This window comes from Oculina patagonica, chromosome 4 (assembly GCF_052425735.1).
Source record: "Oculina patagonica isolate OP01 chromosome 4, crgOcupat, whole genome shotgun sequence".
In the NCBI taxonomy this organism is placed as follows: domain Eukaryota; kingdom Metazoa; phylum Cnidaria; class Anthozoa; order Scleractinia; family Oculinidae; genus Oculina; species Oculina patagonica.
The window spans coordinates 34,333,668-34,405,425 of record NC_135761.1 but is presented as its reverse complement, the minus strand read 5'-3'; the positions used below and the strand labels follow the sequence as shown (position 1 = coordinate 34,405,425).

The 71,758-nt window shown below is 38.2% G+C and overlaps 5 protein-coding genes across 6 annotated transcripts; 2 read left to right on the top strand and 3 right to left on the bottom strand.

Moving 5' to 3' along the window:
- Positions 1-17,892: 17,892 nt before the first annotated feature.
- On the top strand, positions 17,893-34,340 carry LOC144652351 (uncharacterized). The gene is made up of 7 exons (XM_078512395.1): positions 17,893-18,597; positions 19,368-19,515; positions 20,735-21,089; positions 21,990-22,325; positions 23,942-24,171; positions 32,815-33,202; positions 33,795-34,340. The coding sequence occupies exons 1-7, from the start codon at positions 18,437-18,439 to the stop codon at positions 34,058-34,060; spliced, it is 1,884 nt and encodes a 627-aa protein (XP_078368521.1). The 5' UTR covers positions 17,893-18,436; the 3' UTR covers positions 34,061-34,340.
- Positions 34,341-34,528: 188 nt separating this feature from the next.
- LOC144652283 (uncharacterized) lies at positions 34,529-37,739 on the bottom strand. The gene is made up of 2 exons (XM_078512321.1): positions 37,253-37,739; positions 34,529-36,407 (listed from the first exon to the last, which is right to left on the bottom strand). The coding sequence occupies exons 1-2, from the start codon at positions 37,594-37,596 to the stop codon at positions 35,609-35,611; spliced, it is 1,143 nt and encodes a 380-aa protein (XP_078368447.1). The 5' UTR covers positions 37,597-37,739; the 3' UTR covers positions 34,529-35,608.
- A 12,760-nt stretch (positions 37,740-50,499) lies between these two features.
- On the top strand, positions 50,500-51,978 carry LOC144648664 (uncharacterized). 2 transcript variants are annotated; one of them, XM_078508168.1, is made up of 2 exons: positions 50,500-50,626; positions 50,949-51,978. In XM_078508168.1, the coding sequence occupies exon 2, from the start codon at positions 50,968-50,970 to the stop codon at positions 51,856-51,858; it is 891 nt and encodes a 296-aa protein (XP_078364294.1). In that variant the 5' UTR covers positions 50,500-50,626; positions 50,949-50,967; the 3' UTR covers positions 51,859-51,978. The 2 variants fall into 2 exon arrangements, with proteins under 2 accessions (XP_078364294.1, XP_078364293.1); XM_078508167.1 differs by lacking the exon at positions 50,500-50,626 and having other exon boundaries at positions 50,778-51,978.
- An 889-nt stretch (positions 51,979-52,867) lies between these two features.
- Positions 52,868-59,172, bottom strand: LOC144652258 (uncharacterized). Its single transcript, XM_078512282.1, has 6 exons — positions 58,740-59,172; positions 58,311-58,359; positions 57,821-57,919; positions 55,733-55,960; positions 54,553-54,669; positions 52,868-54,390 (listed from the first exon to the last, which is right to left on the bottom strand). The coding sequence occupies exons 1-6, from the start codon at positions 59,168-59,170 to the stop codon at positions 53,305-53,307; spliced, it is 2,010 nt and encodes a 669-aa protein (XP_078368408.1). The 5' UTR covers positions 59,171-59,172; the 3' UTR covers positions 52,868-53,304.
- A 14-nt stretch (positions 59,173-59,186) lies between these two features.
- On the bottom strand, positions 59,187-60,342 carry LOC144652218 (uncharacterized). The gene is made up of 4 exons (XM_078512229.1): positions 60,311-60,342; positions 59,880-59,945; positions 59,267-59,626; positions 59,187-59,192 (listed from the first exon to the last, which is right to left on the bottom strand). The coding sequence occupies exons 1-4, from the start codon at positions 60,335-60,337 to the stop codon at positions 59,187-59,189; spliced, it is 459 nt and encodes a 152-aa protein (XP_078368355.1). The 5' UTR covers positions 60,338-60,342.
- Positions 60,343-71,758: the final 11,416 nt, after the last annotated feature.

Sequence of the window (71,758 nt, the reverse complement as noted above, 5' to 3'; positions counted from 1 at the left end):
GAGACTAATGTAATTTACTAAACTCGATTATAGATGTTTGAATGATTTCTTTTTTCTCACGAACCATTTGTGGAGCAACCGGCACAACACAGTCCCCGTAAAGTGCTTTTTTCTTCAGTTGTCTGGTGAACTGTTGGAAACTCCACATGTTCTCGCTGCACTTGGTGTCTCATGGAAGTTTCTTGTTCTTTTAAAACGATAGTTGGCAGTCCTTGCTCGTATGATCGACGCGATTTTACTATCTGTCCCTTTCATCGATCCGAGCTTGGAATTGGATGGCGAAAAAGTTCCAGTACATGCAAAGTTCCTTACGAGATTGCTTATCACAGTAAAGGGAAGACTTCTAAAGGAGATAGAGATGTAGGAAGAGAAATATCAAATGTCATATTCCAGAAAACTGGTATCCTTGTTCCCGTGGGGTCAGGTTTGACGTTGTGAAATTCTTTTACATCCCCATGTAAAATACGGTATTAGTTTGTGACAATTCATCCCCAACCGTTTTCAAACATTTGATTCATCTAAAAATTTAAGACCCTTCCTCACCCCACCCCCTAAGTATAAAAAACTGTCACGCTTGTCTCGAAAGTATGCAAATTTATACTTCACTTGGAATAATAACGGGTCCAACAGGCACTGCAAAGTGGCTTATCGAAAACGCTTTGCCGGCTATAACCTGAAATATGGCTTAATCAAGTAACACAAAAAGGGCTTGTTAAATTTGGTTAAACTCGTATCGGTGGTTGCTTCAAATTCACCAGTCGCAGACGGATTTGACAAGCGGCATGCGAACTGAACGGGAAGCCATTGAAGAAATGACAGGAAAAAACGTATTACATGAGACAGGATATCATAATCAAGCAAAGGTGAACATATTTATTATGATTTATGCCTTGGTATTGCTAGTGTTGCTACTAAATTGATTTAAAGAACAAATACGGTGGTAATACTTTTGGTCACGCATTCGAAAGCTTGCGTGATTTGTGTCGTTTTTGTACGATTTTAAATAATTTTTTGACAAGTGCTTAATCATTTACCCAGACAAAACTTTAAATATTTTGAAAGTATCATCCTTCTACAGTTGAAATATAGTTATCTCAAGGAATTCTGAGATAAGGCACATAGTGAAAATGACGATTCTTTTGACCGACCGACTTTCATTTCGCGTGAGAATAGTCTGGTTTTGTTTACCGTAAAATAATTAGATTAAACCAAAACTCTTGAAACTATGCTTATTTGGACAAGGAAGAGTCATACAATTGACCGGTTGTATTTATTTGTTTCTGCGCGTGATGGTTTTGACATACGAATCGATTGAAAATGGTCAATTTTCAACCCAATTTGTACCCTCTCAATCGAGTCTAGACGAGTCTAGATGTCAAATCGAAAATTTCGTTTTTCTCAGAAAATAAAACTATTTGAAGAAAAAAACAACATAACGTTTTTAGTTTTAATAAGGACTACCTTCATGCAGAAGATGAGCGAAATCCCTGTATTTTAAGAATTGCCGCAAAAAACAATTTTTGTTCGATTCTTCTACAAACTTGCTCTTAAACACTTTAATTTGCCTTGGTGAGCCTCACGTCCTAAGATATTTATACAATAAGTATTGTGGTTGGGTTTACACTACTGTAGACTCTTGAATTGCCCAAGAATTAGAAAATTCAGTACTGACAAGATCAATCTAACTTGTGCTATTAAAAAGTTAAAATGCATACAATAAAGCAAGTCAGTAATAAGTATTCCTGGAGAGTGTACAATACTAATACATAACGTTCTTCCAAAAAAGCTTTGCTTACTTTACCAACTTACCTAAAAAAGTGTATAAATATAAACGGTCTAAAGCCAAACTTTCATCTTTCTCAAAATCCTGCGACTACAATCAGTTCATGGACAAATCGTATTTTCTGATAATCGGCTCCTCCTACATTTCTTTACATGGATCTATGTGAATAGTCTCTGATATAATGAATATGCTTTCTATATTCGCTCAGTTCCTTGTCGTTTTTTTTTTTTGTATTTTATTTTTTTTTAGAAATTACAATGACAATAATACATACAAGAACCTAATGACAATGCTACAGACACAAACGAATTACAATATTAAACAAGCCTTGTACAATATTAAACAAGCCTCGTTTTTGCTAAGTTGGCATTTAGGGTTGTTTATCCGCCATTTTGGATGTGGTGGCGGGAGGCAAACATTTTTTTTTGGGATCACTTTCTTGGGGAGCTTGGAAACCAGGCTTGATTTAGTAGCCGAGCCTTCTCCTCACAATGTGCAAAATTTTGATAGAATATCCACTGAAACTTCTTGAGAGTATCAGATGTTTGTTTAGAAATGTCAAGCGATTCAAAAAATGATTTTGGTTTTCTAGTTGACGAAATATCCGAACTTCTGTATACCTTAAAATCGCTATGTTCTCGACACTTGGAAATATTTTTGGCTCAGCCCGGAAGTGAGCAATATTGAAACAGAAAACCTCACACAAATGAATGAATGGATGAATATCTCTATTTACTTTAATAACCCAATAAGAATATTCGATGTTTGTTTAGAATTGCAAAGCGATTCTTAAAATTATTTTGGTTTCTAAGTGGACGAATTTTTCGAGCAAATACACCCGCTCATCTTTATTTCGATGTGCTACACAAACAAGACGGATCGAAATCCGCCAATCACAGCCCACTAGTACGACCTTCTGAACTTGTGGGCTCATTTGCATGAAATCAACACCGACCGGAAATGAGCCCACAAGTTCAGAAGGTCATGCTAGTGGGCTGTGATTGGCGGCTTTTGATCCGTCTTGTTTGTGTAGCACATCGAAAGATGTGCGGTTGTAAGTGTCATGAACATAGCGATTTTATGGTATGCAGAAGCTCGAAAAATTTGTCCACTTCGAAACCAAAATAATTTTAAGAAGTGCTTGGCATTTCTAAACAAACTTCGAAGATTCTTATTGGGTTTTTAAAGTAAATAGAGATATTCATCCATTCATTCGTTTGCGTGAGGCTGAGCCAAAATGTTTTTAAAGTGTCGAGAACATAGCAGTTTCATAGTATACCGAAGTTTGGATATTTCGTAACTAGAAATCCAAGATAACTTTTGGAATCGCTTGACATTTCTAAACAAACATCTAATACTCTCAAGAAGTTTCAGGGGATAAAACCGATATTCTGTGAAAATTTTGCTGTTGTCTGTAAATAAGGTTACATTGTGAGGAGAAGGCTCGGCTACCACATCAAGCCTGGTTTCCAAGCTCCCCAAGAAAGTGATCCCAAAAATTTTTTTTGCTGGCGGGAGAACTGGGTCGAGAGTAGCGTGACTAAAACGAGTACACGTGACCTCCAGCAATTTGATATCTTTGTTTTCCTGTTCGAAAATCTATATTGTCAAATAAAACGTCAATAAAACAATTAAATATGCCTTTGGCATCTTGGCAAATATACAGATTTCCATACTTTAATCAGGCTGATATTTTGATTCCTTGCCCAAAATAAAATTAAAGACCTACAAAATGTTGTTATTGTTAGTGAACATTTGACCAACTTCTGCAGACGGTGAGGCCACTTTCACCAACAGTTGTTCCCTAAAGCGTGCAACAATTATGTTAATACTAAAACTCGCTATGCTTAAGAAAGAGGTAGTATCTGCCTGAAAACTGAGTATGAGGGTGGGGGTTCGGTGAATTTTAATGGCAGGAGGCTATCTTCAAATCCTCCTGCATCTTCCACCCCCTTATTCGCTCTCTTTATTGACTATTCAATATGCATGCATATGTCTTGTGCCCCGTGCCTCTTCACCTGTATAAAAACTAGTGGCCTTCCCCCTCTTTGCACTATCAACTCTTTTTATGATCAAATTATGGAATGTTGGCTGTGCAAGCATGTCTTCATTTTTGTGCATTCTCTAGGGAATTTGTGTCATATATTTTAAGACCTAAAGAGAGGGAACTATCGCTTTATGTACAGTTATAACCCCGGGGGGGACTCGCATATGAAAGTGACAGAGATGCTCGTTGTCTAGCTTAGGGGTGTAAATTTCGGATTTTTGATCTCGCTTAAGGTGTTCCGGGCAAAACGCCAATTTTTTTAGCCATAATAGTCTCGTTTAGGGTTATACACGAAGAAATATACAAATATAAAATTCTATTCTTGGGTTTTTGGTATCTTTTAAGGGGTCAACAAAAGGTTGAGCCACTCCCAGATTGGTCTCTTTTAGGGTTTCTTTTTAAAATTTCCGACAAGCATCCCCCTCCGTTTCATATAGGAGTCCCCCCGTAGTTATATTGTTATAACACTGATTTCTGTATCCATACCTTTCTTGTAAGTCGCTCATTTACACTGGCACTGGCAGAATTTAACTAGCTCAAACACTGCGGTAATAAATGGAGCTTTACGAGTGGCTGGGCCATCAACGTCCACTCCAAATGAATCACACATAGCTTTAAGGGTACATAACTTCAACTTCCGTAATGCACGGTCAAGTTTGTTAGCCACGAAAAGTTCACAAAGATTAATTTTTTCGGACATCAGAGGATGTTGAAGATTAATTCGTTTCTGTGCTTCTTCTATCGAATCCTGAAGAAGTTCTTCCCTTTCGATCGCTGCATCTTCACAGGCAGTGTCTTCCGCCCCAAGCTTGCTATCCAGTTCTGCTACAGCTAGGGCGTGTGCGCATAGGTCGTAGGCCGCAAAAGGAATTAATTAATGAAGGCTGCCATTTTTGGATGATTTTGTTGTTACTGTGTATGCGGAACCACACTCTCATTCATTTTCAACAGCGTTAAGGATCGGCGTTAGCTCCCGGTGCTGCTACAATAGGGACGTTAACCCTTTACCCCCTAAAGCGAATTGTATATTTTCGTAAATTAAAAAATATAAACCTGATATCCATATATGATACACCATTTGAAAGTTCTTGATCAGAAAATTTCAAAAAAACACTTGAAAAAATGAGAAGAAAGTTACAGTTTTGAAAGAAATGGGTTGAAATGTTAAAAAGAAAAAGATTTAAAAATTGTTTCTCTCCGTATATAGTAGGTATACCCCTAAACTAAAGCTTATTGTGCAGCTCTCAGTTTACTGGTTTATTACAGTAATGTTGCATGTCACCTATGTGTCAAGCAAAAAAGTTGCAAACGTTAAAGGGGTGGTCAATCATGTCACAAATAGGGGGAGGTACAATTTTATGCTTTCAACATGCAGATCTCTTGAAGACAAGTGTGGTGTCAAAAATTCAAATAAATTGGACAAATATTGACCAAGTTATGACACTATGTGCCAATTGGCACTCTTAGGGGTTAAAGGGTTAAGATACTGGACGCGGCGGCCTTGAAGAACGCGGTCACGTCCGAGAGGGCATGCGTCGGGACCGCCACCTTTGCGCGAGAAAAAGGAACCTTAAGATTTGCGTTGTGCAACAGTAGTGAAACACATAACAACTAACAGATTCGGTCAGAGAATCTGGCTTTTTCGCTGTTGTGATGTCATTTAAAAAGACTCGAGAGCTTTTAGCAGGATCTTATTTGGCCGACACCGTTTCTGAAGAAGAATTCGTAATCCTATATGACTGCAGCTTTTCAAAGAACTTAGAATTACCGTAAAAAGAGTACGAAAGATTTGACCTCAAAGAAATTGCAGATTAATAGTGTAGGGATTGTTTCCTCGGAAATGATAAGGCAAGAATCAAATAATAACTTATTGTGAGATCACATCACTTATGACGTAACAAACCTCTAATTTCTCTAATTAATAAGATCTGAACTACATTTTGCCTAGCCGCGAACCGAATAGAGACGCCAATGGACTTCGAATTTTACCTGTACTAGCATTGATCATCGTGACAATAAACGAAACCGAAAGTGAACAATTTGAAGCCTTGGTAAAGCACGCGACTGGGCGAAACATTCGAAGTCCATTCGAAGTCCAAAAGCTTCGAACTGATTTGATGGCACCACACGCCAAAGACGAGTGAAACACCTCGAACAGAAGATGGCACCAAACGCCAATGACCTGAGATTTACGGCACGAATTGAAGCCAGAACCGATCTTCTAAGACAGAGAAGAAAACTGCGACAATCAATTTTAGCCAGAAAAGATGATGAAACAGTGGAACGTCTCCTGGGACAACTAGCAGACCACTGGGGAACATTTGAGGACAAACATTATGAATATGCGACTCATCTCACGGATGAAGAATTTGATTTACTAGAGAATGGAAAGGAGAAGTTGGACAAACTTATAATTGAAGCGTTGACAGATGCACGCAACTACATAGATGAGAGGACAATGCCGAACAAGAGCGCGCGCGTTTTCGAACACCAAGATCTATTGATTCTGCTTAAAAAGGAACGCTACACGAATTCGATTTGCGGGACTCCTAAAAATGGTTATTATACAGAGGCTACCGCATCGCATACCAGACATGCAGCTCTACCAGATGAAATGGAATATGAGAAGGTTGGAAACATCCACTTAGGAAATATTAAAAGATTGCACGATCAGAAACAATGCGAAAAGGAAGACTCGAAAAACACCAAAGAATATTCACAAGAAATTCCTAAGTACGATAATGCAAGAGAAGTTACAGAAGAAGTAATTGCCACAGAAAGAAACAAACAAGAAATGTCTTTAATTCCAATGGAAAATGAGAAAGAGAAGATTATCCCGAAGAATACACTAGTAGAAACCAACAAACAGCCTAAAGAGAAAATGAAAGGGATATTGCCTTTACCACACGAGAAAGATGACATAAAATACAACAATATCATGAAAGGATGTGCACAAGAAGACAGCTTTATAAGAAAAGATGGATCAATCAACGATACATTCAGTAAAGGTTTAAGATCTGAATTCATAAAGAAAACCTCAAAGAGCATGAGCATGAGAGTCCATCGAGCTAAACGCATCACGGGATTCGAGAGGACGATTCCAACAATATTTGAAGAATGTATGGTATTCAGATTCATGGGACAATGCACACGAAGAAAACGAAACAGTGTAACGATGCTGTACAGTTATGAAACGCCGAGGACAAAACGAGGTCGTCCACCAGAATAAAAACGAACTGCTAAAGCAATAAGGAAACTTTGACTCCTCAGATTATTAAAACAATTAGGAACAGTATGACAATGAGTTGAATATCAGATGGTATTTACTATTAGAACCTTAGTTTTCTGGCACACAATTGAAATCGCATATTTACGAGACAAAATTGAAGCATTACACACTTTCGAGGCAAGGCGGAGTGTTTCGTCGGAAATGATAAGGCAAGAATCAAATAATAACTTATTGTGAGATCACATCACTTATGACGTAACAAACCTGTAATTTCTCTAATTAAGAAGATCTGATCGACATTTCGCCTAGTCGCGAATCCAACAGAGACGCCAATGGAATTGATCATCGTGACAATAAACGAAACTGAACTACAGTCTATTTGAAGCCTTGGTGAAGCACGCGACTGGGCGAAACAGGGATTTCCATCCCAAAATGCTATCAAGCTTTTTAAATTTAACTAGTTGTCATAACTTCAAGACGTGACATGGATCACATATATATGTGTGTGTAGAAATAAGTATAAACAAGCAATCTGAAGTAAACACTAAAGTATGAAGCGTGCGAATTGAGGTTGTCGGCTATTTGTTGCCACACTTTTCCTCTTTCAACTGTTCTCGCCTTGTGTTGATATGGTTCCTGCACATCTTGCCGTGAATCACAACATCTTTGGAGAAACCTATGAACATTGATCTTGCTTTGGACTGGGCCTCTTTCTTTAGATCCGCCGCTTCCACAGCGTGCTTTCCTTTTCACTTTTTGTAGCTCCAGCATTCAGCGTGATCATAGTAATCTTTGGACATCTTATTTTTCCAGTTTTTAGGCTTTCTTGGAAAAGTGTCTTCGGAGTCGTTCTGCATATTTGCAAGTCGGTGGCGAATTCTTTAACGACCTCAGAGTCCCAAAGGTGGTAACACCTCACCTCCTCTTTTTAAGAGCTTTGAAGTTGGGATTCTGAGGTCGCTAGCAGTTTAAAGGCTTCGATGGGTGCACCAAGTAGTCGTCCATAGTCTTTCTTTTATTAGAAACTTCCTTGGTCAAGGGCTTCGTGGTTGGTTGTTTGTCCCTTCTCCAAAACTGACAAGCTTCTAGGTGGCACTTGGAAGCACTATGTTCCTGTACTTGAACCATACCAGAAAATTCCAGCTCTGCAGTGCCTTTAAGGATTGCTTCAGTGGTTGCTTTCCTTGATCGCGCGACTGAATGTGGTTAGTTATTTCGAATTGCCCACCGTAAGTATGGGATACAAATGGCACATTTAAAATTTCCCTTTTTCACAGGAGTGAACTGTGTAAAATGTTCTTTTTTAACCGATAATGATTGGAGGAAAGAAAGGTCGCTGCTAGAAAAGCTCTAGTACGATAATCTTTGTAAGACGCTGCTTTAGCCGACGAGGAATGAATCACCGATCTCCACAACGGAGTCTGACGGATCCTGGAACAACAAAGTCAGAGAGGCTTGGAACGAGGACGGCTTACCAGGTAGATAGGATGGCAAAAAGTGATCGAAGCGTTTGTGGAACTTCTTGAAGAGACTGTCTGCTTCAGATTCCTCTGAGATTTCAACGCACCCCTGTTGGTACACTTTCACTTCCATCACCGGTTATTTTGATCTTCAGTGGGTCTGTTCCAACACCATTAGGACCATCGCGTGTTTCGTCTGTTTCGTCCTCGTCAGAAATGTCTTCGTCTTCAGAAAGAACATGTTTCCTCCTCTTAGAAAGATGTCTCTGTGGGAAAGGTCTTCATCTGATTAATCGGAATTACAATGCTCATCCGATGTTTTTACAACTTCTTTATCTTCTTCTTCTTTATCTTCAACTATATCATCAACAGCTGTTGCGTCCTGGCTGAAAGAAATATTTTGATCTTCGACGCCGGTTGACTTAGCTTTCTCGGACTGCACTCGGTTTTTAGAAACCTCTCTCTAAGCTTTTGGAACAAAGCATTTTTTCTGTTCTTTTTTAGGGCTTTCACTTGGACAAACGGAGGTCGACCAAAGATGTTATTGCCCGTTCTGAAATTCAAAATAGCCCTGGTAACTAATTTGGCTCGCGCTGAATGCTTGGGCTGTTTTGGGGGACGAGAGTGAGCAAATATGGCGGATGTTTACGAGTAGGTACAGAAACTAGACAACTCAGCATGGGAAAACGGAACTGTTGTGTACCAAACTGCGTAAATTCTAGGCGAAATTCCCCTGAAGTGAAGTATCACTGTCTGCCTAAAGATAAGACACTCTTAAAAGAGTATAAGAGGCTTATAAGGAACGATAATCTGAAAGAGTTTTCGGCTAACACCAGAATTTGTGGCAATCACTTTCCGGGAGGAGAAAGAATGTCCCGTACACAATTGCCTTTGATCTTTCCTTGGAAAACCCACAGCAAAAGTCGACATGAAATATTCAAATACGAGTTGCCTGCAAAACGTAAGAAGCAAAAATTTTGTATTTTTATCACTTAAATTTTGTATATTTCCTTGGCAGTTTTATTAAAAACAAGTATGTGAATTAAATGAAAAGGAATTAAAAAGTTATACACTTCCACTAACTTGAAGTTCTTTGAATTTTTTCATTATTCGTATGATGGTCGACATTAACATATTCAAAGTTAAGAAACTCCACTATTCACTTGCTTTTGGACCTGCGACTTGTTGTAATAAAGTCATATTTTCTTGATTATCGACATAATGCATCACTTTTGTGTCACTTTAATTTCGTGATTTTTAAAATTTGCAAAAAATGGTGTCACAAAAATTTCATGTGATAAGATAGCTTGAAAAAAAGCAGTGGACTGTGCCTGTAATTTGACCATTAAAAGGACCCTGGCTAGCCAACCCTTTGTTTTTGTTGACATGTGGATTTTTCAGTATATTTTTATATTTTATTTTGTCAGTGAATAAATTATTCACAGAATATTTATAGCATATTCTTTTTTATCGAAGGAGTATGCCCCACCCATTTCACCTTCCCAAAAATAAATCAACATAGCCATGAAGATAATTTTCTATTTTATTATTTCATAAATCACAAAACATTGGTTTAGTTTTTAAGTGGCAGATGTTACTCAGGACTCATTACTCAGGATTGTTTGAGAGATGGTATAATATTTGATTAGAATTTTTTTAGATAATCTGAAATATAATTTTATGCAAATTCTGTGTACCAGTATTTTGTTTTTGTCATGTAAATGACAACTGATGCTTTTTTTAGGGATGCTCAGTAAAGTGTCAAGTGTATGTATGCATCCCCTTTCTCATGTTAAAACTGTAGACAAGTAATTGCTGTAATCAGTGAAGCATATTACCCTATTTTGTTTACATTTCAAACATTAAACTGGTATCTAGTTGACTGCCACAGTTTGTGTTTGTATGTGTGTGTGTGAGTAAGGGGGGGGGGGGGGAGTTACTGCTGGAACTTCCTTATATGCCGGCGTGATCAATCAATGAAACCGATAATCGATAACAATCAAAATCGATGACAGAAAATTTTGTGACTTTTAATTTCATCAATTACCATCAACTTTCATTGATTATCTTGTTCATTTATGGATAACTTCAATCTATATGCAGACATCTTGGCGATGATATACGATCAGCGTCATTACACTGCAAAAAATCGTGCAATCAATAATAAATTTCATCTCTGACTATTCATTGGTCATCGATTGACCGATGCCAATCGATTCAATTAACTAATTATTATCAATTGATCACGCTGGGTTATATGACATACATGGACATGTAGGTGGATAGGGTATATTTTTTGGGCCCTTTTCCCTGAAAAGGTGAATACAATTTCAAGCAGGTCAAGTTTTTGAAGTGTGCTATGCCAGAAAGTGTTGTCAAATTCAACTACTTCATGGTTCAACCAAACTCCATTTGACACAATAAAATGTGATTGTTTGTAGTTACTGCAGAAAAGTTGTTGCTGAATTTGGTAAAAGTACTTGTGGTTTTTGTTCCAAAAATATGTTATTATTCATTTGTTTGTAAAAACCAAGTCTACATAGGGTATCCTCCATGGATTCCCCTTCTTTTGAAGTTACTTTTTTAACTTCAACTAAACATCCTCTCTCAGTAATACCATCTGGACTTGCCCCTAAAAAGGGGTGGGTTTCTGAAATAAAAAATCCACATTTCCTCACAACATTTCCTGTTTCCTTGCTGAACTGTTCTATAATTTTAGGTTCCATCTCAATTTCCTCCTTCATGAGTCTGGTTTGAATGATTGGCTTGTACATAAGAACCTCTGAAATGGCCTTTGTTGGGCTGGTAGCTTCCCTCAAAAGGCATCTTTTGCACTGTGATGCTGTTATTCGTGGCTGACGAATGTTGTACCACAAGACAGAAGTGTGCTGATCCCTTGTTTCTTATTCTATTTCATTTCTTTCACTTGCTGCTTTAAATAACCTTTTCTTTACTCTCTCTGCCTTGAGGGATATATCACCAATTGACATTGGATGAACTTTGTCAGGGGAAACTAGTTTCCACTTTTGTAAAATGTTAACATCATTGTCAGGATGCTGTGTCGATGGCATGTGTCGATTGTGAGTTCATATTTTCCCGTGAGAGGAGTGAAATGATGTAATGTATATGAAATGATTCATAGATGAACTGCGGATGTATAAAAAAGTGATAAATGATCGTCGCAGTGAATTTCCAATTTATGCAATTGGAATAAAGAAGCCTGAAAATGAATATGAATCATTTCATATACATTACATCATTTCACTCCTCTCACGGGAAAATATGAACTCACAATTGACCTCGCTCCCAATGTGTGGCTTCAATAGCTCAGTTGGTAGAGCATCGCACCGGTATCGCGGAGGTCACGGGTTCGAATCCCGTTGAAGCCCTGAATTTTTTTCAGGCTTCTTTATTCCAATTGCATAAATTGGAAATTCACTGCAACGATCATTTATCACTTTTATATACATCCGCAGTTCATATATTAATCATTTCATATACATTACATCATTAATAATAATAATAATAATAATAAGAAGAAGAAGAAGAAGAAGAAGAAGAACAATAATAATAATAATATATCGAAATTTATCGGTTTTAACTTTTTTTTCTTTTCTGTATATTTTGACTTACATGTCAACATAGCCATCACTAAGCTTAGGCTGGCCAGTGTCTGAAATTTTACCTTACAAAACAAACAGATGTTTTAACATTCCATTGGTGGAATAGAAAATTCCCTGCAAAAAAGTCACTTCAGAAACCAAATGGATTTGCAGCAAAAGCAATAGTCAAATGTTTGTCAAGTCATTCATCACCGTTCAAGCAAAAGCAATAGTCAATTGTTCTTCGGACGATCACTGCAAAAGACTCACGACAGAAGCTGCAAGAATTTGCAGCAAAAGCAATAGTAAAATGTTTGTCAGGCCATCGCCGCAATAGACTCACAACAGAAGCCGCAAGGACTTGCCGCAAAAAAATAAATCTACTTAACGCTTATATTTACAAATAAAATTGAAAACTAAATAAAATAATGATTAAAAGTTTAAAAGACGATGATCCCTAAGCTTTGATTTAAAAGAGTACAGAGATTTAGCGTTTTTGTGGAGCTAAAACTAAAACTACCAAAACCGTTTGTTACTGAAACGACCTGTCCTGTCTGTCTTTTCATTTATCTTTTTAAGCCTTTTTGTCATATTTAAGGATATCATTAGTCAATTGCTGGATTTTTTATCTTTCACATTTTAATAACTAGGCGCTTACCATCATCCACTTAGAAAACATTACAGAGCTATAACTGCAAATTAAATGAGTCACGACAGAGGCTGCAACGATTTGCAGCAAAAGAAATAGTCAAATGTTCGTCACGTGATCACCGCAAAAGACTCACGACAGACGCCACAAGGACTTGCAGCAAAAGCAATAGTCAAATGTTCGTGGGGCGATCACCGCAAAAGACTCATGACAGAAGCCGCAAGGACTTGCAGGAAAAGCAATAGTCAATTGTTCGTCAGGCGATCACCGCAAAAGACTAACGACAGAAGCCGCAAGCAATCTCCAACTATTTGTCAGGCGTTAAAGAGGTTGAAAAAAAAACACACAAAGAGCACTAGCCAGCTAAGTGTTCACCAATAGTCCTTTGAGCCAAGAGTCACGTGTAAGGTCCGTCTGCGTTATCGCAGACATCGACCAAGCCATATAAACCTGTGAAATGGAACATCTTTATAAAGTGAGATGTAATTTATATGTGTACTGGATTTGTCCTGTTCCAACTTGGAATAAACTCGGATATCTCACTCATTCTCAAAGGGCAAAGCCCGAAACATTTGGATTTGATTTTGAATTTGGCAATTTAAATAACATTTATGCCCAGTTATTTTAAGACATAAAAGAAAATAGGCACAATAAATTTTCCAATACGTCAATACAATTGGGTTAGGTAAAATGATGCATATACATTTGAATTCCCTTTCATTAGAAGATGGGATTATCTTATCTAGAGATAATCGATTTTGACAGAATCACTTCGTAAAATAAACTTCGGTTCCATGCTGTTTTGGAATGTTAAAAGCCGATAGTAGCTGATAGTGTCTTCTAGTTCTGAGGTTTCTATTATACAAATCTCCGCCCCTTGACAAGGACTCGGCATAATGTAAGCAATCCACAGAGCAAAGGAGTCTGTTGCTGGCTTAAGCGTCGACTATTTTTCGAACATTTTCAAAGTTTGCCGTAGTGCCCCAACTTTTTCCGAACATTAACCTATTTCCTAAGAGACTTCCAATTTTATTTTGTATCTTTTATAATATATTTGGCAGCTCGCAGTTTTCAGAGCGATCTCCGATTACTCCTAAACTATTTCTGCAGAAGAATTTCGCGTTTAGAAATTACTTATCATCTACTCAGTTGCCCAGAGACTGGGTCGAGTGGATCATTGAGGACGGTCATGTTTTAGCTTGCTCCGATCCATCAAGGCCAAAATGTAATACTTTCCTTTAAGTCAAGTAATGCCAGGGAAAAAACGAGGGAAAAGGAAAACTAAAAGCAGTAGTTTGAGTGGTGATTCTCCGCCTGCACACGCGACCAAGAAACAAAACACTGGTGAAGACATGACTACAGACACCGCCGCCGCCATTACGTCCGTTACCGACTTAAATGAAGCAATGCACGAGGCTAGTGTCTTGGCCGAATCAGAGCAACCATCGCTTCAAGAACTGTGGAAACTGCTCTCGCGCATTGAAAAGAATACTACCACTCTCTTAGCTGAAAATGCGAGTCTAAAAGCCAGCTTAGAATTTACTCAAGCGCAGTACACAGCTCTCAAAACGAAACACAAGAAGCTCGAAGCTAGAGTTCTCACCTTAGAACAACAGGATGCCACGACATCGAAAAAAGTGGCAGAGCTGGAAGCAAAATGTGATGACATTGAGCAATATTCAAGAAAATTTAATTTGGAAATCCATGGTATTCCTGAGCAGGAGGACGAAGATATTCTTAACACCGTTCTCGACCTAGCCGAAGTTTTAAAGGTAGAACTACAAGAAGAAGACATCGATATCTGTCATCGCCTTTACAAGGGTGCAGACAAAGCCAGACCTATCATCGTAAAATTCTCCAACTATACCAGCAAATACGAAATGTACAGCGCTCGTCTTGGTCTACGCAACCTAGATTTGGCTCCCAAATTTGGCGCCGAGAAAATCTTTATCAATGAAAACCTGACGAAACGGAGGGCAGCACTGTATTCCAAGGTCCGTAAAAAGATTAAAAATCTGCCACAGGGGAAAACCAACGCGAAATCAACGGCGACGGGTCGCCGAATCTGTATTAACTCCGAGGATGACTTAATCAAAATTCACACAGCTCATTAGCCAGCTCTTCGCCTAAATAAACCTTTTTCCTCGTGATTTACATGGACTTCAGCTCAAGTACATTATTCTTTACTATTTAAAAACTAACAAACTTATAAGCTATTATGCATTTTTTCTGCCTTGATAATCGGCGATGTGGATTGTTTGCTTGTTTTTTCCCAGAAGAATTGATAGGTAAGTTGTTGTTTTTCATGTTGCGTCCGATTGTTGTAAGTCATTTGTCTATTTTAGTTTCTTTTCAGTTTTTGTTTAGTTACCGGGGCATGCATTACTTTAACAACCAATTTTATAATTCATTCTTAAACATCAATGGCACGTAAACTAAAAATTCTTTCACTAAATGTGCGAGGTTTACGTAATCAGAACAAAAGGAGAGCAATCTTTTGTTATTTAAAACAACAAAAAGCTACGATCTTTTGTTTACAAGAGACTTTTTCACAACCTGATGATGAGAAAGTATGGTCTGCGGAATGGGGCGGCAAAATTTTTTTTGTCATGGAACTGCACACTCTCATGGCGTCTGTATTTTATTGAACCCGAATTCAACTTTTAACTTCGATGTTGTTCAAACGGATTTTCAAGGAAGAATTATGATTTCAAGACTTTAAGTCTTGGAGGAAACGTTTTTCATCGTGAATATTTACGCACCCACTGATTATCGAGATCAAAATGAATTCCTTAAAAATTTAAGTGAATCTCTCGTGAGAAAAACGGACACCTCCCGGCTAATTATTGCTGGTGATTGGAACTGTACACTTAATAAGGCAGACAAAAGTGGGGGTTTACCCTGGAAAAATACGAATTACAGAGACGCTGTTGTCAATCTTATGGACGAATTAAACCTTCTCGACATATATCGAAAAATGCATCCAAAGATAAAGTCTTTCACTTATGAATCCAAAACTAATAACTTGAAATCGAGAATAGACTTTATCCTTGTCTCTCGCCCAATCTCCGTGGATGCTCAAAAGGCTGAGATTCGAACTTCAGTAGCTCCAGACCATAAAGCTACCTTCTTGAGTGTTATCATTAGAGACGAGTTTAAGAGAGGTCCTGGAACGTGGAAATTTAATAATTCCCTTCTTAAAAATGATGAATTTAAGGAACGGATTGCATTCTTTTATCCACAAATACATGTAAAATATTCAGACGTCACCGATAAGCAACTATTGTGGGAATTGATTAAAATGGAAATACGTATGAAAACAATGAATTTTTCTAAACAAAAGAAATCTGAACTCAGAAAAAGAGAAATAACACTTCAAAATGAGCTACAAGAACTTGATTATAAAATTTGTAATACTGATTTCGAAGTCTTAGACGGGAAAGTTTTAACGAAATATGAAACTGCAAAAGAAGAATTAAAAAATATATATGAACAGAGAGGGAAAGAGGCTATGTTTAGATTAAAGGCGCAATGGCTTGAACAGGGGGAAAAACCGACTAAATATTTTTTAACCTGGAGAAGACGAATTATAAAAAGCTCATACGCTAAGTAAAATTAGAAAATGGCGAGGTGACATCAAATTCAAAACAGGTCGAAAAAGAACTGGAGAGTTTCTATAGCAACATGTATGCATCGAGAATGAGCCATAACAGAGAGCCACAAGGTACCGGAAGACAGAGTTTTGAGTTGTTTGTTGAAGATATTGAAATTCCACAACTTAACGCAGAGTAACAAGATTTGCTGGAGCACGATTTTACCTACGAGGAGTTAAAAGAGGTTGTAATTTCTTTCTCGGACAATAAAACACCAGGTGAAGATGGGTTTACTAAAGAATTTTATGTGGCCTTTTATGATCTTATCTGGAGAGATCTGCTGAACTCTTTCAATGCAGCTTTTGAAAGTGGGTCCCTTTCCATTTCCCAAAGGAGGGGAATAATAACCTTAATATCCAAAACTGACGAAGCCCTTTCTGAACTTTCTAATTGGCGTCCCATATCTCTTCTCAATTTAGATTATAAAATTCTGTCAAAAGCTCTCGCAAAGAGAATAGAGAAGTGTTTACCAAAACTAAGTAACTCTGATCAAACCGGTTTTGTCAAGGGAAGGTATATAGGTCAAAACATAAGCCTTTTAAGCGATTTAATGGAGCATTTAGATGCGAAAAGGACCGCTGGTCTGCTCCTCTTTATAGACTTTGAAAAAGCTTTTGATAGCCTTGAATGGGATTTTGTTGCTAAAACTTTGAAAGTGTTTAATTTTGGCCCAAATGTTATCAGATGGATCTCAATCCTTTACAATGGTGTACAAAGTGCAATCATAAACGGAGGCTTTTTAACGAATTATTTCAATATATCAAGAGGGGTCCGCCAAGGCTGCCCTTTGAGTCCGTTTCTCTTTATCCTTGCTGTTGAACTGCTAGCTTTAAAAATACGCCAAGACTCAAACTGCAAAGGTATCTCTCTTCCAGACGAACAGGAAGTTAAGATTTCACAGTTTGCCGACGATACTACTTTAATTACAAAAAATCCTACATCTCTTAAACCATACTTAAATATTTTGGATTGTTTTGGAACTATTTCAGGACTGAAATTAAACAAGAAAAAAACGAAAGCAATGTGGATAGGCTCTATGAAAGACAGCAACCAGAAGATACTTGATTTTAAAGCCACAAAAGAACCTATTAAAATTCTTGGAGTCCACTTATCCTATAACACAAACAAATGTATCGAAGAAAACTTTTATTCAAAGGTGAATAAAATGAAAATGAAATTAAATTTATGGCTCTCAAGAGTATGCTTGTCAAACAGGATCAAAATGTCGAGGAGTGATATTTATTTATCGAGTTGCCATATTTATGTCCACATTGCATTATATATATCCAAAGTGCAATATGTATGTCCAAAACTAATATATATATCCAAAAATCCGGCGACCTGTTCTCGTTGTATATATTACAATCAAATGATTTTACACATTTGGATACAGTTTCGATATACATATTTCTCGGGCTTTTCTCGATATATATATTTCATGCGTTCTATTTCGGTCAGTATTGCATGTAAGTCTACATGACCTGTCCCGCATCCCGCAAAACATGACCTCGAGGCCGACTTGTGAGCGAGGGCGGCGTTGCAAGACAAGACAGCATGGCGGCTCCACTCATGGCGGCTGAAGAGAATAGAATTCAGCGCCTTGTGCGTGAAATCGTTAATGGTGAACCAAGTACAAATGCTGCACAAATCTTTGAAAGCATCAGAGAGGGAGAGGCGCCAGGTAATATTGGTCGGGGTTTTGGAAGTGTGAATGAGGAGTTGCGAGCAAGGTTTTCAATTCCAAGAAGTTTTCCCGTCAATCGGGACCGTGAATGTGCTCTCCCTCCGCTTCTCGCTTCTAACGTAGAAAGGCAAGCTCCACTGCCTCCACAGCATCAAATTGCATAGAGTTTCAATCCTGCATTCAATTATGGTGAAACTAGGAACCGAAGAAGAAATCGTCGCCAAGGAACTCTACCTTACAGGCGAACATCATCATCCACGGTGACCAGTGCCAGTTCTTCTTCTGCAGAGTACAACAGGGATGTCATACTGCTTCCTTCGCCTACCTGGATGAAAGTGCCGAAGGGAATCGATAAATCACAATTACAAAGGCTTGGATGCTACGTTGATGCTGTTCGTTTTTCAAAAGTTATGTCAGAAGATGAGGTAAAGAGTAAAATTGCAGAGGTGTTTCGGCAGCAACTTGTGGATATCAGTGGAAATCCAGTGAGGTGAGAGAACTGTGCGATTCTTCGTACAATTAATTATTTGCTTTTTTAATTGACATAACCGTGACAACCATTTTCAGGCGAAGTAAAAAATGTATAGATGAGAGGGGTGGGTTGGTGGTGGAAGGTTGGGTGGGCTCAACAAAGTTAATATTTAACACCCGGACGTACGGGGGGGGGGGGGAGGGGGGGGAGATCGTGTGGCCATGGAGGCCGTGTGGCCGTGTGGTCATGGAGGCCGTGTCTAAAACGTAAACGTCATAATTACATGTCAACAGAGACATTGCCATGTCAACGTCATAATTACAAGGAGGTCTGGCCAAAAATCGTCATTTTTAACCATTTTTTTAATTTCTTTTTCCAGTTTTTTGAAAGGAAATAGGATGACTTGTTTATTTTTACACTCCATAAGCATTCTGGCTTGATATTTGCCGTCAATTTCCCTTATTTTCTGACTTTCTAAGAAAATGGGGGGTTCCATCCACCCCCCCCCCCCCCTTGTACAATGATGAGGGTATGAATGTACATAGAGTATAATTACTAGTAACTAGGACTACTGTGGCAGTTGGGAGAAAGTGTCCAATCACAACATCATAATTTTGATTTATTTCAGTGTTACTTTTAGTGTCTTACCCTTTCTTAAAATACAATAAAATTGGGGATATTTTTTAGGAATTATTAATGACTTTGAGAAGTTAAGATGCATAAAGCACGACATTCTGCTTGAATCAAAATAAAATGCTGTAAATATTTTTATTTGGCTTTTTTTGTAGTTTCGCCTTTGTCAAATCTTGTGGGAGTGACATTGTTGCTGTAAAGATGGAAAGCTCTCAACACATGACAGGTGATATCCTGAAACATGTTGCAGGACAAGGCGCTATTTATGTAATGGCGTCTCAGGAACTATCATTGTGGAATCAGGTTTGTTAGATTAAATAGGCCCTTGGAGTCGGGGTCAAATGACCAAACTTTTGCTAAACGAAATTTATTTTATGGGCTATAACTTAATGAATGCCAGAATTGGAAAGACTAGCATGTCGAAAATAGCAATATGGCCAAGTTTGAGGCTTCTGGCATTAAAAAGTGAGGTTATAGGACAGGAAATTTAAGGGATTTCTATGGACAATGTTACTGCAGGGCAAGGTCTTGCTCTCCAACAACTTTTTTCCATACAAATCTTTTTAGTTTTTCCAAAAATAAAGGTATAGCCCATAATGTTATGAAGGTACTGGTAGGGCACATGACCGCCTAGCTGCATAGGGCCTATTAAAATTAAACAGGGCATTTAAGAAAGGGCCTGTTCACATAAAGGCTCTTTATAATCTGAATATTTCCCTACAATGATCCTCTTACAAAATTATATTAATATCATACGATTTTGTTACCAGAGTATGGTGTTTAGAGATGGTACGAGTCATAAATTCTATCTGCCCAACAACATATAAAAGTATTTTTGATAACATGGGAGAAAACCCCCCCAGAAACCCGTCACCAGACCCCACAGAACCCTTCACCAAGAGTTTCCTTCACCAAAAATTCAGACCTCCCAGCCACCTTCAAACAAATGTGGTCTACAAGATTCCTTGTAATGACTGTAATTGGAGTTACATTGGAGAAACCGGCAGATGTCTACAGACGCGAAGAAAAGAACACATCAGAAACGTCAAACATTGTAACAAAGGATCGAACATTGCAAACCATGCATGGATGAATGACCATCAAATTGATTTCAAAAATGCAAGAGTCATTGACAAAGGAGACTATCGCGTGCGAAAAACTCTTGAGTCATGGCACACTGCCATGACAACTGAAGCGGACAACAATGCTAGGTCATTACCTCCACAATATTCTATTCTTTTAAAATAGTTCTCTTTTATTATCATATTCTCACTATTTTTCTTGTTACCTTTTTACGCATTTTTATTCTGTAATTTTTTCACACATTTTTACCCTATATATTTATTCATTCGCGCCATTTTTATCATTCGTTAAAGGCTGCAGTTTGGCAGCCGAAAGCTTATATTTTTAAATTTTTAACCAGAGAACGTTTCTAAAACATTTTACTTAATGGGAGAAAATGTTAAAAAAACAAGCCACCGTCAATCAATAAAATATGCATTTTTCCTTTCTTCCTTTCCAGCCAAGCTTGCAAGAAAACACAAGTCCGTTAACTGGTCAGCAATGCAGCTTCTTGTTTTCCAGAACATCCCCCACAGTTGATAGCACCTCAGAAGTAAACGGTGTGGTAACAAACAGGGAAAGTAACGAATGCCAGCCAAGCGTGCAGGAAAACACAAGTACAGTAAGCAGCTTCTCATCCCCAACAGGAGAGTGCAGTTCTGAGGTAGACAGTATTGTAACAAGCCTGCACCAGATCTTTTCCTCCAAGTCCAGGGAAGAACTGACAGCAATCGCAAGGTCCTCGTCAACTCTTGAAGAGGCTACAAATAAATTGTTGGATAGCATGCATGCAGAAAATGCCTTCCAGCAAATAGGTATGTAGATTAACTGTACACGAGTACAATATATATGCATGACTGCAATGCTTAATTCTTCACTGTAACTACAGCTTAACAAACAATCACTTTCAAGAGCAATGTGGGACTCCCTTGCACAGCAGCCATGCATGTGCACCTGACCTTTTTACTGCTTTTCATATCTAGGCATCTTGTTGCCATAACTGTTTTTCAATGTAAGTAAAAAGATCATGAGTGACCATGAGTAAGAATTCATTTCAAAATACTTTGCTGACAACAACTGCAAAAAGACAAACCATTTTGAAGACAAATATATATTAACATTTCCTTCAGCTCCAAACATGTTTGGCCCCAAGCAGGATGGGGTGGTGGTGGTGGCAAAGGGGAAGTGGAAGGGGATTTTGTAAGCTTCCTACCATCAATACCCCTTTAATCCCAGTTCCCACCTTTTTAGGTTACTTTGCCTCTTTGGCTCTTTTTTGGGTTGCAAAATATTATGTAATATTAAAAAAAATGTTTGTTCATCTGTTTCCTACTACTTTAGAACCATGTTCTTTCAATTTTACCTTTACCTGCCTCCTGGGCCATCGATCCCCTTTCTTTCTGGATTCAGTTCCTATTCCTACACAGGTAGCCCAAGCTCACAAGTGAGAATCGTTAGTTGTTGGAAACTTTGATGAATTCTTACTTATGTTTGCTCACGGTCAATCATGGTCACATTTTACTAGTCAATATCACTGTTGTTGTATCTGTATAGTTTGTATTTGATTCACAAGTTGAAAAACATAATTTTCCCAGTTACTGCAAATTAATTTGATTTTTACAAATGTGCTGATATTCCTGAAACAATTGCAAAGATCTGGAACATTATGAAGTAGGTGAATGAAATTTAACAATAATTGGGTTTTGAATTTACAGAAACAGGAGAAGCCAGTTTCAATGATGGAGATGATTTGCCACTTCACACCGTAGTTGTTGCTAATAGGAACCCCTTTGCTGCAATGAACATGTTCCGAAACCAGATACTGAAACGTCATCTTCCCAGGCAGACCATGCATGTAGACCGACAATCGAGGCTGGTGGTGAAGGAGTTCTTTAAAATGATGAAAAGAGGAGAGGTTGATGTAAGGAGAGAATTGGATGTAGAGTTTCTGAATGAAGAAGGTATAGATGCAAGTGGGCTAACCAAGGAATACCTGAACCTGTTAATGACTGGTATGGCAAATGGGACAGGAGGTCTCATTTTGTTTGAAGGTGGGCAATGAAATGTAGATGGAATAAATTTAATCTAGAGTTAACATGAATTTAGAGAGCCCCTTAAACAGTATGTCTGACAAAGTTTCAGAAATAATTAGCAATAACAGCTTGCACACTCGTCTACAGAACTACATTGAAGTAAACTACCAACACCCTTCTGTACATTATTTAGGTGCAAGGTAGTATCTCCTCTCTTGTTTCCATGGAAACAGAATCTCATTGAGAAGGCTTGGCTTCCATGCAATTAATGGTAGTTCTCCTAATGTAGTGCCAGTAGGAAAAAAAGACAATAATTATATATTGTTCACTAAAAATTTAAGATTTCAAGTGCTTTTTATATTCCTTGCCTGAAGTATTTGTGAACTTATAAATATCATTTTTGAGTCTAATGCTTGCGTGTGCTTTGCGCATGCGCATTAGACTCTGTTATATGAAAAAAGCTGTTAGCAATCCCAAGGGAATGGTTCGGGATCGATAATCGTTTGCTGTTATGTAGAAAACAATGATCAGCTGCAAGAACGGACTCCGTACGGACACGCACGATTAGTTTCAATTAAAAACAGCCAATCAGCGACACGTGTTTCCACGCATAATTAAAAGTTCTTTCTCAAGTCACGATTATTCAACACTTGAACAGGACGAAATAATCTTCGTTTTCAGTTCAGTTAAGCACTTGTGTTTTCGTCTTGCTTAAAAAGCAAGACGTCTTTGAGAAAAAATATTTCGACGGCGACTCGCGTTTATTTACACAATGCGACCAAATATTTATTTTGTTTTAAAAACTAGAAAACTTTACCTCGGTTTTTGTATTTAAGTCATTCGAATTTTGACCACTTTTTTCTTTACAGTGCAAACAAAAACCTTCAAAAATAAAAGATGTACATGGATAAATGTAAATCAAGTTACGCGACTAAATCAAAATGCGTTTGTTTGGCCGCTTTGCAGTATTACACTGTCCCGGCCTTTGCCGGGACAGTGTAATACATTGATATGGAAGTGATGATTCGCGAAATTTGTACATCATGATAAACAGTCTTCGCTCCTGTGTATGGTAGCTCTATAATAATTGCCTAGTTTCCAGCGTTCAAAAGGTCATCATTATATTGACGTGAGCATTTACACCCGTTTTTAGGAAAATCTGTCACTAAGTGCTTACAGTACAATGGAGTAACAGTCACTATTTCAAGTGCTTTTATTGCAAAATCTGTTTCAAGAGTCATCATCAAAATGGTGAAAAATCTGAAAGAAAACGATGTGAAGTTCTTCAACCCTTGTTGTAATGAACATGCTTTTTGTAAATCGTCACGCAATCTTGTCCAAATGTTTAATCGTTTCTGCTTTTACGGACAATACGGAAGAAGTGAAGAAGTAACATCAACTCCTGTTCATACTTTAAATTTTGTGAAGCATATAACATTTATGACTGTTTCGTTTTCATCCATAATCATCCACGATGCCCCTAGCTTGCTATAAGCATTTTAAATTAAACTCCCGAACACAAACCTCTAACCAATTTTAACCGGCTTACGAAAACCGCGCAATCTGTATCACTATGCCATACGGCATTAGACTCATGTCACCCTTGGTGACCTATTTTTTTTAATTGTCATAAGGTGCACCAGACCACTTGCTACCAATCCACAAAGAAGAGTATCTGCAAAGTGGGTATTTTGTCTACGTTGGAAAAACAATTGCTTTATCAGTTGTACATGGAGGGGTTGGTTTTCTGGGAATGTCCAGAGCTTTGGTGCAATACTTGATCACTGGAGAAATGATGGCTGCATTGCCTGAACTGACATTAATGGATGTTCCAGACTTGACTGTTCAGATGTGTTTAAAAGAGGTATGGCTTACAGAATGACCTAAGCTGATCAGAGTTTCCCTATGATGCCAACAATCAACCCACTATTCCCATTTACATGTTTTAATTGAGATAAGATAATGACCGAGTTAGAGGTTGAGTTGAGTTTGAGTTGAGTTTGAGTTGAGTTTGAGTTAAGATTGAGTTAAGATTGAGTTAAGATTGAGTTACCGTTTTCCATTTGTATTTGCTAAAAAAGTGTTTAATTTAAGATGCGAATCACTTTTTACGACCAAATAAGCAAGAAAACTGATACTTTTGTATTTTAGAGAATTATGTTATCCTCATTTCGTGTCCTAACCCACCACACCCCCCCCCCCCCACCCACCCAGTCCCCTTCTAACTTTTTTTGTTCATTATTCAGTGAAAGCGCATTGAACGAACTGCTGGTACACTGGGCCGGTGAAAGAAAAGAAAAAATGCGAAACATTTTCCAAAAACAATCCAATACATTTTTGTTTATTTCCGTGTTGTTAAAATAAAAAAAAAATAAACTAAAATACAATGTCTAAATTGAATCCAACAATATTAAATGTTACGCAACATGGTGGTTGATACTAAATTTTAACGTAAATAAAACAATCAGCTCTACTTCGATCTTGTGTTGTCCACTATACCGTTCATTATTCTCTAATGTATGATCAAACTATCTCCTCGTTAATTAAATTCTGATATTCTTCAGGTGTAACATTGACATTTTCTGGAAGCATGACAGTCATTGGAGGCACAATCAAATTGCTTTGTTTTGGTTGTGTGTTAATACATTCTTTTCTTGCACAAAATCGAAAAGTACGTTCCACCGCAAAGCTCCTTCCATCAGCTGTTTCATTTGAAGGTACATACAGGCCCTCTACTTAAATGCAAATATCTCCCGCTGAAAACTGATTCTGACAGCCTGGTTTTGCACACCTCGGTTTGGGACCAGGTTGGGTATTACATCGCTGTACTTGCCAAACTTGCTTCTTTTTTGCTTCTTTGTGCTTGTTGAAAATGGCTGCATTTGTAGGTTTAGTCCCTGTTGGAGATTTTAAGTCCAGTCCCTTGAACAACGCATCAACTTCACTTTTTGTTAGTGCCTTCTGATGAAGACGATAGTCGCCCTCTTTAACTTGAAAGAAATTCAGCAATACAAAAATAACATGCTTACAGATATTTGCACTATTTGCGTAGGGACAATCGCAGGTTGGATGCTCAGAAATCGTTACATTGTAGGTGTTTAGTCCAGATCTAATCGTAAATTCCCTTTCATTTCTTCCAAGTTCATTGGAGTCAGCAACTACTAATTTTTCTTTTTTGGCAAGTTCAAGTGAGCGCTGAAATGCCTTGCTGGCAGTTGTTCTGAAACGGTCGTCACGTTTATCCTCCTTCGCACCATCTTTGTCTGCGGTTTGCTGTGAATCATCCTCAGAAGACGAAGACTCTAGGTGAGTTCCATCGATGAAAACACTTACTTGACGTTTTCGTTTGCGTGTCGCTCTATGGGAGCAGTTCGCATCAACAGTAGAAGCTCTAGAAGACTCTGCAGCTACATATAAGGTATTGTCGACAACGCCAGCGGAAATTTCTTCTGCGAAGGCTTTCGCTCTTGCCATTTGCTGAAAATAGTTAGCTTTAAGTCTGTCGCTTTGGCTTCGATGTTGGCCTCCTTTATAATTTCCATAACCATAAGATTCTAGTTTTTTTGACAGCATAATTGCTTCTGCCACGTCCTCCTCAGCGGCCATTGCAAGGGTTAACCTGTAGGATCCTTTCTTGGCCCACTGAGAGTGACCAACCTCTGCTAAATTGTCGTTTGGTGCAAGTGGTGCGCCACATTTGAATGCCTTAAATATGTGGGTCCTTCTCTTATGCCACCATTTGAACCAGCTAACGACCTGACCTCGTTTTCCAGGTTTTTCCTGTGAAAATGCTGTGAGTTCTTTCCTGGCTTGATCATATTGATAAGGTGTTGGCGCCTCAAAAATACTCCTGGCGAGAGTTTTAAACCTGTGCTTTGCCTTATCACTCCAGTCTGTGTGTACCTGCCTATTGCAGCACTGGAATTCACAGGATACACATTGTTCTAAAGCTTCCTTGCCAAACACATTTTCGATTGCATCCCAGTTTCTGCCAGCTTAATCGAACATCCATCCCGCTGGATTAAATAGGTAGTTCTCGTCCCCAGTAAAATCTCGTAAAACCTAGAAAACAACATTCAAACTGTTACAATTAAGACCCCGGTAATGGTACGACTTTAAGGCGTACGACATGTACGTTAGAAAAGGGAAGGACCCATGCATTAGTATCCTTGACATTGTTTCCTTTTCTCCTCCGTTTAACTTTTTAATTCAAATGACGATTTTGGTCGTGGGGTTGTACACTAAAAACTGTTAAGTGTTCCAACAAAGATGAGTAAAATTAAAGCGACAAAAATCTCAGTTTCAATGAAGGCTTCAAGTATTCGACCTCAACATGCCACGTTTGGGCAAATACCCATTTTAAACTGTTTCTTAACTGTCCAGTGTAATCCTAGTTCAGAATGCTTCAGTATTAAAAGATAAACTGATTCATAAGTGTTCTTATTCTTTTGGTATAAAGACTCACAAAGGATACTCATCCCTTTAAATAAACAATAGCCTTCATTTGGCGCCAAAATATGCAAGGATATTTGTCCGCAGACATTATCTGTTCCGAGAATTAAGTGAACAGTTTTCCGAGAGCGAAGCTCGAGGAAAGTTGTGAACTTCGAGGAACAGATTTGTCCAAGGACAATATCCTTGCATATTTTTGAAGCCAAATGGATGCTATTGTGTTTATTATCCTTCAAATATTTTTTCACAAGGCCGCATTTTGGGAGACCTTTTCTTAAAGGTTTAAACGTCAAAGTAATTCTGTCGGCGCTCAAAATATTGTTAGTCTGTTCAAAATGTTTAGTTCTATACATTTTAACAATTTACTTGGGATAAAAACTAAACGTGCGAATGTAAATTGCAAACTTCGAAAACTGGGAAATATCACTTGGGGAATATCATCTGTTATAACCCACCGATTAATTTCCGTGCGCGCTCATTGGACAAAACACATCACGTGGTACAAAATCTGACGACGGGTATCAGCCAATATACCCCGTCCGATTTGAAATCCGCAGTGCAAAACAAACGTAAAAGTCTAACGTTTTAATAAAATCACAGTGTTAAAAAAGAAATTCGTAACCTATCGACTTGCATTTATTTTAACTAAATTATGCCGTGATTATCGCACGCTGTAGGTTTTGCCTTTTTCTCGCAATGAAGCACGTTGAAGAAAATTAATGGGAAGGTTAATTATAAAGGTTAATTATAAAATAAATAAACCCCTTTCTGGCTTGCTGGTATGTCGGAGTATAATGCCCTTGGCGGATAGATTGTCCTTAAAATTTCACATTTGCCCGAGAAGCGAAATGTTTATTTTTCGGACAATCTACCCGCCACGGGCATTATCCTCCGACATACCAGCCGCCTGAAGGGGTTTATTTACTAAATAGTCACCAGTATTGACTGCATCACGTGACGTGTTTAGACAAATTGCGCGCGCAAAAATATTTGATGGATTATAATATGAAATATCCTAGTTTTCGAACTTTCAATTCAGGCCCCAGTCTCTACAAAGGATGGATAAGTATCCGGTAAAAAAACTGCATCGAAGCTACTGGGCGCTCATTGATTAAGTAAAAACATGATCACAGTTACCTCATTTACATTATTCCAAAACGACTGTATTACGAGACTAGACTCCGCCTCACACTCCATTGTAGCTAAGTTGACAAGCTCATTCAGTGTTGGATGCCACACCCAAAGGGTGAGTGTTTTGAAGCCCTGGCATCTGCTGTGTACTGCATCAAGAAAACAGAACTCTTTTGAGAGTGGATGCTCACTTTGATCTTTGTCCATTTGAACGCACATCTCGGCTTTTTCTTTGCTCATCTTAAAGACCAAGCTTCCAAGCCCATTATTGAAATGACGATTATTAATCTTCCAAATCAGGTACGGATCTTTTTCATCTGTTTTTTTCTTAATTTCTGCAACAGCATCAAAGTTGTGCCCGTGGGGATGCATGCTATTAACCACTTTGGCTTTAATATTTTTCACCTTGTTTTTGTCCAGCATAGCTTCGGCGACGTCCTCAACTTCCGACCACGTTTTGCCTTCTCTGATCATGGTTGTCAGTTTTGCAGTTGGAACGGCGGAGGGCTTAACCATTGAATGTGTTTTAAAAAATTGTTCAATATCGCTGGTTGCATATAACTTGGGCTTACGTTTAGCTGTGCAAGTATGAGTTCCAAGATGGTAAATGGTTGCAAAGGCAGAATCCTGTGGATACTCACTGACCTTTCTAGCGGGACAGGAAATGTACTCGCCTTTGCCATTGCAAGATCTGCAACGATATTTTCCTCCAGCTTTAACAAATTGAACGTTGTTTGCCTTTCCGAATTGCTTTTCGTAAGGACACCTGATGTTTTTGCAAAGGTAAGAGCCCTTACAAGATGGAACGTTACGCTTTCCACGAAAACCCTTCCGGCTTGAGGTGACCCAGGGTTTCCAACTGCGGCCATCTCGAACGTTATGCTCATCTCTGTCAAAACGAACTTGAAATACCCTAGTGCCGTCGATATCATAGGGTAACTCATTCACCGCTTCAACGTCAACTCCGTACCATAAAGACGGATCCAGCTCGACTTTCTTCCTATAATGATCAACAATAAGGATTGAAACAAATTTAGTAATTCTACATGTACTGAAATTTAGGTAAGAGTAAGTTATCTTCTAAGCTTGCTTGCTGTGACCATGCAGAGGATGTTTGTTATTTGTGGCGTTTCACTTATTTTAAATGACGAATGAAAGTACCACCACTCACCTTTTTTAAATGAAGTCTGCGTTGCCGGAATCATCATCGTCTGAGCTTTCTGTTGACCTTCGTTCCTTCTTCGGCCTAGGACATCAGAAGACAATTGTTTAAATGCACGTTACATATTCTACAGTTCTAGAGGTAGTTTATCGACATGGACGTTATTTCCCGTCATTGGCCACTTTTTAATTATTTGCACAGACCACTTATTACTATTAGCCTGCACTGCAGACAAACTCAACTGCCGGTATTTGAAACTGATATTACCTTGGAAGTACATCATGAGTTTTAGTCAGCCATAAATGAAGTTGCGTGGGAAAGGCTAAGGTCAATTCAGATCAGTTTGATTTTAAAAAAAAACGTTACCTATTTTGTGTCAATTTTTGTTTTATGTACTGTGTAAAAAGAAAATAGTAAGTCACGACATGATTCAGTCACCAAAATGATCTTGTAAATTCTAGAAGTATTCATGTTTTTGCATTTGCTTTTGCCTGCCCTCTCTCGTATCAAACTGCCTTCAAAAACACGAAATACTGTCTCAGACAACCTTAGCTTTCAATATGTTTTCGACGGTGGGGGGCGGGGAATACCCCTGGATCCCGCTACAAGCTCGTGCTCCAGTGCTTCAAGCCCAAAATACCTCTTTTCCGGGGAGTCGCACGTTAGATCAATGAAAACCTCTGGTATTGCTTTCCCATCTGTTCTATGAATGTTCTATGAAAAAAAAAAACGATAAGAGGCAAAAAATATGGCAAAGTTATTAGCATAATAATTCACCACTTAGATGCACGTGCTTGCTAACTAAATCGTGTTCGCTTCAAAATGCTAAAAGGAATCTACAAGTCAACGATCTGAACGGAGAAAAATGTAAACAGTGGCTCACCTTATTTGTAGAAACCACTTTTTCTTTCCCTTTACGTCACCTAATTTCTTTGTTTCCGAAAGAGAGGATCCTCCCTTGGTTTTCGGAAAGTCTTTGACCTAACGATTGAACATCAATACTGTGTCAGTATACCATATTAGAATTATTTATGATGTCTTCCTTAATTAATTTTGCCGAAATTTAGAGAGAGAAAAACCTCTACGCTATCCAGAATATATCTGTTGTGGCCAAGGACAGACCATACTAGAACCCAGACTTCTGCTCTTTTCCCCATGCCATGGTAGATTCTGTCTCGATACTAAAGATACTTACCTTTGACACGGATTAAATTATCATTTTTATAATTGGACTAGAAAATACAGAGAAAAACCTGGACATATAGAAGAGAATTCGAGGGTTTCCAATGGCCATTATAAAAAATAATGATTATAAGTAATGAGTTCTACATACTTCCCAGTGGTATTTGAGGTTCTCCAGGACAGCAATCCTCCTCCTCCCAAGATTCAAACATTTCAGGTGTTTTCTAGAAAGGAAAAAAAAAAAAACAGTATCAATTCACGGACTCAAGAGTGATTAAAATTCAGGGGTGGATCCGGGATTTTTGTTAGGAGGGGGTGCACAAATTTGAACTGAAGAAACTGGAAATTTCCCAAACGCCACCATTTCTATTTTTTAATAATAATTTGCCCCATATTCAGGGTGAAATATACTTCATGTTGCAAAACAAAAACTTGTCACTTGAAACTTGTCACTTGACTCCTGTGACCACTTTTCCAAACCATCACACTTGCATTTTGTCGCGCTTGTCAACCTATACCCTTTTCAGGATGGACAATTAGTTGCAAAAATCATGTATAACATCTTACCGTAAAAAGAAAAGAAATCCGTACGGATGAGAGCGTTCAACGTGAGAACCCCCCCCCCCCCCCCCCCTCATAACCTTTCCGATGGTCCGAACCTGGCCTTCTATTTTTTTTTTCCTGCGCTTCCCAGTGCAACTTTTGTCACGATCGAGCTCGCGAAGAAAATTGCACGAAAGCGCAATTGCAAGTGTAAACAGACGGCAATTCTATCGCCCTGATTTCGCAGAAGCTTTGAACATTACGAAATTGCCACTACTTTACACTTGCGATTTTCACTGCGAGCTCGAGCGCGACAACAGTTGCACTGGGAAGCGCGACAAAAATCGCCCGTGTAAACTAGCCTTACAGACTGAAAGCCGTCAACCTTCAAAGTTATTAACTTCTTTTATGACAAATCCTATGCACATGCCTATACAACCGCAAACAATTATAAATAAACGTTTTCGAAACGAAAGGTTTTTACCTTCACGCGTGGCTTGCTGATTTCTTTAAATCCAGGGGTTGTGGTTTCAAGGCTGTCATCATCAGATATCCGATTTTCGAAACGAAAGGTTTTTACCTTCACGCGTGGCTTGCTGATTTCTTTAAATCCAGGGGTTGTGGTTTCAAGGCTGTCATCATCAGATATTTCGTCACCCTAAATTTTTAAAGCAGATAAAACATAGGCTTCTCCTTTTTCTCGTATCAGAAAACCAACGATGCGGCAAACGGACAGTTACCTGTGCATCACTGGCAGATTTCTTTAAGGCAATTTGCATTGCTTCTTCTTCACTTTCGACTTGGAATTTAAACCAACAGCTGTTGGTAAGGCGCGCTGGTGAAGAACTAAAAAGAGACTCCCCTTTGACTACATCAGCGTAGGAGGCAACAGAGTCACAATCCGAATCGCTACTTATAGACTCCATGATCGACCGTAATGGACAAAACAAATGATAAGAATGATCTTCAACGCACTTAAAACACGTTGTTCTCCAAATATCCAGAATTCGAAAAGGCGAATTATTTCTCTGTCCATTGTGGAGTTACCATGGCATTCAGACGGATTCCGATCTGATCGTGCGATTGCCGTGGGAAAGAATTCGCATTAGCCCGAAGAAAGGCTAGACAGAGAAACTGCGGGATAATGGTGAAATCAGTTTTGTATCACAAAATTAAATTTTGTAGCCAGAACCCCTGAGCTAAGACTAATTTTTCTAATCGGGTCTCCATTTGCCTTTAAGAAAAATAGTTTAGTAGCTGGTGGATAGAGGGTTTCAAAAATTGAAATGTCGGTTTGAACATAGCTAGTCGACGCGCGAGACAAAAGAAAAAATATTATGTTAGCCTCTCCTATTTTCTTCCTCTCGCGTTTCTCGAATAGCCTGAATAAAACTATCTCTGAAAGAAAATTAATGATGGACTGCTTGTAGTCAACACCGCGATAAAAGGTAATGATTTGCAAGCAACAAAACACGAGAGCTGAATTGTTCTTAGCGTAAAACGCGAAATAATGTAAATTTGTCAGTAAGATGTTAAGTATTATTTCAGTAAATATAATGAGAACCTTCGATTTTGAACTTTCTATTGTAAAAAAAGGAAAAGACACTGGAAATACGGTAACTCAATCTTAACTCAATCTTAACTCAAACTCAACTCAACCTCTAACTCGGTAAATAGCCGATCCCGTTTTAATTGGGCTGCTGATTGTTTTAAACTAATTTGAGAACAATAGTTTTTCAGTTCAGTGAAATGGGTTTTCACAACCATACCTCATTTGTAATTATTAATTTTTTGGCCCAAATTTTGTGGACATTTAACCATTAAACTTAATTTTAATTTATGCACAATACAGCATTGGGTACGTGGTCCATTTAAATCCCTTTGTATTAATGTGAAAGAAACCAGACTGGGCCTTTGGAATACCTAGTTATTCATTTGAAAAAATGAATAACTAGGTATAAAATATAAAATGAAAAACTAGTTATTCATTTGAAAAAATTGACAGGCTAACTGTTTTGTTTCATTTTAATCCTTTAGCTAGAAAATGCTCCTGATGACAATAGCCTGCAGGACCTGCAAGTGAGGGATGACATCCAACTCTTACTGACTCAAGCGGGTTTTGTTAATGAGTTTTTAACAATGACCAGCAAAGCAAGAGCAGTACAATATGTATTGCTCCACCAGGTGTTTAAGGCCAGACGTGATGAGATTGATGCCATAAGGATGGGTATGGATTCCATAACCCTGACAGATTTTCTATTAACAAGCCAATCTTGTGTTCCTCTGGTCTTCCCTTTGTCAAAAGATGTGGCTTACACAGCAGAAGATGTTTTGAAATGCATCAGATTAGACACGGCAACCTTGTCTGTGAAGCATATTGAAGTAGCTGAATGGTTCAAACAGTATATCAAGGACCTTGAGTGTGGTAAGTGTTGTGTGAAATTCATCATTAATTATGGGGGTAGATTCTACATTTAATCAAAGCTGTGACAGTGATAAAATTTGGAGGTCACACCCTGAAAGTCGTCCGCCATCTACAATTTTCAATTATCCAAAACTCTTTTTAGCAAGCAATGTGATAAAATCTACCAAAAACATGCCCCTGAAAGTGTGGTTATCCACACTTTATTCTTGTATATTCTATTTGTATTCTAGTAACTGTGTTCTTGTGATTTACAGTACAAATAAACATTTGTTGTTGTTGCCCATGGTTACATCAAATTTCATTAATGATGAGTTGTCATACTAAATGCTTATTGTTGCCTTTAATATACTTGCACCTGTTATGAAAAGTTCACTGAGATGTAGAAAGTATACATGACTGAATCAATGTGCAGCCACTTGTCACTACCACACTACCTCTGGGAATAGGATAGGACGGGAGGGGAGAGTAAAAATCTTACATCCTCTACTGAGGTACATTCCTTTGAAATAAGAAGCAAAATAACTGGATGTCACAATTTGTCAGGGCTGCACTGTATGTTACTGAAAAAACTCATATTTTTGTTTCATTTCAGAGGAACAGCCCACTGTCAACTCAAACATGCATTTGTCAGCAGCCTCCCCAACCCTTAAACAACTGATCCAGTTTGTATTTGGCGATCCAGTAATTCCCAGCAATACGAGCATAAAGATTGGCTTTCGACCCAACCGGCGTTTACCTGATGCAGATGCATGTTTTGGTATGGTTCACTTGCCACTGGAACATGAAGAATACAGATCTTTTAAGGCATCGATGAATACATGCATAAATTGCCAGTACGTTGGCTATGGAAGAGGCTAAACCAGCGTTTGGCACAAATAATGTTGTGCACTTTGGTACTGATTTTCTACTAGTGTCAATACCATAAATGATTGCTGTGTTCAACTAACTTTCTTGCTCAGTTCAGTTATTACAGTTGTTTCGCCCTGGGCCGAGTTGTGCAATCATCCTTGCATTTACTTCGTTTTTTCAACAATCACATTGTTTAGTGCGGTAGACAGTTCAAACCCTTTGCTTAAAAGTGTACTTTGCTACTGATTTTCTACTAGTGTTAATACCATAAATGATTGCTGTGTTCAACTAACTTTCTTGCTCAGTTCAGTAATTGCAGTTGTTTCGCCCTGGGCCGAGTTGTGCAATCATCCTTGCATTTACTTCGTTTTTTCAACAATCACATTCTTTAGTGTGGTGGACAGTTCAAACCCTTTGCTAAAAAGTGTACTTTGCTACTGATTTTCTACTAGTGTTAATACCAAAATGTATTATGTTTGATAATCAACAATAAATCAATCAATGATTGATGTGTTCAACTAACTTTCTTGCTTCAGTTATTACAGTTGTTTCACCCTGGGCCGAGTTGTGCAATCCTCCTTGCATTTGCTTCAACAATTAGTATAGGTAATCATACGGTTTTTCTCGTTCAATTTGGAATAAATTTGCATTTGCTGAAATTGCGCGAGCCGCTTCGGCGGGTGCAATTTCAGTTTTTTTTTTAAACCTCACAAGTGAAATTAATTCCAAATTGAATGAGAAAAACCATATGATTACTTATTAATAATATAAACATGACAAAATTGTGAGCCCGCGATACAATGGTAAAAAGTAACTTGGTCAGCAGTCAGCTTAAAAAAAAACACATGACCTCGAAGAGGTGTACACCTGAGCCAGTGATATGGTCATGGGACACTGGTCAGCGGAAACCTTGTTTTGACAGCTGTCGATTGACCATGTTAACGTTAGAAAGTTGTCTTTCGGTCAAACATGATCCAGAATATTGATATGTTATTTGCACTGGTGTTACACTTTTTGCACTGATGTTACAGCTGAACTGCACTGCTCTTAGCCAATCAGAGTCAAGTAATTTTTTCATGTATATAATTATATTGTAAAGTGTGGTAGACAGTCCAAACCTTTGCTTAAAAGTATCAATGAAAAAAGGCTTGAAAAGACAAATTCACTCAAATGGCTGGGTTAAAATAAAAGGAAAATGCTAAGTTGACATCAGGTCATTGAAAAAAACTTTATGCACCTATCAATGGTTTGCCCCAGGATGGGGGGGTGGAGGGGGTTGGGCAACCCACGGGAACTTGACATCGTGAAGCTCTCCCAGGGTGGGGATTTTGACATCTAAAATGGTCTGCTGGGTTAGAAATTGAAGAGGAGATATGTGAAATTTGACATTCACTAGGTGCCCAGGGGTGGGGAATTCAACTCTGGATTCCAAAAAATGTCAAATTCCCCTGGGGTTGCCCCCCCCCCATCCTGGGGCAAACCATTGATAGGTGCATTATACAAGGGTTGCAAGGTGAAGTGACGACCCTCCTTTGGAGGGATCCAGTAATGGGTCCATTAGCTATAATCAGTTTGTAGAATTTGAAGTGCTAATTGGTAAGCTAGAATGCCATCTGGGTCTTGCCTGCCATCCAAATGAGACAAAACTTGCTGAATTTCTTGTAAGGATCTCTCACTTGGTTTAAAGGCATTTTCTGGAACCTGGACATTGTTATTTGTTTGTAAACGTGGTACAGGGCCATCTTCATCAACACCATGATAAAGTAACTGAGCAAAATCAGTGCCCCCCAGTACGTCTTGAACAGCTGAGTATCCGCTATTCCTCATTTCCACCATACCACTGATCCAAAGCTGCCGTGGACTCAAATTACATTCAGATGTCACAGGATGATGGTTCCAAGAGGATGTTAACTCTTGTAATGAACTGTTAATTAGTGGAAGGTAAACCATGTGAAAACAGCAAATTTGGATTTCATTTAATGGATTAAACAAGCCATTGACTTCTAGGAATGAGAAAATGTTCACAAAACGACTGCAGACTATTTGATTTACTTCCCGCCACAGCCGTTCGATGCGTTGGTTATGAACAGAGGTCCCGGTTATAATACTCCCTCTGTTTAAACCACGCCTTTCAAGCATAATTCTTGCCACATCTACATTTTCCATCCCACAATCTGTCCTTACACGAGATGGAAGGTTGTACTGCTCTACTGCCTCAAGAAATAACTGAAGCACTGTTTGAGCTCTGTTGTTTGCTGAAGCATTGAGGAAAACTATCAAACGTGAGTAGCCATCGATGGCACCATGAACAACGATTCTGTAGGGTTCAATAAGTTTGTGATTACCATCCAAGTGCCTGTAGGTGTAAATAAATAAATAAAAAATAAATCTGAAATAAACACAGACAGACAGACAGACAGACAGACAGACAGTAATTGGCATTCTCTTTGGAAACAAAAGGGAGACCTGGGAATTAAATGGTCTGTAACAGTCTTCTTGAAGGGTTTGTAAGAAACATTAGTGTCTATCAACTTTATTGGTCTTAAAATTTAAAATTTTACAAATAAAAGAAGAAAATGAAAAGGACCAAAAAGGAATTGCGCGAACGGGAAAATAGTAACCCATGCGGGGCGCAACCCTAAAAACTAAAAAGAATGGCGATAAAAATCTTAAATTAAAAAATATATATATATATATGTATATACAATAAATCTAATTAATTACTATAGTTAAAAATTATAGTTATAAAATCTAGTTAATTACTTATAGCTAAAGTTATAAAACAAGATGCAGATAATATTAATTACAAAAATTAAGAGCGGTGGCAAGGGCAGTTACGGAAGAGGAACCAGGTGCAGGGCATGTCAATATCATAGGTAGTGTCCAGTAGAGTAAAATAAGTGGCGCGCAGAAAATATTTGAATAAACTTGGGCTAGAAAATTGGAGTGGCTAAAGAAATAAAAAAAAACTACAAAAGAAGCAATTGTGTAGATTATGGAGATGTCAGGTTTACTTTGTTTTGAACCTTTAGGGGTAAAATTAACTTGCAGCCTTGTTCCCAAAACAGAATTTTATGATTTTTTAAGGGTTCCACTCAAAAAAACCAACACCTCTGTCACTTAAATATGGTAGTACCCACCAACCCCCACCCCACCCCCACTTCCAGCAAAATTGCTTCCCACCCCTGGGACCTTACTTACCACAAAGCATTTGGACAGGGTACACTGTATCTCCTTCTCACTACACGCCTCGCATTCCGTAACGTTGAAGTAATCGGGTCAACTCTTATTATGGAGTCACGAATTCTTTCTCTCTGTATTCGTAGACCCCGACTTCTCAGCGCTCCTTGCACCATGTGACGGCCTGCCTGAGGTGTTCTATGAAGTAATTCACTTACTAGATTATCCAGCACGTCATTAGGAATGTCATCAAAGTTGTTGCCAAGAGGCATTTCAAATTCTACTCTTCTTCTTCGTAAAGTTATTGGAGAAACTCCCAATAAACGTGCCACATCAGCCCATCGAAATCCTTCCTCTCTGAGCATTCTAATTTGAGTGTCAGTTATGAGATACCTTGGTCTTCCCGTTCTTCCTGTATGGTCTACAGCGGAAAGATTTTGAACAGCGTCTTGTCCTTCGACTTCAAATTGTCCACGAAAACTTCGAGCATCAAGCGCTTCTCTAAGATTTCCCATTGTATTCATTAACAACGCCAAATCTCGCACAAAATTAACTTGATCGGGCCGCGATTCCATCACTCTAGCTAACAACAACCTCACAGTTCGTTCATAATCGTCAAGTCTGCGACACCAGAATTTTGCACTGTCGGCTTGGTTGGTTGACAAGTGATTTCTTGCTCCTCGTATGACTCCCACCAGAGAATCGAAAAAGGAATCGATGTTTGGTATCCACCGAGCCGCCATATTGTTTTGCTGCGGGATGCGGGACAGGTCATGTAGACTTACATGCAATACTGACCGAAATAGAACGCATGAAATATATATATCGAGAAAAGCCCGCGAAATATGTATATCGAAACTGTATCCAAATATGTGAAATCATTTGATTGTAATATACACAACGAGAACAGGTCGCCGGATTTTTGGATATATATATATTAGTTTTGGACATACATATTGCACTTTGGATATATATAATGCAATGTGGACATAAATATGGCAACTCGATAAATAAATATCACTCCTCGACATTTTGATCCTGTTTGACAAGCATACAAGAGATCTCACAATTTATGGCAAATCTTTGCTGGCGAAAGCTTTAGGTGTGTCACAGTTGGTGTATGCAGCATCTATGCTGACTGTTCCAGAAGCGGTCATTAAAACTGCTCAGGAGAATCTTTTCGCTTTTCTGTGGAAAAATAGGAAGGATAAAATAAAAAGACTTGTAATGTACCAACCAGTTGTAGAAGGGGGAATTAACTTCGTCAACTTCAATATGTTAGTTAAATCTTTGCGCCTGGCCTGGATTGGTAGGCTCCTAGGAAATTCTTGTGATAAATGGAAGGCAATACCGAACTACTACTTCCGAAATTATGGTGGCCTTCCGCTTCTTCTCAAATGCAATTATAATGTGGCACTGTTAGATAAAGGTCTGCCCCTCTTCTATCGAGAACTTCTTCAATACTTTCAAGAACTCAAGAACATAACCAACATTTTCCCAAATGGTGAATTTATTATCTGGAACAACAAGTCGATAACTATAGAAAATGCTACTTTATTTTGGAAATCATGGCTTGAACATGGAGTTGTTTTTGTGCAGGATGTGTTAAATCCTAATGGCAATTTCTTATCTTACGAAGAGTTTAGTAATAAATTCAACATTACAACAAATTACATGTATTTTTTCCAGCTTATTGCAGCCATCTCATCTCATCTTAAAAGGAAAGCTGCACAAACATTAATACCTTCACGCGATCTCTCATCAAACTCCGCTTTCATCTCCTCAACTGAAACCTCGATTAACCTAGCTGTAGCACGCTGCAAAAATTATTACCAACTAGTAACCAATCACAGTTTTATTATTCCAAGTGGTGTACAAAAGTGGCAGGAAAGATTTCCTGAAAATTTTACTAACTGGAGTGAAAAGTTCCAAGCAATATACCGATCAACTAAAGATAACAAACTGCGTCAATTCGGTTTTCGTTTCTTGCATAGAATAACTGTTACGAAGAAAGAACTCAAACGTTACCACCTAGCCAACGACGACAAATGTACTTTTTGTTCTTGTTTGGACTCAATTGAACATACCTTTATTGACTGTAATGATTCTGCAATCTTTTATTCACAAATTTTATCTTGGTTTAATCATTGTCAAGATACTGCGATCATTTTATCCAATAAACAAATTGCTCTTCATGACATATCGCATCTGTCTGAAGGGCTTTCCAGTCCCATAAAGCGCAGATTAGACTTCCTCGTCATCTTGGCCAAACAATATATCTATGCTTCTAAATGTCTTGAGAAAAAACTCTCTGTCAATGAATTCGTGAGTAAAGTCACTGTTCAATGGAAATTAGAAAACTGCTCTCTTTTTCAAACAATGACTGAATAACTTTCTCCGTGTATCTTATTGCACAATTAATAAAAAATAGATAACTTTGCTCGCAAAAAAAAAAAAATTAAGAATAATAACAAAGTTGTAATATGTTCAAATATTAATCTAATGCATAGCCCTCATATTACTTTATTTCCTGCGTATATTTCCCGTTATTTGTCTTTGTATTACTTTGTATATATTACATGACAAGTGTAAAATAAGTGTAAGTTATTTTATCTTAAGTTTTGTATGCAACTGGTCTGTAAGTAGCTGTATTGTTTACTTTTTTGTAATGTATTTTTTTGTGTGTGTTGCAATAATAAAAAAAAAATCAAAAAATCAAAAAAATCTACTCAGTTGCGTATGATAAAGATCTCTACGAAAAAACGGCTCACAACAAGCAAATCAAAAACAACCAATAATACTAAGAAAGTCTTACACCTAAATTATTTTTTGTTCAAGCAACATGGGCTTAAAAAGTGCCAATAAAAGACATCTGCTAGGTAGATAAGATAAGATATAGCGGTAAAAATATTTTCTAAGGAAATCAGAAGAGGACAATGTTGTGGTTTCTGTTGGAAAACAGCAGAATTATCAACCGGCTATCAGTTAATGGAATTCATGTTATGCACGATGCTCTCACACAAAAACTATTAAGGAAAAGAGGTTATGCATTACAATTTATAAATGATAACCTAAAGTTTGATTCAATGATTGAAAAGTTTGCCAGCAAAATCAAACTGGTCTGACTGGTTAACGTATTAGTGTTTTACGAACTTAAACAAAGCAGGCAGCGAATACACGCAAATAAGCCGAAATACTGGAAATAACAGAAGTAGATCGATAGATCATGTGTCAAGCATCCGTCATGTTTACGTGGAAGAAATGGTCGTTATTTCTTATAATTATCAGTCGTAACAGGAGTAAAGTAAAGTTTGTTCGAAAGGCACAAACTTGAACATTCGAAATTATCTCATTTTTTGTGGCAGATAGGAAATTAAAGGAACCATGGAGGCGCCGGGACTGCAAACATCAACTTTGTCACATTTTTTGAGAAAGCTAAATTGAAACATTTTGCTCTCAAAGATCTCTTTCTTTTCGACTCACGTTTATTTCATCCCGAGCTTCTACCGGTTAACTGATATCAGCTTTTTGTACAAGGATTTAATAGCAATGTTAGCGTGGTAAAGCTGTCAATAAAACGTCTGAGCTTATTTTTGCAGGTGAAACAATAACAAAATGAGATGCATGTAACAACTTTTCGCTGAAAAAATCTAGCGAATAATACGTTGCGAGCAGTGTCGACAGAGTGGGTAAGGTCCTTGGGTGATAACCTTTTAGAGTATTTTCTGATGATTTTGAACAAAGGAAACCTTTATTCGTGTCAAGCGAACCACGTGGCTGTCATTGTTCAATTTAGAATTCATTCAACCCAATCCTTTTTGGCCGTTCAATTGACTTGTGTCAGATTGTAAAAGGAGGGACGAGCAAAAGCTTTAGAAATGTCTGTTATAGAGGTAACGATTACGGAAAAAGAAAATGCGATACCTGAAGAACAAAGGCGAGCAGTGGGAATCTGTTTCTACGGCCGTGGAAAGGACTAGACCACCGGTGACACTTACAGACTTGTGCGAAATTCAGAGAACCCCAAAGATAGCACGTGTATCGAGGTAAAAGAGGGCGTCCACATTAAGGCAACGCTGAACGCTAGGATTGCCCAGCTTCTGGCACCACTGATGGACAATGGTACCATTTGGGAAACAACATGGTAAGTTAATAACATTCTTCTCATCGAATAATAATAATTCACTATTTCCCTTTGATCTAATATCGTTACTGCCCTTTTTCTCCATATATCGCTGAACATGTGTCGATAACGAATACCACTATCTCTCCACAATTAGAAAGGTTCGTTTGTATTAATTGTGTTTGATTTTATAAGCCTGTTTTAAAAATTGTGGACAAAATGCCTGCATAAACACGTGTTGTTAAAACGCTCGAGTTTGTACGATAATAAACATCACATTGAAACTTGCTGTGATTTTTTAGTTAAGTATCTCTACCTGAAACGAAAATCTAAGAAACACAAGGTAAATTTTAAAGACAATTTAGCCCAGAAAGTAAAAAACTTAGTTTCTGGCCTCTAAAATAGGGGGTCGACTTATACACGGGGTCGACTAATACACGGGTAAATACGGTACTTCAGGTTACTTATTCATTTTTTTTCATAAATTGCTATCTACAGCCTAGTGATGGAAGATGCTAGCTGGAGTAGAGGAGATTCTAGAAGACCAGCAAGAGCCCACAAAATTCTCATTACATTTTGGACGAAGTCAACAAACCTTGAACTTGTGTAAGACATTTTCAAGCTGTACAATGTTAACTACGTGCAATAATGCAGTTGAATACACTTGTTATGAAATAAACTAGTCATTCTCTTACTTACGCTGCTGACGAGTGATTAATGACTACAACAGTTGATTACTAAGAACTGTGAAAACGTGTTCCCCCTTTGTCTTAAAAAAAGAGCAAAAGGTGTCTCTAACACCGAATCTGGATGGGCGGCCCAGGGGTTTTGCGAGCTAAAATCAGTGAGCTGCGAGCTGAGATTGTAATGAACGATAATGGTTCCAAATCTTTGGAAACGTTCGTATGACCTTTAGACTACATTCGTAAACTTCAATCTTCAGAACACGGTCGCAAATCGTGTAACAAGCTTAAACACTTCGCATGTTTAAAAATTATTTCAATTAACACTTGGTTGCTTCAAGAAATGAAATTAAACTCGATGTCTCACTCGTTCTGAAAGGGCAAAGCCCAAAACGTTTGGATTTGAATTTAAATTAGAGCAATGGCAAAATCAGTGGCAAATGCAATTCAATCCATCAAAATGCAAGATATTGTGTATTTCAAATAAAAGATCTCCACCTGTAAAGAAATTCACATTTTGCGGAGTTGAACTAGAGCAAGTTGAGGACATCACTTATCTAGGAATTACGAAAACAAATAAACTGAAATGGGATCAACACATATCGACAGTCTCAAGTAAAGCATCTAAAGTACTTGGCGTTGTGCGACGAAACTTACATAACTGTCCAAGATCGGTAAGAGAAACGGCGTATAAGACTTTAGTCCGACCAACCCTCGAATATGCAAGTGCCGCATGGGATCCCCACTACGAGAAGGATATTCAAAAGCTGGAAAGAATTCAGAGAAAGGCAGCGCGATTCTGCGCGGGAAACTACAACCCCTATGCAAGCGTGACAGATATACTTTAGGAACTTAATTGGGAAACCCTAGCCACCAGACGGAAAATCGTTAGACTATCTTTTATGTATAAACTCTCCCACAACCTGACCGATTTCTCAGTAGCTGCCCATCTTAAACCAAATTACGAAATAAGAACCCGTGGGAGCCACGATTTTAAATTTTTAGTTCCTAGGTCAAAGAAAGATGTTTTTAAATTTTCTTTTTTCCCACGAACAATCTGTGAATGGAACTCCCTTCCAGATGATATTGTAAATATAACGTCTGTAAATAGTTTTAAATCTAAGTTAGTTAATAGTTTTTAATATTTTATTGTATTAGTTTTATTTAGTTTTTAACATTTTTAACAATCATTTTAGTTTTTAACGGTTGGTGTGATATCTTAAGATTTTTACCGACCTAATTATATGTAGATGTAGATGTAGAATTTAAATAACATTTCTCTCCAGTTATTTTAAGACCTTATAACAAATAAGTGCCACACAGAGTACGAAGATTTACAGCTCCTTATTCAAGAAATATCATGTGTCTGCGTACTTGCGATGCACGCAATCATGTCACGCCAGTTTGTAACGTGTTCGCCATACGCGTCTTGTTTGTGTGATTTTTTACAGAGATTTTTTTGTATAGAAAAGTATGTGTTTGATGTTAAAGACATTGAAGAAATAAACAAAATAGGTACAATAAATTTTCTAATACGTCAATGCAATTGGGTTAGGTAAAATACACAGAAATGCATATAAATTTGAATTCACTTTCATTAGAAGATGGGAATGTCCGGATTTTATCTACCTTTATTTACCTTGATCATCACCATCCATGTCTACCTTACAACTGGCGTAATAATGTTTCAGGGAATTGCCTACCACTTTTGGGCTGAGAAAGAATTCCCTATCTTAAAAGAGCTAACAGACTCTCTACGTCCCAAGATGCTAGTCACGAATCTCTGGTTCAAGAGTTTCCAGTACCCGACATGAAATGCTCTAACGACGTTGCCATGCAAGAAGATAAAGCTCTGCTAGAGAATCTAGCAGAAGTCCAGAGTATCCTTCCAAACAGGAAAACTAAAGGGAAAACACAAAAGATCAGCCAGCCCACTTTGGATCAGACTACAATTCTTGTGATGTCTGGTTTTCAAACACCTACCAACCGGAAACGACGGAATTCTCTTGATTGTATGCGCAGCCTTTCTGCACGATATCCGAGCTAAAATCTGTTGTTTCTTCTCTCGAAGCACAGATTTCAGAAATAAACTCGGTCCGGAAGTCACAAGCCATTGAAAACGCAATTGATGATAAATTCCAACATCTGCAAGACAAGATTATGCAAATAGACAAGACATCAAAGGTCAATCTTCAATCTTTGTCTGTCAGAGTCTCTGATTTAGAAGCCGAAAATAGTTCCCTCAAATCTGAAAACATTAAATTGAAGAACGAAATTCAGGGCCTAAAAGGAAGGATAAAATTAACCAAGAGAACCTTCAATGACAAGTTAAACACATCCATTGCTGAATTGCACCCACCGATTTAACAATCACACGAATGTCTTATTTCTTTTCCTGAAGACGTGGAGACCTCAAACAGTTTTTCTGCGCTCCAAGAGATGATACCCGTCAATGACGACAAAGACAAATCTAACTCTACCTCACCTCCCTACCCGTCTGCTCCTGAAGACGTGGAGACTTTAAACAATTTTGCTGCGCTTCAAGAGATGAATCCTGTCACTGACAACAAAGAAAAACCTACCAATGTCTCACCTTCCAACCCGCCTGTACCTGGAAATAATGAACAAGCCAACTTCTTCCCGCCTGGGCCCGGTGTTAACAATTCACCTAACGATGTTAGTACCTCTGACCCTCTCAACAGCACGAATAAAACAACCAGAGACGACATTATTATTCTCATCGATTTAAATGGAAAATATATTGACACTACAAAACTATCTCGCGACAAACAAACGCGAAAACTTTTCTGCGCTACAATCATGGTTGCAACAAAAACAATCACCGACTCCGTCCTTGACCGCCCAAGCCACATTATCATTCATGTTGGTACAAATGATATTGAACACTCTTCAGTTGACTTCTGCTCTTCAAAATTCCAATCTCTGGTAGAAATCGCGCCCCAAAAATATCCATCCTCTAAAATATTGATTTCTTCTCTTCTTAAGCGCTGTGACGCGACAGACCATCGCAGATCTGAACTTAACTCTAAGCTTGGCTCAATCTGTGCTCCATTCCTGAATGTTCATTTGGTGAATAACGAAAATGTTCCAATTGATTGTCTGTATGACAACAAACACCTCAAGAGACGTAAAATTGGCGCTTTGGTAGCAAACCTAAAAGATGTAATCTACAACAGGATAGGACCACCAATGCAGAGCGGAGCAATCCAAAAACCGATACCGCCCCTGTTTCCAAGACCCCCTCTTCAAGCCCAGATACAGCAGCCTACACTAAGTCATCCACCTACACCATCCAGGGCCCATCTTTATCCCTCTCAAGCCTCCTATGCTTCAGTGGCTGGTATGAATCTCCCTAGAACCACTACCCAGCAAGTTGAATCGAAGATGCAGTCTCTACATTAACACTGTAATGGAACTGCTCAGACTTTATGAGTCAACACGACAAAATAAACGAAATCTTTTATATCCTTTTACTTTACCTACTTTGTTTTTCTTCCATCCATTTAGAGTTGTTTTTACTGCCGTTATGTTAGCTAAGTAGTAGATAAATTTGTTATGTCTCCTTTCAAGCCGAACCTTCTATCTATCACTAGCTGGAATGTTCATGGCTTATCCGAAAAATTCTTTTTGGGAAACAAATTATCAAATGATGAATTTTTACTTTCCTTCAAGCATTGTGATTTAATAATTTTAACTGAAACTTGGAGATCAGACCAATTTACTTTACCTGGTTATGATTTTACAAATCCTAGCAGAAAACACCACAAAAAGAAAATGGAAGATCCTCCAGAGGGATTGCCCTTGGTTTCAAAAGTACCCTCAAGCAGGGCATCAAATTCATTTCAGGTCGTGAAAATTTCATATGGATCAAACTCGAAAAAGATTTTTTCAATCTAGATCAATCAATCTTTTTATGTGCTATCTACATAACCCCCCCCCCCCCCCCAGGACTCCCCCTACTTCGACTCTGACATTTTTAATGATCTTGAAAAAGACATACCGTAAAAACTCGTGTATAAGCCGCACTTTTTTGCCGAAATTTTGGGCTCAAAATCGTAAGTCTGGCTTATCTACGAGACCATTGCATGCAATTTTACAGGGCATCTGACAGGAAGCGGTGGTGCGGCCGTGCAGGTCCACATGGGGTCCACATAAATCTGCATAAATCTGCATAAATCGCTCACACTGCATCCTCCGCATCTTCTGCGCATAAAACTGAAAAATTGCTCCATTTATTTTTTTCTCAAAATCATGCTTGAAATTTGGGGGTGCGGCTTATCTACGAGTGCGGCTTATACACAAGTTTTTACGGTAACTAAATTAAGTGCAGAGGGTCTTATTAGGCACAAAAACCATGTCACACATTTGCTGAAGGAAGCTAAATCAGCTTTTCTTGCTGAATTCATTGATCAGAATGCTGATAACCAAGGCAAGTTATTTCGAGCCATGAAAGACCTTATAGTAGAAAAGAACATACTATGCTTTTCAGACTATACTGATAAAACAGCGCTTGCAAATGACTTGGGGAAGTACTTTGTACAGAAAGTTACCCGGCTACGAAATGAGCTTGATCAGTGTGATGTCCCGAATGAGAATGATAGTGGTACCAATAGTAACTTACCGATTTCACCCGTTATTGAAGCATTTGTGCCGCTTAGCGAGGATGATGTGCGCATGCTCATTGCAAACTCTAAATCTACATTATGTTGCCTTGATCCTATTCCAACGCCACTACTAAAGTCCTACATTGAGCCTCTTATTCCAGTGATAACTAGGATAATAAACATCTCTTTGGAGTCAGGAATTTTTCCTGAGAAATGGAAAGAAGCCGTGGTCATACCGTTGTTGAAGAAATCGGGCTTAGATTCAATGAACTCGCAGCGCGTCACGCCCTACTTGTCCTTTTGGATTTAAGTGCTGGGTTTGACACAGTGGATCACGAGATTTTGCTACGACGCTTGACTATGAGCTTCGGTATACGTGGAAAGGCTCTGGCGTGGTTTTCATCGTACTTGTCAGGGCATAGCCAGCGCATTTTGTTCAATGGGGTTACATCAGACAATTTCGATCTGCACTTTGGTGTTCCACAGGGTAGCTGCTTAGGTCCGCTTCTCTTTGTGGTTTACGCCTCCAAGCTCTTCGAGATAGTACAAGCCCGACGCCCACTGTTTCGCTGATGACACTCAGCTCTACCTGTCATTCAATCCCAATAGTCCAACAGATCAAGCGGAGGCCGTGTGTACCATGGAGAGATGTATCAGTGACTTAAGGAAATGGATGCACCGGGATAAATTAAAGATAAATGATGATAAGACTGAATTTCTTATTATCGGATCTAGACAGCAACTGTTGAAAATTAATGATTGTACAATCCGTGTTGGCACGACAGATATTAAGCCTGTGTCTGAAGTACGCAATCTTGGCTCCTGGTTCGACTCTAATTTCTCTATGTCAACTCATGTTTCTAAGTCTTGCAGTGTGGCATTTTTTTGGCTACACAATATTAAGCGAATAAGTAAATTTCTAGCAAGGGATAAATTAGAAATGGTTTTGCACGCGTTTGTTACTAGTAGAATTGATTATTGCAATGGGCTTCTTTATGGGCTACCGGACCCCGAGATTGCTAAATTGCAGAGAGTGCAGAACGCTGCAGCTAGGCTGCTTACTTCGAGTTGTAAATATGAGCACATCACACCTGTTTTACAAGAACTACACTGGTTACCTGTTAGATATAGAATTCATTTTAAAATTTTACTTTTAACTTTTAAGGCTCTTAATGGCATGGCTCCAACTTATATTAGTAACTTAATTAAGGTAAGGAAGCACGCACGCTATTCACTGCGCTCTATAAGTTCAGGCATGCTTTTATTGCACCCAGAAGGGAAAATGAAAAAGTCTTTTGGTGACAGATCATTTAGTGTCAGTGCGCCTACACTTTGGAATGCACTTCCAGCTAGCCTTCGTAACATTAGTTCTATTTTTAGTATTAAATCTCATCTTAAAACATATCTTTTTAAATTAGCTTTTTTTAACTTTTAGATCTAGTCAATGATGTGTTTAAATAGTTAACATATTTCAATATTTGTAAGTTTTAATATTGTAATGCGCTTTTGCTCATTTATATGTTAAAAAGCGCAATATAAATTTATAAATTATTATTATTAACTCATCTGCTGGTTAAATCTCCAAACACCAGCCTCTTCTAAAACTACCAGTCATACAAATGTAAAAACTTTCAATAATCCAAAACAGTTCATCTGGGATCAATCATCCTTTGAAAATTTTCGCAATGCCTTAAAACAAGATGACGTTCTTTTACGTATATCGAACTTTGAGAAGACTAACTTTACCTTTGATTGTAAAGGAATTGATTTGGCAACAGAACAATTCACTAAAATCATAACTGATACATGTTTACGATCTCTCAAAGTCACTTGTCCTAAAAAGAAAACAAAGAAACATAAATTATGGTTTGATAAAGACTGTGCACTTCTGCGAAAGAATCTCAGTATGCTTTCCAACCAAAAACATAGAAATCCTTACGATGCAAAACTTAGGCATGATTACCATACGACTCGCAAAACATTCAAGAAATTGATTAAATACAAGAAATCGAAACATCTAAATTCCCAAATTGAAGACCTTGTTAATCACAAAGACAGTCATAAATTTTGGGATAACCTCAGATTAATGAAGGAAGGCCACAACCCCCCATCCAACAATCATGATATTCCTGTTGACAAGTTGTATAACCATTTTCAAGATTTACACTCGTCCATAAATACCTCATCATTATTACCTCGCAATAATACTTTAGGGGAGAAAATCTCCAGCTTAGAAGAAACAAAAACCACCCACAATTATTTAGATACAATTATTACATCTGCTGAAATAGAATCTATGACAAAATTACTTCGATCAAAGAAAATCCCTGGTCCTGACAAGATTCGCAATGAAATGCTAAAAGCTGGAATGCAATATTTTATCACTGCCCTTTGCAAATTATTTAATCTTATTCTGAAAAGCGGTTTCTTTCCTAGCACTTGGTGCGAAGGATTAATTACACCAATTTATAAATCGGGAAATAAAAACGACCCTTCTAACTGGAGGGGAATATGCATTAGTAGCTGTCTCGGAAAACTTTTTACCTCGGTCCTCAATGCCAGGTTGAAAAAACATGTACTTCAACAAAACATATTACATCAAGCTCAAATCGGTTTTTTACCAAATCATCGCACATCAGATCATATTTTTACCCTAAGAACATTAGTGGATAAATATGTCAGTCATACAGCAAGAGGCAAACTGTACACTTGTTTTATTGACTTCAAGAAAGCTTTTGATTCGGTTTGGCATGATGGACTATTATACAAACTTTTACATTATAAGATTGGTGGAAATTTCTACGATTTGATTAAAAATCTTTACTCAAAAACTAAATGTTTTGTAAAGTACGGTGGCTTGTTAGGGCCATTCAAACTACCTCTTTATTTTTGTTCTCGACAGTTAGTAACTGTCGATGTACAGTTATTAACTGGCCATCGACACTTACAACTGTCGAAATGGATAACTGTCGATTGACACTTACAACTGTCGATCGACACTGTCGATCGACACATATAACTGTCGATCGACACATATAACTGTCGATCGACACATAGAACTGTCGATCAACACATATAACTGTCGATCGACACTTGTAACTGTCGATCGACACTTATAACTGCGCACCAGGCTCTGCGCATCAAACACGTGCTGCTGCCGTTTCAAGATGGCGAACACGGACGAGGTAAGATGTTTGTATGCTGTAGAATTAGTTGTCAGGGGCGTTAAAACTGTTTTAAATGTTAAATTTACGTTTTCGTTTGCTAAACGTACATGGCTAAATGTAAAAATGTGCAATTGCAGTGGTTGAAAGAGCATTATGCACTGAGAATAGGCTAAACTTGGCCTACTCTCTGATTAGCTAGCTGGCTACGTATCCGGGGCCAGTTCCAGGGGGTCACTTCCTTAAAATGACTACTGGGGATGTGCCGCTGGGTGGGATCGCATTTTCACGTCTGGTTTGACTATATAATGGGATTGTAATTTCAGTCATTTTCAATTAAGTTAGAAAAATGGGGTTGCAAATTTCGGGATTTTGGGATCGTGAAATTTCATTTCCCCAAAGTGACTAAGTTGGGGTCTTAAAGAACACAATAGACTAAAATGGGGTAGGGATTCTGAAAGGCCAGCGGCACATACCCGGCTGAAATTGCCCCAAGTACCCCTACGTGGGACAGTTTCTCGAAGTTAAGATAAATCTTATTAAAAATGGCTCAGAAATAGAAACCTTGATTCATATCTAGATAGGAATCCAATTCTATTTTTGTAGGGAGATTGCATACCTCTTTTAATGAACAAGGAGTCGACCCCTGACAATCTTAGTTAAATGGTTATATTTTTGTGTTAAAGAAAGCACATCCCATCTTATGTTTCAGGTTTGATTTTCCGTGAACTGACACAAAATGTATTTTTCTCCAGTATTACTTTTGGAAATACTGTTGGTTGCTTTCAGCATTTCAACCAGTAAGGTTTTCTGCGTCACACCCTCTTTATTTGATGTGCAGAGTTCAATGGATCGAGATTCTCTGGTTGAAGGCTACTTTCGTTTAGGGATAAATTACGTAGAAATCCTAGCGTTTCTAATCATGTGTCATGGAATCAATTTAAGTATGAGGCAGTTAAAGAGGATCTTACGCGAACGAGGTCTTACAAGAAGGAAACAACAAAGCCCTGTGAATGAAATTGTCGATGCGATAGAAAATGAACTAGAAGGAAGCGGCCGCTTAATTGGTTATCGATTAATGCACCAAAAACTGGGTTTGTCCTATGGTCTTGTTGTTGATAGGGAAACGGTGAGGGTTGTGATGAAAGCATTAGATCCTGAAGGAGTGGAAAGAAGGTCGCGACACCGTCTTGTTCGACGCAAATACCAGGCTCGTGGACCGAACTTTATCTGGCATATTGATGGTTATGATAAGCTTAAGCCCTTTGGCTTTTGCATTCACGGGGCCATTGATGGCTTTAGTCGCCGTATTATGTGGCTTGAAGTGGATCACTCCAATAACAACCCATATACCATAGCAAATTACTTTTTAAAGTGTGTTCGTGGCATCGGAGGAACCCCAACAATCCTTAGAAGTGATTGTGGTACAGAAAATTGCTACGTCGCAGCTATCCAACGTTTCTTTAGAGAAGATCATGACAACCCGTTAGCCGGAGACAGCAGTTTTATGTACGGCCGTTCTGTTTCCAATCAAAGAATAGAAGCGTGGTGGAGTACTTTGAGGAAAATGGATACTGACTTCTGGATAAATTATTTCAAGGATTTAAGGGAGATAGGTTTATACAGTGATAACAATGTTTTACACGTAAACTGCCTCAAGTTTTGCTTCATGCCTCTAATAAGAGAAGAATTGCATCGTTGCGCAGAGTTATGGAATTTACATCGAATACGACCTCAGTCTTCAAACCTTGATTCCCCGTCAGGGCGACCAGATGTCTTGTACTTTTTACCGGAACTAAATGGAAAGGTAAATCATGCTCGTGATGTCACTTTAGATGACATCGAACTGGCAGAGGAAGTTTTCTGTGCCCAAGGTAGAGTGGGCATTGACAATAATTCTTTCAAAGTGTTTGAAGAGTTAGCCAACATGATAATGGAGGATGAGAGCCTCAGTTCCCCAAGCAAACCAGATGAGGCTTTGCAACTGTATATAGATCTTCTTGAACATATAGAGGACATCATGCAAACCTAATTGTATTACCCACGCTTTTGTCATGTTCAAACAAAAATGACGGCATGCTGACCGTCATTGCAAGTTCTATCTCTTGTTATTAGTGCTGGCTGCGTTCTTTTATAATTAAGGGGGATGACCCTTAACTACAACATGGTTGCTCCTTTAGTATCTTGGACTAAGTTTTTTGCCATGTTTGTTCTATTAGAGGTTTCGTTCACTTTCGGTGGTCATGACCATATTTGGTAAGTCATATGACCAGGACAAAAAACCCCTTTAAGCCTACACGTTACATCTTTCTCCGTTGAAACCAATGCCAACGAATCTGTAGAATCTGTAGTATGGTTTTGTTAAGATCCGCGTCACTAAAAAGGTTATGAGGTCATTAAGTTTTTGTGACTTCATAGCTTTTTAATATCGATCGCATATTTGAACAAATCCATACTACAGTTTTTATACCTGAATGTACTCTTTCCTTTACCTTTTGTTTCATCGGAGAAAAGTGTAAGCTGTGTGATTTTTAAGGGTTTTTGCGTTCTGGTCACGTAACTTACCAAATATGGTCATGGCTAACAAGAGTGAAGGCATCCTCCAACAGAACAAACATGGCCAAAAACTAAACCAAGACATTAAGGGAGCCCAAGATATTATGGATAGAAGTCATCCACAGCAACCATTTTTTGGTTGTCTCCCTCCTTTAGGCATTTGCTGTTGACGTTATTGGCTATTCCGGTCCCGATTGCACCGATACCCAAAGCCAAACTAGCTACGTTGCGTATGTCGTGGTACATTTATGGCCCGGTCATCAAATTTTGAGGGAACGATTACAGTCAACTCTCGCCTTGCGGACACACCAATACGGACAAAATGGACAAAATTCAGATCCCGGCAAAAGAGGTTTTGACTGGAAATGGCTCCCGGTATTACGACGTCCAGAGGGTGTCCGCCATAACGAGAGTTGACTGTAATGTTAACTTTTCCTGATTTAGTTGAGTTCATATCATTGTTAAAATCAATATTCCACATGAGGTTTAAAATGAAAAAGAATTCACTTTATTTTTCTTTAATATTTTTTAACTGTAACAAGGCCTAACAGCGCAAAACGCAACAGTGCATGTCAATAAAATCGTAAACTTGAAATACTTAATATTTAACATTAATATTTGATACTTAACATTAAAGCGCTTTACTCATTTCCAGAGAGGAGACTTGCATTATAGAATGCTCTTTATAATGAAACGTCTCTGATGATACCAGAACAGGTATCAACACATATGGCAATACGATTATTATTGTTCTAGTACTTCATTTGACTCCAGTCTCGCTCTAAAAAAATCTAACTTAAAACTACATGTACGGAACTAACATGCACATTCTCTCGGTTAAAAAACCGCTTCTCTCAAGCGTTCTCTCTGGGGAGAAAAGCGCAGAATTACTTATGAAAAAGAAAGCCTGAATGTTTTGCTTTTAAACTAGCGAGAATTTCCACGACTCTGCATTTTTCAATACTTCGTCCATTTGAGACTTGAAATCTGTAAAACTATCATACCCCCCAGAGGGCAAATCCACTACTGCTGAGCAAGCATGTACTGTAACATGTGGCAAATTTCCAACGTGCGCATGGAAAATTACCTTAATAGATGGAACTACAATAGCAGAACTGCCTGTTACATAGCGAAGAAAGCATGACAATTCATTTTCATTGAGTGATCTTACATACTTCTTGAAATATGTAAAAACAATATCCTGCCCTTTCGACAATGCAGAAGGATCGTCTATAACAATAAGGGAGAGAGCTTTGTCAGTTGTAACTTGTAGGGATTTGTAAAGATCAACGACTAGATCTTTGGTGGCTGAGGGCCAGACCTTTTCGGATGCTACACCTTCAAAAAGACCTTCCTTCAAAGAATCCGCTGCCATAACAGTCTTGTTCCAAAGTTCAGTTTTTGCGACACTAACGAGTATTGATCGCACGTTATCTTTATTTGGCATTTTTGACACATTGAACTCTGACAAAAAGTCAAGAAGGAAATCAGTGCTACTAGCAGAAAGACTCTGTTGCGTACTGCATTCGCCTATAATATTCTGTAGCCTTAACTTATCGTAAGAGCTGACAAAATCCAAAAACCCGTCAAGGAAATCTTCCTCAGTAACATATTCCTTGCCAGCAACAAGTGCAGTAAAAAATGTTTCACTTATTAATGTTGGGAAAATCCCAACCATAACGTATCCATGAGACATAATCCTACCTAATGCGGTATAAATGCTTTCATCAATAGCTGGGGAAATACGTGGGACATACGTTGTTGTACCTTCGAAATAAAGAGGCATTACTTTTTCCCAAAAAAGAGTAAATGCTTCTCGTTTTACCCCATTAAGATCCATGGCAGGTTCGTTAACAAAAGTAACATTTAAAAGTGATTCTACTGTGGATTTCTCATTATACAAGTTTAACATATCCTGTACAATGGTTTCACGGTTTATTGTGACGCTTCTTGAGTTTCCCTGATCACATAAGGTAGAGAAGGCTTCAATTCTCCTTTTCGGAATGGTCTAAGGAAATGAACAAATTTTAACTTACTAAAAAAACTGAGGGAACATACAAAGAGTAAGTAGATGTAAAAAAGGAGTGTGTGAAAAACAACTTAAAGTGAGGTAAAGTGCTACACGATACTCAATTCACAAATCAGAGGTACCACGCAATAAAATATGTACCTTTTCTGTGTCATTGGCCTTGTTCTTTGTCTGATCATTATCCCCCAGCAGCTGGGGTAGGCTGCTTTGCCTAAACTGGTAGCCTCTGTTGGCATCTGCAGTAGCTCGCCTTTTTGTCTGAAAGATGAAAACAAAACTGTGTTTTGTACCATTTACCTCTTATTAACCTTTCTTGAACCAATTAGTCAGATGAATAACTTTCAGAAAAAGGCGACCATCATTTCATTTATCAACCTTCAATATTCTTAAGCAGGTTGGCGTTATCCAGCAATTTTCCATCTTTGTTTTTCTTATAACGTAACGCAAACCATTTATTTTCCTCTCCTGCAGTTCTAAGAAACAATCTAACTGTGCAATGTGATACATTTAAGTGTTCTTTAAACGTCAACAAATTTTTTTACGTGACATAAACTATGCATGTGCAGAGAGAGGCTCTGTAATTATGTAAACGGCCTTGTTAATAATAATGCGCAACACTAGGACTCTTGCCAGCCTTCGTCCTGAGTCTTTTGATCCAGAGTCCAGAGTCTTGCCATTATAATTAAGCCAAGTACCTCACACTACAGTTTTTCATGAGCTACATGTACTTAGCCAATAACAAAGCATGCTGAAGAACACTGTGCATCCTCTGGGGAACTGCGATGTCTTCTTGCTACACTTGTAATAAGAAGCCAATAAGTTAGACAATGATTATTTATTAGTTTTTTATCGCAATGTTAACAGCTTTGAACACTGTCCCCCAAGTTTTCACAGTATGGTAACATATACACATTTGTAGTGTATCATGCCAATAAACTGATGACTTAGAAATGTGTATTTTTTATAGCTTAAGATGTTACAACTGTATTGTAAAAATTAAAAGAATTCAAAATCACATTGAACTCTTTATAAAAATTTCTTTCTCAGAAAAGTACATAGGTGGCTAAAAAGTAGTCTTCTTTATCCTCCTTAATTCTTTCTTCCTGAATCTAAAGCCGTAGAAAGATATTGTTTGTTCCATTTTCCAGCAAGAGCTTACATGCAGGTTAGAGTAAAAAAGTATTTATCAAAAGCAAATAGATGGCACAAAAAAGGATGCTCCTTTAGTTAAACTCTCGACCAACCTACTTTTGACCTACAGAACATATACACACCTTAAAATACACTGTGCAATATTTTTACATTAGAAAAGAGATCAAACCTGGGGCTCTACACGTTGACCTTCGTCACTTTCCTCACATTCACTTGATTCTTCATGAAGGTCTGCTGATGGTGCTATTCTTAGGCCATTTTCTTCACTAGGATTCGTCGGAGATGGTGCTTGTGTAGACAGCAAAACAACATCTTGCTGGTGTGAACGGCACTGGGTTACAATATCTTTAAATTCATTTTGACAAACAGGGAACTTGATTGTACCATTTTCACCTGTCTGAGGGAGGTTAAAAAAAAACATAATAAGAAATGGCACCAAAATGCACAGCCTGCAAGTGTATACACACAACTTTTGACAACTCCTTCTCACAAATCGATATCACTGTGGATATAAATGGTTTCAATAACAGTAATAATAACAATGCTAGATAATAATAAAAGTGATAATTAATGGTTTAATAATGCTTCAAGCTATATAGCTTAAACCATAAATTAAATAAAGGAAACCCTTCTTGAAAGAGTGTAATTTCGACTAGTGAAACAGCTAAGTCATTAAAAAATTACACTACAAAAAGGAAGAAAACAAATTTGAGACTGCATGTCTAATAACCAGACAGTAATCTATCATAACTTAACAGACATGCACACTGCATCATTTTAACCATACGTTTTGCATATTACCCAAAAATAGGAGTATTGTGTGGAGCTTTGGTCGATCGACCAGTCAGTTCTTGTACATGTATTTGTAAACTCTCAAGGGAAAACTTTTTGCTGTGGGTGTTTCCATTTGTGTAAACAATACAAGCATTACAAATAGTTACATAACAAATAAAACATGACTACCCTAATTGTGACCAAATCGGCAAGTCAAAACTGACGTGTGACTAGAGTGTCTGTAACCCTTCTTTACCAAAATATTTCATGAGTCAACAATTAGAATTAAGAATGGTAAGGCTAGCAAACAAACAGCAAACAAGAATCAAAGTCTCTTCGAGATATCGACGTTTTTGCATGAAGTATGAGTCGAAGGTTTATCCTGTGCATTGTTCTTCGAACTTATCATTACAGTTTCTTTGTAGTTTAATTTAACAATTTCCTATCTTCGCGGAGGAAATGCAGCCATATAATTTTGTCAAAAATGGCTCGTTCGCGCCGGATATTTATACACATATTCCTTAACATTACACAAATAAACAGTGCAAATTTCAGCGAGATCTGACAATTCTATACTTTAAAACTGCAAGGACCTTTCGAGGCAGTCGATTACGGCAGCGAAATTAGCAAATGAAACAGCAAAATATGCGTTCGACGCTTTGTTTTTGCGACGCTATATTTGAATTGTTATAGGTAGACGGCCGTTCAATGTGTTCAAGGCCGTATCGTTACGATTGCTCCATGAAAAAGCACGAAAAAAAAAAAAATACGGATATTTCCGACTACTGTCGGAGAAAACATTGCGTAAACAAATCGTTACACTCAAGCTGTGTTTTGTCTAGGCTCGGCGAGGGTCGGATATCAAGACCCAGGATTAAACAAAAGCCACATATACAGTGAATGCTTTCGAATTATATTTGAAGATGAAATACGAAAGAATTTTGCTGTCTTTGACTGAAATTCCACTCGAACTGCGTAGATACTATCGCATGTTGTAAAGCCGATTCATGCAACATTGCTCTCAACGCGATGTAAGTGCTAGTGATTATTTATTCGTGTTTTAGTTACGCAATCCATTGTTTGTGCGACGCTTTTTATAGATCGCCTTTCAGACACACGTGCGTTGAGATAAGAAAGCTGACATGTCACTTTTAAAATTGTTATATAACGTTTGTAAATGTGACAAGTCACGTTTTTTCCACGAAATCGCAAGTGATCACCCACAGCGGAAAGTAATCCCTTGAGAAATTAAAACAGTCCCTTGAGAAATTAAAAAAGTCCCTTGAGAGTTTACAAATATGTGGATCCAAATTTTGTCTACTAACCCCTATTCTACCATTTTTGCTTGTAAACAAGCAAAAACGTCGAAAAAATAGTCATGGTCTCAAAGGGACCTTTGATTCCCTTTAAGTGCATTTTAAATAACATGATGTATTGATTTCATTGAACTTAACTAGACACTAATGTATATCTGCGAAATTACCTTCTGCCATTCCCTCAAGCATTCCTCATGAAAAATGTCCAAACATCCCACAGGGTTTACACCAGACGATTCTCTTATTTCCTCTAGGCAAATTTCACACTGAAGGAAAGCAATAAAAGGAAAGATAAACATTTTCACGGATACAAATATGCACATGTATGAGATCTGAAATGTGCACTGAAGTACGTGAAGACACTTGATTACTGAATTATTTCGTAATAAAAGTTTGTTGGAAAAGTTCTAGCCAAAAGTAACAAATGAATTTGCCTTCCTTTCCTAAATTAAAAAGAAAAGCTTACTATTACTATGCAAGCAAGTCTTTGTTAACTGCTTGCACCTTTCATTTTATGTTTGTTTGCCTGTTTGTTACCATTCACATTGTTTTTAATGCACTGATTCCCTAAAACACGACTACAATGCCTTGTACATCAAAAACTTGAAACTTGTGTCAATGAATTGTGTTAATTGTTATTTAATACTGCTGTCACACCTTCGGGTAGGTTGCCTTTTCTTCCTCGTGCACTGGCTCTTGGATGACACTGGTATGGAGAGAACATGAAATTGAAATATTTATCTTTGAGTAAGGCATAATAATAATTATTATTTCATTTACTTTTGTCTACTGATTCTTAGTTTTAACCAAAAACATTCCTGGAAAAATTTTAAAAAAATTTATAACAAATTGGCAATGTAAAGTAAAAATAAAAATCATGTAGGTAAAAAACTTTACAATTAATTTTAACATGGTAAAGCAAATAAACTCAGGTCACGTTTCTTGCATGCAAGTACATGTCACTTAACAACCGTGGTACTGACTTTTTGGTCAACTATAGGTCCTACACATATGAGTCAAACAGAAGACCAGTGAGATTAACATTTCCTCAAGAGGCCATGCACAAATTTTTTTTTGCCCATTTACCTTGTGTGTTGATTGTCATCAAGCTCTGGAATAATTGGATCCATCAAGGTGTCTTCGAGGAGCCATGGACAGGCATCCAATGAGCCAAAGTCTTTAAAAGCAACTTCATTCTCACTATCATCTGAGAGCTCATATACACGATGCTGATCACGATCATCTGGTATTGGAGTCGAAGCAAAGACAGGCTGATCATCAAGAAGCATGGGATCATCTTCAACTTTTAGGTTGCAGTCTTGTTCATACTGCTTTGGAGTAAAATCTGAGTGAGGGACCTGCAGATTGTCTTTTCCACTGCCAGTTAGGTTTGTTTTGCATTTAGATAATAAATACAGTCGTGGCTTGGACAGCTTATTGGTGTTGATATAATTTCCCAGTGTGAAGCCATCGCACGAAATGACTTCACCCTGGAAATTTCCCAGGAAAAAATCCATCTCCGATGATTCCCCTCTAGTACTACTACCATTTGGAAAAAACAGGTCAATGAGGATTGACAGAATTTCATCTTGAGTAGCTGTTGTTGATATTGCCATCTCTCGCTGGCCTCCTCCTGTGCTTTCTCGTACCATGACAAAGCGGTTTGCTTCCTCGCTAAAATGCTGCCAAGCAAGCTTGACCTTTCTGGTTTTGACCTTCGTGGATGCTGCTTCTAAGACTTTTGCCTTTTTTTCCTTGGTGGTGGTTAAATTTGTGCCACCACCTTTTTTTGTTCCCAACACTAGTTTTTCAATTAACATTTTCTTTCTTTGCTCTCTTGAGTCTTCTTGACTAGGTCTCTTGCTAAGTTGATCAGAAACGAATGTCTTCAGGGCAAGAATATCTCCTTGGGCAACTAGGCCAAGTTGCCTTAGATTCTCATCTGATGCAACAGATATGGCTCTTTCATCCATCTAATGAGATTAAAGTATGTATAATGTTAGTATTATCAGATGGCAGTTGAACAGTCATGCTTTTTTTAAGCAGCAATGCCAGACAAGGACATTTGTTGGATCTCAGTAAGCTCTACTGATCCCCATTCAAGCCAGAGGTAAATAGCAAATATTTTATTGCTCAGTTCACAAAATCTATTGAAATAAAGTGGACCAACTACTTGAGTTAATAACACAATACCCATTCTGTAAAAAATATACAAATAGCAATCACCTTTTCCTCCCGTATCTTAGTTACAACGCTGTTGTCAACGCCCCGTTTCGTGAGGAATTTACAAACCTAGAAGAGAAGAAAATTGATTAACTCGCTTAAATTGTCAAAGATGTCAAAGTATAATTGTTGTCGATTGAAACGACTGCTATGGCTGCTCTATTTTGAACGTATAACAAAAAAGCATACGTGAATAATAACCAACGCCAAATCGAGGAAAAAGCGAAAGCAAGCAACATGCAACAACGTCAACATCGAACATTAAAGATTCTGTATACAGTAGGTTGGTCGAACTCTACTCGTTTTGGAAGGCTCTTTCAGCCTTTGAAACTGCATATTGTAATGCTTCCACGTACTTCTAACAGGTAGAAATGTAAATATTATATTATAAGCAAATTTTACGCCTAAGCTAGCTATAATCTCAGTAATCTTACCTCGTCCGTCAGGTCCGTGTTCGCCATCTTGAATAAAGCAGCAGTAGCACGTGTTTGAGGCGCAAAGCCTGGTGCCTAGTTGTAAGAGTCGACCGACAGTTACAAGTGTCGATCGACAGTTACAAGTGTCGATCGACAGTTACAAGTGTCGATCGACAGTTATATGTGTCGATCGACAGTTATATGTGTCGATCGACAGTTATATGTGTCGATCGACAGTTATAAATGTCGATCGACAGTTATAAGTGTCGATCGACAGTTATAAGTGTCAATCGACAGTTATCCATTTCGACAGTTGTAAGTGTCGATGGCCAGTTAATAACTGTACATCGACAGTTACTAACTGTCGAGAACAAAAATAAAGAGGTAGTTTGAATGGCCCTAACAAGCCACCGTAGTAAAGTATGGTGACCAAAGGACTGAATTTTTCAATTATTAGAAAGGTGTACGTCAAGGCTGCATTCTTTACCCTCACCTTGGTATAATTTTTTCTGCAAACGGAAGCTTTAGAGACTGTATTTTATTTTTTTCCAAGAGGGCACGGTAACGAATCCTGCAATCTGATTGGTTCTTAGCGCGGGCAAGATTCTCCTATCTCTGCCCGCTTCCACGGGCCACGGTAACGCTTTCGTGAGTTTAATTTCGCGGCGAGACGAACTAGTCCATGACAGTTTTGCTCTCCAAAATCGATGTTGTTGCTCACCAACCGTTGTTAAATTTGTATGGAAAAATTAGCAGTGGAATTAAAGGCCTTGAAGTTCTCCAAAAGGCGAGTATTCATGATCTTTATTGACAAAATGAAGTTATAGTTTTATGGTCGTGGTTTGTCGATCGATGTTTGTGCATTCGCACTGATTTTCACGCCATTGCGGTTAGCTGCAAGTCGGCGGGTATACAGACTCGATTTATCCGTTCAAGCACCTTGCTTTTCTGCTACTTTTCTCCAAAAACGGATACTGCCTATCGCCATTCAAGAAAATGAGATGCTTTATTAAAAAACAGTCAAATTAATTCTCGCAATATTGTGCCGTGTGTAGGCGACCAAACTACACATTTCAGCTTCATTCAGTTTCACTTTCGCAAACTTTTTATCAAAACCGAATACTGTGGGAATGAACACAGAGGTTTTTGACTTGTTAAATACAAATGTAAATAGCTGGAAAATATGTGTTGTAAGTGCTTTCCAGTCCGAAAAGTAAGTTTAATTAACTGAAAGAACTCACAAGCCGAAATGGAGTTCAAAGTGTTTCGCGACACGCTGATTTATGCTCTGTTTTGGTTTTACAATGTGCTTTTTTATTATTATAGATGCTTTTTTCTTGCTTTTCTGATGAACTTTTCCTTGAGTACTGTTCATTTTAGCGAATTTAATTTGTTTGGCAGTAAGCTCTTTAATATAGCAGTGAATATAGCAAACGAATCATTCTTCACTCTTGCCGTAGACTGACTAGGATGCGCGCGGATAATACAAACACATTTTGCAAGAAAATCTTTGTAGGTTTTTTTTAATCAAACACATTAGAGGTAGGAAAAAAATAAATAAGTTATCTACCGGCTTAGGGTCAGTCCGTATAGTGAAAAACTGTGACCTCGGCCTTGAAAATGTCACAGTTTTTCACTATACGGACCTCCCAGCCGGCAAATAACATATATATCTTTACATAGCCTTCCTGAATTTGCACACGCCGGCAAGGGACTTCGGTGTTCTTGATCACCAGCAAACAAAGTTACGTGAATAATTCCCAGCAAGCATTGCAACACTCGCCAGCCAGCAAATTTAATTTTTCAGTTCCCAAAACAAAATCACAGCCAGTTTCGTTAAGGAAAATTTGAACATTTCCCAGCAAGGGGTTTTCACTCTTTTTAATTTTCCCAGCCAGCTGAAAGTAAGACTGTCGAGCGGGTTTCTTGTCAAGCGGCTCTGTCGGGTACTCCTGAAAAAACCGTGCGCCTTGTAACCGAATAACTACCTAAACTACGGTAGTACATTTTGACAGATGTGGTTACACTATGACATCTGCTAATTGAACGGAACAACTGTGTGCGAAGGTTGTGATCGAAGTTGACTGTCAGGAAATCCATTTAACGGCATTTCAGAATGTTCTGAACAGTATTTTTGAAGGTCAGGGAAATTGTACCCTGTCGGCAACCGAAGCTTCTGAAAAGCTTTTGCTGTTAGAACAAATAAATATTAAATATAATTCTAAAACGCAAATCATCACAGAACTGCAGTTGAAGAAGTGAACTTACTGTGATTGATTTTCAGTAAAGACTGAATGTGAATTGTGTTGCGTTTCATGTTTCGTTCAGTTAATGTGTTGGAATTAAGTTCGGTGACTTTCGCGGAAGAAGTTTGCTTGAGTTCTTTTTTATATTTTATGTAGTACAGGGATACGGATGAACTGTCTTATGAATTGTTTTGAGTTTGCCTTTTTTCTAGAGACGGTGGAGAGTTGATCAATTTATACTGTTACAGTAAGGGATAATTAAATTGCGAGAATGACCATGTTTAATCACGTCAATCTTCTGTTACATGTCATTGTTGGTCTTTTTTTACATTAAAATGTTTCTTTGTAAAAAGAGTGTTGTTACTTGTGTCTGCATTTGCGATCTTCATTACAAGCATTAAATTTGATATATTCAAATAAATTAATTGAGAGACGATGGTGTCATGAGAACACTTGGTATAAAAGTACAGTAATATTTTTTGCCGCAATTTCGAGTCTGATGTTTTGGGGAGCGATAGACCCATATAACAGTCAAAGTGTATTTATTGAAAATTCGAATTAATAAGTTGACACTGGCTAAAAGTATTGTTTTTGGACGTTTCGGCCACTACTGTTGCCTTCTTCAGCAAGATAAAAATGCAAATGTTCAACGGCGTCCTGTTAAATATGTAACAAATGTGTGAAAACTAAGTGATCTTTCCGAGTGCAACAAAAGTCTCTAGAGCATTCTTAATGAGTCTATGAATTCAACGTTTGGTAGCGCTATGTGTTCGTTTATAACGTTCCTATATCGCACAGAATGCCAAGCTTCAAGAATTAGTCGTGAATTCCACACCATTGACCTGTCAACAATTTCGACGCTCTCCAAATCTATTTGATGGTCGTTAAGCATATGGTGTTTTGCCAACAGAGTTTTTATCCAATGTTGTGATGGCCTTTGTGTGTTCTTTCATACGTGTTTTACATGTTTTTTTTCGCTGTCTGCGAATGAGAATACCTAAATGTTGTGCCAATTTCTGAGAAACTCTAAACGAATTCCCGGAAAAGCAGTGTAGTTTAGACTGGGGAATTTATATCCAGCTGGGGAGCGTTCATTTTTTTGATATTTTTGGTGGGAGGGGTGCACGCATAAATGTCTTGTTTGCGAACTTGAACACCGTTGTGTCAATTTCTGAGAAACTATAAACGAATTTGCGGAAAATCAGTGTGGTTTTGACTGGGGAATTTATATCCACCTGGGGAGCGTTCATCTTTTTGATATTTTTTGGGGGGAGGGGGGGGGGGCACACAAAAATGGCTTGTTTGCGAACTTGAACATCGTTGTGTCAATTTCTGAGAAACTATAAACGAATTCGCGGAAAATCAGTGTGGTTTGGACTGGGGAATTTATATCCAGCTGGGGAACGTTCATTTTTGTTTTTGATATTTTCGGGGGAAGGGGGGCACGCCAAAATGGTTTGTTTGCGACTTTTAATACCGTTGTGTCTTTTTTTGAGAAAGAACATAACTTTGCCAAACACCAACAAAGTGGTCAATATCGCCATCCCACGATGCAGCAGTACAGCAGAACAAAAGGTGGTGATGAGGAAGAAATAATCAAAAAAACTTGCAGCTGTCCTCATTCATACCACATTAACCAAATCCAGGCATACCAGGCAAGTCACAAGTCTGAATAGTCATCAGTCACTATAATAAAAGTATTCAAGAGAATTAAAGATGATCTTCAGCCAGAGCAGTGAATCTGACCCAGACTGAGAGAAAGTTAAAGAAGATCTAAAGATGGCCAGAGCTCTGAATACACTAACTGAAGCAATGCCAAGTCAGAATGCAAGGGATGTCTTCCGGTCAAAGTGTGGGTTTGCACCTTGTCTAGTGGATCAGCTAGACTCTACACTCTTTAAGTCTAGTGATGCAAACCTACGATACTATACAAGTTTTCAACAGTTGATGAGGGAGCTCAGCACCAGTGATAATGTTTCAAGCACAAATGGACTTAATGAGGATTACCATCTTATTCCAGGCGACATTGTGGCTGTGAATCCTGGAACAGAAGATGGCATTCCAAGTGGAGACAAGTAGTGGCTCCTACAAGTTTCGGAGTTGTAATGTGAAGGTGTATATGAAGAATACGAATGGAGCTTGCATGCTGATCAATAGCTTTAAAATAGCTCATTTCGGAAATCAAATTATGTATTATTGAAATGCAGTCATATAGTAGGGTAAGTCATAATATGCCATATTTCCACTACCAGGATTGGTTTCATTTGACAGGATGGAACCTACGCGTTGTGTAACATGAGCAGATATTTATTGGCTTGGTTTGTTATCCCATCAATAGATAGGTAGGTAGGTGAATCGGTTATTAAAAATCGCAACTAGCAGCTATAAGCTGAATTACTTGTGTTATGTACATTTGGTAAAAGTTGAAACTAATATAAATTCCTAACTATCTCAAAACAAAAAAAACTTTTATAATGATAAAATACATCAAATCAGATATTGCACCTTCTGTAGGAACAAGTCAAAATGAAGGAATTCTTAGAGCTCCCCTTCTTTTCATCTGGAATGAAAAGCGTTTGGGTATCACATAAAGATTAAAGAAGAATAAGAGTAACACCACCAATTGAATTTCATTTTGAGGCAGCCGATAACCATCACTTTTAAATGACCCAGGAGTAATCACTTGCCTTCCCTACTTGCTAGGAAGATTGGGATTGAATCTGCCCCAGCGCCAAATTTTCCTCTAGACGGAGAACAACTTCATGACTTGTACTTGTATGTGGCAATCTTGGATGAATTAAACCATTTCTTAGATGATATGTGTAATTATTCAAATATGTTGCCAGATGAGGATGGGTCAGTGTCCAAAGTTTAATCCAAATTTTATGTCCTTCTCAAAAGTAGCCTGACCCTCTTCCACTATGGTTAAGCAAGCAGTAAAGAATCTTCTACTGTCGATAGCATGGTCCGTGTCAGTGTTGCACCAAATAGCAACTGCTTCTTTCTGTCTGTTGTGTATGCAATAATAAATGGCTTTGTTCCAAATGTATCAGTGTCAAGTGATTTGGCAAGTCACTTGGACCAATGAATTGCAATGGCACAAATGAACTGTGTTCCAAGCTGCAAGTGCTAACTGTGTACGGGTTGACATCTCTTCCAGAGGAGTATCAACCATTTCTTGGGGTTTAACAAACAGTTAACCATGAAGCACAGTTATTTCTTACTGATGGACACTTTGTCAAGTCCATCGGAAGTTCTATTGGTTATTGGTGTCCATCGATAGTGAAGGTAACTGCTTTTCTCTTGGCAAACAATGATGCTTACTTCCTCAGTGGAACACACATTCAGCTGCTCAATCTTTACACTTTGTCCGTCAGCTATCCAGGTACAGGAATATCACCTGCGATTGAAACAGTCGTGGCAGCGCAACCACCTCAGCAGGCTTATCTAAACAAGGGAAGGCTTTCATCACATCACCCGATTGTTCGACATTCTAAACAAGCTCCTAAAGGAAGACAAACAACCCATCTGGAGATGTTTAATTGCTCTGCGAATTGTGAGTGGAGAATCAGCTTCATATCATTTTGCAACTGAAGCAACCTGCGAAATCAACACCAATACAGTCTTCTCCATCCTCAGAACACAATTAAAATGGACAAAGGACATGGCCTTCTGGATGGTTTCCTCATTTCTGTGCCCGTGGCCTGGAAACCAACACCTCAAGAAAAAGACGCAATTGAGTACCTGGTGGAATTCACATTTAAGTTCGAGCCAATACCGTCATCCATCTCTGCTGCACACAAAGGCATAATCAGAACATACACACTGAGTCCCGTGGCAGAAGAACTTCATCACCAGATAAAAATGGACTATGTCAACGAGGTGAATTTGGCAATAGAAAGCAGATAAATGCCGCCCCAATCAAAAGGCACTGACCCCATAATAAGAGTTGCGGTAACATTAAGTACCATTAACTATGTAATCTCCTCCCTGCTCAATCCGCATCCAACAACAAACAACCCTCCAGAAACGAAATCAATGTTCACGAAAGCCATGAAATATGTTGAACATCTCCATGCTCAAAAGGAAGTGTGTTCAGAATTTGTCAAGAACATTGTAGAGCCTGCCAAGGAAAAGCTAAGGATGCAGCCGACAGCAGTTGACAACAAAGCTGCAGTTTTGCACTTCTCTAGCTGATTGGTTTCATATCAAGCATTCAAGAAATTCAGTCTACGCAGTCTCAGAAGTGTGCAGTAGCAAGAATACAACCAGTCTATGCACACCATCAATGGTTTTTGCCATGTTAGGGACATGCAGTTGCCTCACTGTGCCCAAAAAAAAAAACACCAAGAAACCGCCTACTGAAATTTTAAACTGGCCAAAAGATGCGCCCTGTAGTAGAGAGGAATGTGCTAAAAGATTTTTAGAGCCAATCAACCGATTGATAACGGTGAAAGTTTAAACTGCACTTATCAATGCAGGGCATATAATGCAAGAGGACATTGTTTGAACATTAACCGTGGACTTTTTGTAAATATTCATCGCAACTGCGAGGACATTAATTGACCATTTTCATATTCAGCCATACAACATGGCCTTGCTGAGACGTTCAATTATATATAAATAACCTTGATGCGTTTTGTATACATTTGTATAATATACCTAAATGCTCTTTAAAAATTCTGTTGTTTTACATTTAACAAAGTCAGTGTCAGAATTTTTAAAGAGCATTCATGTCTACTCCTGACTGCAATTTAAGTATTTTTTATATAATATACCTTACTTGTTGTTTTAACACTCAGCTTCTTTCTAGTCCCCAAAATAAAAATAAGAAAGATCAAAATCAGTGGAGTTTTTTTTAAACACACTTGTTAACATTGCATGTGCCACATTAAGTAATGCAGAGTGAAGCCCTCAAAGCAAATGTTAGATTATTATAGACAGAGAAATTGTCATGTACAATTAATGTAATGCCTTTACTGAGCTCTGTAAGGTGTTGCGTTTTAATATCTGTACTTTTACAAAAATGTAGTACAACTTGAAATTCTTTGATACTGATGGAATAATTGTTATTTATGCTGTTGGAATAATTGTACTTTATAATACATATTGTTGCGTTACTTGAAAATTAGTGTTTATTTATCTTGTGTTTTGATGGCAAATAAATTAATTTCCGAAGAGCCCGAGAAAAGGCGCCGTTTGCAGCTGAATTACAAGTTTGTAAGCACAAACTCAAAAAAATAAAACAAAACATAAAGCTATATATACGCACATACATTTTTATTTTGTTGGAGTTTTCCCGTGATTGTGGATGGGTAAATATTTAGGTGAAATTCAGACACCTTGTTACTATTTTTGAAATGCCTGCGTTGAGACCAAGATCAGGTGATTGTCAAGAGGATTAGAGTTCATGTTTTAGATTACATATCAATGTAGGGTAATATTACACCAAATGATGGTGTAGTGGTCTTGCCAGCCCCGCCAGCCTTTTTTTGTGTGTATAATTACACTTCGTCCAGGAAAGTAACTTAACACTCACAAGGGTGTGTATTTACACTAAAAAGAAATGTAAAATTAGAGTTCATATTTTAGATTACATAACGATGTAGGGCAACATTACACCAAATGATGGTGTAGTGGACCTGCTAGCCCCGGCAACCTTTATTTTGATGTATAATTTTACACCAATTTACTAATATAAAATTACATTTAAACTGGCTGTTCTTTTGCTCCAAATTTAGTGTAACTATATTAGGTGTAAAATAACAGAAGCACCTCGTTAACACGTATTTATATATAATTATATATATAGTTGTGTGAGGAGATTGGCTTTCCAACGATGATTATTTATTTATAAATGATCATACCTCAAACAGAACAAGAAAGTATAGCAAATCTCTTTAATTGATAAGACAAGAAGCAGTTGTACTTAATTCATTTCCTTCAAACCACAGCTGAAGATTTCTCATTGAGCAAGAAACAAGCGGTTAAGTAGTAATACTGAGGCATCAACAGCCCTTGCCTACATCCCCAAACCTGCATCTGCAAGAAAACAGATCATGCCTACACGTGTAGAGAGTGATGATGAGGTTGATGGTAGTAAAATGAGGTTTGTCAGGCCTTGTTACTAGAAAACAAAAGCCTAAATGATAAATTAAAGAAGCTACAAGTGTGGTAAACAATGGTTGGGAAGTGCGGGCTATAATGCTTTTGAGTCGATGGATTTTGAATAAAACGTTTGTTGAGTATTAATTAAAATTAAATGGAAAGATCTTAACTGATGTAAACCCTGTAGCAACATTAACAAAAAATGTTATCTTTGTCTGTATGAAAAACAGACGGAACAAATTATCGAGTTCTTGTCCACACAGAAACCGATATATACTTCAGAGCTTTAGAGTAATGTAATTAAGATTCAACCCTTGTAAATAATGCATCTGTTACCTGGCAACTATTTGATTACTTTCAAGTAACCATATGACGCATCTGCTATAGCAACCATTCAATTTTTCACATTTAATTGCCAGCTGTTCAATTTAACAGCCAGTCATTGAGGCTGCCTGATGAGTGTGGTCCTAATAAGTTTGGTTCGTACGAAACAGAACAGTTGCAATAAAACAATGTATACTCATAATGCCTAAACTCTAGTGAAGTAAATGTTAATGCTCCTCAATTAAATATATTCATCATTGACTGCTCTTCAAAATACTTTGTACTCAAGAAAGAAAGAATTTATTTACCAGTATATTTATTTTTTATTCTCTAGACATTGATGTTGTTAGAATATCAAATTGACTCCATACATCTAACTTGATTCATAAAAAGGTGGCTATCGGGCTGTTAAGGAATGTATGGGGTTTCATTTTGTTGTTTTTTTTTTTGTTTTTTTTGAGGATACGGAGAATTGTTCGGCTCTCTTCCAATGAAATGTCGCCCTGTCTAATGTAGTGATTTCAATCTTACTTTTTTTTCTTCCTCCCTGTCTCTCCCCCCCCCCTCCCCCTCTCCCTAGATTTACTTGTGGTTAGTCTAGCCCAGTCTCTAACTCCAACCCATCTCTATCATTTGAATTCTAGTTGCGCGCGCTAACTAGCAGAACAGTTGTGATCTAGCTTTCCATTCTGCTGTCTAAAGGAAGTTTGCCGGAGGACATCATTAAGTCCTATGAAGGTGGAAGTCTAACGATTTGCAAGTTTTGCGTCGGCTGTTATTGTACCTTAGAACAAAGCTTTAACGGGTTGAACTCTTGACTCGGTGCGTTTTGCTTGGTACAAATAACGTTGTGCTTACTTTAGACAGCAAAGGTCTTCAGCCACATCAACTAGGACTCGGAACTAGACTTTAGGGCTGATTTGAAGGCGGTCATGGCGATATTCGGCTTGAACTCTTCCTTGGCTGGAGACTTAAAAAAATTTGGTTGTAATGTCGGGAGGTATTGGTTCGCTTTTTAACGATTTTTTCCACATCCGGGGTATTACATTGTGAATAAGATGGAAAGGTTGCAAAGAGCGCAGCTGATGGTCGAAAGGAAATCACTTGAAACCCTTATGTGAGTAGAATTCTCTTCATTTGATGATTATTTTGCCGTTTGGCTCAGTTAGCGATCAGCGCGTTTTGTGATTTGTCAGCGAGAAGCAATACGATATGCGTGGTTTCCGGCCGTGAACTGACATGAAACATATCGAATTGTCTCGCTGAGTCATGAATTGTTTAGTTATTTTATTCCCCAATTCCTTGAAAATGAAGCGAACGTCGATGTAGAACGCCTGTTGATAGTTCATTTTAGACCATGCATGGATTTAGAAAGCTTCAGTTCAGCTCTCGCTCTAGCACTTTTTAAGTTGGTTTTCAGTTGATGCTATTTCATGTTGTAAACAAGTTAATTAAATTGTAGAATTCATAATTTGAACAAAATGCCGTAAATGCAGTCTTCTTGGTTCGAAAAGACATAAATTAGAGTAATCAACGTTCACCTCGAGCTAAAACTAGGCCTCATTCAACGCTCTCTGCCGAAATATGGCTCAGAACTATAGTGTTGTGTCAAAATTCAGAAGACACCTTTTATTAAATCAAGGTAGACACGTATGTAGCTGTTGAAAAATTTTGGTTGAAATGGCCACTAAATGTCTAACTTGTTTCAACAAAAGGTGCCCGGCCGGTTGAAAAAGAGGCTTGAAATTCACCAACAGCCACCCTCCCTCCCCCTGAAGTCCCCTGGCTAGACCAGGACCAGGGGGGCCAAGCAGAGTGCCTAGTCCAGCCCGGTGACAGCCAAGCTGCCACAGGGCTGCAGTTGCCTGACAGTCACAAGACAATACTCATTAAAATACCATGACCTTGCTGTGTCAGGCAAGGTCTGGTGGAAATGACACAAAAACACTCCACTATGCCCACCCCCCTAGAAAGCCAGCAATTCAACCCCTGACCCTGGGCTCCCTAGGGTTGCTAGCCCTACCACTCAGCTACCCGGCACAACCTTCCAAGACGTTGGCCCCCCTCAATTTTTTCTTGGGGGACTGGCTTGAAGGCCGACGTGTCTAGCACAGTTCGCGGAGTCCACCTTTTGTCAAATCAGTGTAGATGTACATCAGGAATTAGATAGAAATTTCCCAATGTCTGTGGAGGGGGCTTAATTGGAATTTCCAGAGGGGTGGGGATCTTAGGAGAAATCCCTTCTGTGGAGCAGGTAAGGATAATTTTGGAACTAAACAACTCATTTATACAAATAAACCTTTCAGGCCAACACTTTCAGAAACTTAAAAGTTTATTTTTTTTTGCACCTTATCACCTTATTTGCATGTGGCAAAACAACAACGGCTTAAAACCACCAGAACAAAAGATCAAACAAAACCAAAGTTGAACTATTCTCACCGAGTAGAAGGCATGGTATTTAGACCAAAGTAAAGAGCGCTGGTAAACCATTAAGCTGGAATGCTGAAACATTGTGGCTCCTTTGTGTGGGTCTTCTGGAATAGATTCGCAGTCTGGTGGTCTGATATTAATGGCGAAAATTTATCTTTGTCTTTAAAAGACATTATAATTGGCTTTCTTCAGAAGAAAGATTTATTGAATTCTTTGATTATTCTTGGTAAGATAAGCAGGAGGGCATTTTGCGGGCGCATGCGTGCAACCGCTGTACAAAGACCGCGTGATCTTGGGAATAAAAATGGCGCGGAAGATTCAAACTTTGTTTTTTGCACTGTTTATCGTCACATAATTT

Excerpts from the sequence above, each read along its gene's own strand:
- LOC144648664 (XM_078508167.1), top strand. The coding sequence starts at position 50,905 with ATGCACCAAAAACTGGGTTTGTCCTATGGTCTTGTTGTTGATAGGGAA.
- LOC144652283 (XM_078512321.1), bottom strand. The coding sequence starts at position 37,596 with ATGCTCAGAGAGGAAGGATTTCGATGGGCTGATGTGGCACGTTTATTG. Across the intron at positions 36,408-37,252 it reads CCCTGTCCAAATGCTTTGTG|GCACTTGGATGGTAATCACA; the intron begins GTAAGTAAGGTC and ends TTACACCTACAG.
- LOC144652258 (XM_078512282.1), bottom strand. The coding sequence starts at position 59,170 with ATGGATTTTTTCCTGGGAAATTTCCAGGGTGAAGTCATTTCGTGCGAT. Across the intron at positions 54,670-55,732 it reads GTCAACGTGTAGAGCCCCAG|ACAAAAAGGCGAGCTACTGC; the intron begins GTTTGATCTCTT and ends TTCATCTTTCAG. Across the intron at positions 54,391-54,552 it reads AGGCCAATGACACAGAAAAG|ACCATTCCGAAAAGGAGAAT; the intron begins GTACATATTTTA and ends TCATTTCCTTAG.
- LOC144652218 (XM_078512229.1), bottom strand. The coding sequence starts at position 60,337 with ATGGCGAACACGGACCTGACGGACGAG. Across the intron at positions 59,946-60,310 it reads ACACGGACCTGACGGACGAG|GTTTGTAAATTCCTCACGAA; the intron begins GTAAGATTACTG and ends CTTCTCTTCTAG. Across the intron at positions 59,627-59,879 it reads CTAAGATACGGGAGGAAAAG|ATGGATGAAAGAGCCATATC; the intron begins GTGATTGCTATT and ends TAATCTCATTAG.
- LOC144652351 (XM_078512395.1), top strand. The coding sequence starts at position 18,437 with ATGAAAGTGCCGAAGGGAATCGATAAATCACAATTACAAAGGCTTGGA. Across the intron at positions 18,598-19,367 it reads ATCAGTGGAAATCCAGTGAG|TTTCGCCTTTGTCAAATCTT; the intron begins GTGAGAGAACTG and ends CTTTTTTTGTAG. Across the intron at positions 33,203-33,794 it reads TATCAAGGACCTTGAGTGTG|AGGAACAGCCCACTGTCAAC; the intron begins GTAAGTGTTGTG and ends GTTTCATTTCAG.